The sequence below is a fragment of the Drosophila suzukii genome, chromosome 3, assembly GCF_043229965.1.
Source record: "Drosophila suzukii chromosome 3, CBGP_Dsuzu_IsoJpt1.0, whole genome shotgun sequence".
NCBI lineage: Eukaryota > Metazoa > Arthropoda > Insecta > Diptera > Drosophilidae > Drosophila > Drosophila suzukii.
The window spans coordinates 26,069,921-26,120,437 of NC_092082.1; the positions used below are offsets into that span (position 1 = coordinate 26,069,921).

The window sequence follows — 50,517 nt, forward strand, 5'->3', positions numbered from 1 at the left end:
TAGCCATGTCCGTCTGTCCGTCCGTTCCTACGCAAACTAGAGTCTCAGTTTTAAAGCTATCGGGCTGGAACTTTCCCAAAAGTATTTTTTTTTTATTTGCAGGTAGTATATAAGTCGGAACCAGCCGGATCGGATCACTATATCTTATAGGTTCCAGGGAAATAATCGGGGAAAAAAAATTTTTTAACATGTAACCTACGCTTGGAAATAACATTATTTAATTAGTTCTGAATTTCGAATTTAATTTTATCAAAATCGGTCGAGTATATCATATAGCTGCCATAGGAACGATCGGAAAATTGGTGGGAAAATAATATGAAACAAATTAAAGCTTCGGTGTTCTTTGACATATTATCTTATATTATTGGGAATATTATTCTCTGTATCTTTAAGAATTTCGAATTAAATTTAATAATTATAACTGCAAGGGTATACAAACTTCGGCTTGCCGATGCTAACTTCCTTTCTTGTTTTGTTTGAAAATGTTATGTTGAGAGCGAAACTGAATTGGTTTTACAGCAGCCCACACTACCAAATTGAAGGCACAGACGGATAGCGTTAAACTACGTTTTTGAAATAAACTTTATTTAAATTTTAGCTTCCGAATCAATGTGTATTACATTTGGCGTTGCGGAGCACGCTTAAAAACTTTGTCTTTTTCCTTTTCTTCTTTCGCTTCTGCCGGTTCTAGGGATGGTTCTTAAACAGATAAATGGGTCGATATTTCTGATATCGGTACATCGAGAAATACATCGAGAATTATCGAGTGCTTATACATAACATAAGAAATTAAAAATTAAGTTGAAATTATGGCGGCAACATTCCCCCTCCTGTAATTGATCCTAGGGGGTCAGTTACCATCTTCTAAGCCGACATCTAAGACCGCAATCTTTGTGGCTGGTCGATCGAGGATCCCATGCTGCGTTTTAATAGTGGCTCGACGAACTTGTCCGTCCTTGGCGGGGATAGTGTTGGTCACGCGGCCCTTAAGCCATAAGTTTCTAGGCAAGTTTTCGTCGACGATAATGACAACGCTTCCGACTGATATAGGGGGACATCTTTCGAACCATTTTGTCCGTCTAGTAAGTACCGGTGTGAACTCCTTCACCCAGCGTTGCCAAAAGCGATCTCCAAAAAGTTTAACCTCGTTCCAATGACGTCTTAAATTCATCTTCTCTTCCTTGATTGGTTTGTATCCATTTGATGAGCCCATTAGCAGGTGGTTTGGAGTCAGCGCGGAGTCGTCCTCGGAGTCCAGGCTGACGAAAGTTAACGGACGTGAGTTTATGATGAACTGTGCTTCCATTAGAGCACACCTCAGGCTTTCGTCGTTGAATGTGTAATTCGGGCAGATGCTTTTTAGGACTGTTTTGGTTGTGCGGACTAATCTTTCCCAAGCACCACCCATGTGAGGGGCTCCTGGAGGGTTAAATTTCCATTTAATGCCGTCGAACTTGATTGCAATTTTATCGAAGTCGATCTTGATCAGCTCCTCTCGTAATGCTTTCTCCGTGGCCTTGAAGTTAGTGCCATTATCAGAATAAATTTCTCTTGGTGTCCCACGTAGTGCCATGAAATTCGTGAAACACATCACACAGGAGCTTGTATCGAGGCTGTGAGCGATCTCGAAGTGGACTGCACGCAGGGTTAAGCAGGTAAACAGCGCAACCCATCTCTTCTCTTTGTGTCTTCCAACGTTGACTAGGATAGGCCCAAAATAATCAACGCCGGTGCACGTGAATGGTTTTTCGAAACTGGTCAACCTAGCTTTTGGAACCGGGGCCATTTGTGGAGGCTGTGGCATTGCGTGACGAATTTTACATAACTGGCAGGCTTTTCTTACGGATTTGTGCAGTACTCTTAGGCGCAGAATATAAAATTTGGATTTTATATCGTTTATCACGGTTTCGTGAGCGAGGTGATGATATTTTTCGTGATAGAACCGGACTAATAAAAATGTTACTCGGCTCTCTGGTGGCAATATTATAGCGTCCATAGTATATCCCACAGCGTTCACTCGTCCTTTAGTGCGAAGGATTCCGTTATCGTCCAGATATGCGTTTAATCCAGTCAATCTGCTTTTTGCGCTTATTGGTTTTTTGCTAATCAATGAATGGATTTCATCCGAGAACTCGAGCCTCTGTGCTTCTTTGTATAGTAGGGTCTGCGCTTCCTTGACGTGAAATTCGGTCACTGCTGACGGCATGTCAGTCCTTTGGCATTTAGCTTGAAGTCGCTGAATATATAGAGACATGTTTGCGACGGCTCTGTATAGGCGCCGCCAATCGGAAAAATATTCCACGTCGAGTAAGACTTTATTCGCACTACGAGTTGTGAAGACGTGTCTGCGTAGTTCGGTCGTATCGATCTCCGTCGCTCGTGATGGAACTGTTGGCCACTTACTGGGTTCGCTTTTCAAAAACTCTGGTCCGTAAAGCCATGTGTCCACACAAGGGTTTTTGATGACCTTCGTTGCCCCGTCTGCGACGTTGAGTTTTGATGGGATCCATCGCCATTGATCCACCCGAGTGGTCTCCAGGACTTCGCCGATTCTGTGCATCACGAATTGTTGAAAGTTGCGAGGATCCATCACCAGCCATTGTAGAACGGTTCGTGAATCCGACCAGAACGTAAGATCGTCGACTCGTAGGTTACGTACGTTGATAATTTTGTTTGCTAAGCGTGAGCCCATCACGGCGGCTTGAAGCTCCATGCGCGGAATAGATAGTGGCTTTAGTGGCGCCACTTTGCTTTTCGCGGCTACTAGCATAACGTCCACCTCGTCTTTTTGGGACACTCGCAGGTAGCAAGCAGCAGAATAAGCATGCTCGCTAGCGTCCACGAACGTGTGCAGGCCGATTCGTGTTCCAAAAGACATCCTTGGGGAGTAGCATCTCGGAATATTAAATGTTGCCACTTGAGGCAGCAACAGCTTCCATTGATTCCAGTCCTCCAACAGTGATTCTGGCAGCTCTTGGTCCCAGCTGATGTTTGATCGCCAGATTTTCTGCAGAAGGATTTTTAATCCGATCGTATGACACGACAGTAGGCCCAAGGGGTCGAAAATCGACATTAGAACCTGAAGGACTTCTCTTTTTGTTGGGACTGCAGGATCGGTAAGGACGTCTCGCTTAAGTCTTGAGAATCTGCAAACAAACTTAAATACGTCTTTATGTGGGTCCCAATACATACCCAAAACCTTTTCTGTAGCGCCGAACTGCACTGGCTCCTGTTTTTTGGCGTCTCCATCGTTCTTAAGATACGAGAGAACTGTACTGGAATTTGACGCCCAGTTTCGAATTTCGAATCCGCCTCTGGAATGGACCTCTCTTACTTGGCTGGATATTTCGATGGCTTTCTGTTCATCACTCATACTGTCGATGAAGTCGTCGACATAGTGCGCGCGCTGAATCGCATCCGAGGCTAATGGGAATTGCTGCCGGTGGACTTCTGCATTTTTGTCGCGAACGTAGTGGGCTATGAATGGTGCACAATTGATACCAAAGGTCATCGCACGCATGACGTAAGTGTTTATCTTATTTCGGTTGACATCATACCAAAGAAAGCGCTGAGAATGCATGTCTTCGTGGCGAATGTTGATCCTGTGAAACATTTCGGCGATGTCGCCGCTTACGGCGACTTTTCCGACTCTGAAGGCTAGGAGAACGTCGATGAGTGGGTTTAAGCAGTCCGGTCCGCTTAACAGAAAGTCGTTGAGGCATACTCCGTTTGTTTTTGCTGCCGCATCCCAAACCAGCCTTATCTTTCCAGGCTTATTCGGATTTAGGGCTATAAATACGGGTAAGTACCAAGTGCGAGTTTCTTCTTTCTTCGCCTCCTCGTCAGATAGTTGCTTGGCGTATCCTTTGTCAAGAAGATTTTTGATTTGGTCGTCGATTTTTGTAAACAGATCCGGTTCGCTCAGAATTCTGGATCTCATGCATTGTAGGCGCTTTAGAGCTGTAGTGCGACTCTCGGGAAGTTTTTGAAGGTCATTCCGCCACAGAAGCCCAACTTCGTATTTGCCACATTTGTTTTGGCAAGTCTGCTCTAGGATTTCGACTGCTCGTTTGTCCTCGCTTGAAAGCAGTTTTTTAGGCGAAATTGACTCGAGGTTGAATTGTTCTTTGACTTCATCGTGAAGCTCTCGCCAGTTGCAATCGCAGTGGTGCATAGATACATGACGGTTTGAGTTTGCTGATCCCTGGATAGTCCACCCTAACATGCACTTTGACGCTATTGGGTCGTTCCATTTGCCTTCGCGGATCCTGCGAGGAACGGCTATTTTCCAATTGTTTGTTCCAATTAATAACATTGGCTGCGTGGAGTAGGTCTCTAATGGCAGGTCCTTTAGATAGCTGTACTTACTGCGCAACTCATCCATATCGACGGTTTGCTTTGGGAGTGCAATATTTTTGACAGTCTGAACGTTGTTGAGCCAGTAACGTTTTTCTGAGCTAACGCCTGAGATTTGGATTGATGCTCGCACGGAAGTGTTTTCGAACCGAGTTGTTTCTCCAGTCCATTGTAAACAAATCGGTGAAGGTGTACCTTTTATACCGAGCTTGTCAAAAATTGATGCGTCTATTAGGGTCACAGATGATCCTTCATCCAGGAAGGCGAAAACTTCGATTTCATTGTCGTCATAGTGTAGGGTTACGGGTACGATTCGGAAGAACTGGTTTCCTTCTACATCGCCTTGGTGTGTGCTTACATGTCTTTGATTTCCCGTCTCGTTGGCTAAATTGGGAACATTTTCCGAGTGGAGTAGAGGGTGATGCTTTCTTGTACAACCGTTTACTCCGCAATCCTTTGGTCGACAATTGTTTCGATGAAGCTTCAAGCATCGAAAGCAGGCCTTTCCGGCCTTAGCGACTTGCCATCTCTGTTCAACGGCGCTGGATTTAAATTGTTCGCATTGTGTTACCCAATGATTTGTGGATTCGCATGCAATGCATTTTGGATTAGTCTGTTGCTGGGCTGTAGATACCTGGCTCGAACTGGCTGCGCATCTATCATGGGTATTCACAGAACTTGTCCTGTGAGAAAACGGTGTCACGACAGTCGACGCCGCCTGCGCTATTTTGTAGAGCCAGTCGCTGAAAGCTTTAATGGGAGGGACCGATTCGTCGCGGGTGTGCATCGCCCAGTTTAGTTTGTGGTTACTTGGAAGTTTGTCTACAAGCTCCTTGACTAACATTGGGTTGTTTAAGTGCGCTGTTAGGCTGCATGCTTCGATCGTTGCGCAAATGTTGCGTACTGCGAGCGCGTACTCTATTATGGATTCCAATTTTTCTTTGGGTGGCGCAAGCTTCCTCACCTTGTCGATCATCCTCTCCAGGATGTGCTCGGGTCTGCCAAAGAACATTTTTAGCGTGCTCATTACTTCCGGAACTAGACTAGGAAGTAGAAGCTTATCCTTCACCATTTCTCGTGCCCTGCCTTTTAGGCACTTTTGTAGACGGAGCATGTTTTCAACATTGGAGAACCCTGCTGCGGAAGTACTGTGTTCGAATGTACTGATAAACATTGGCCACTCCTCAGGATCCCCGCTGAACGAAGGAAGCTCCTTGGGTATAGCTTGTCTTGCGGCGATTTGGGAACTGGACGGTGATGCGGGCGTCGCCTGAAACAGCCCGTCTGTCGATACGTTTAGCGTATTCATTTGCAGTAAAATTTTATACTTCTCCTCGATAAATCTCTGCTCGGAAGCTCTTTTTTCTTCCAGCATATCAAGCATAAGCTTGTTTTTGTTTGCGGTAGAATTATCATCGGGAATAATGTGTCCGTCGCTGGTTTTGTCCATATCGATGAGGTTGTCCACTAGCTGCTCGACCTTATTTTGGCTTGGTAATATGTTGGAGTTGTCGAACTGATTTGGAGGCGGTGATCGTAATATCCTTCCAGGTGGGGTTTTGGAGCTACCTCCAGCAAGGCACGGATCGCAATTCCAATCGTTGTTCTCGACGTCGTCGTCGACGCCTGCGCAGCGAAAGTGGTACCAACTTTCACAACTGTCGCATTGGACCCAACTTTCTTCAGTTCCTGTCGCTTTTTTCTTGCATATTCTACACACTTCTTTGCTCATCTCTGTTCACTTTTAAGGCTATGGAAGCTTGGCGTGTGGCAGAATTGTAGTTGTGTGCGAATATTCTGGGGTTTTGTTGGTTCCGTTTACATATTACGTTTTTCTCACCTAACGTTCAAGAAAGGGATGCGATCGCTATTTCACAATATTATGGCTAATTGGAAATACGTCGCTTCGTAATTGTACAGTTAGAACGACAACCACGCGTGTACAAAGTTTTTAAGAATGTTGAGAGCGAAACTGAATTGGTTTTACAGCAGCCCACACTACCAAATTGAAGGCACAGACGGATAGCGTTAAACTACGTTTTTGAAATAAACTTTATTTAAATTTTAGCTTCCGAATCAATGTGTATTACATTTGGCGTTGCGGAGCACGCTTAAAAACTTTGTCTTTTTCCTTTTCTTCTTTCGCTTCTGCCGGTTCTAGGGATGGTTCTTAAACAGATAAATGGGTCGATATTTCTGATATCGGTACATCGAGAAATACATCGAGAATTATCGAGTGCTTATACATAACATAAGAAATTAAAAATTAAGTTGAAATTATGGCGGCAACATGTTATACAAAATATTCTAGTTGGATACACTGTTTTATGTTTTCAGAAAAACAATACTGCAACAATGTACACATTTTTCTATTCTTAATGGCGATATTTATAATTGTATGTAAATTCAGTCTTTTTTTTAAAAATCATAGGAAATTTTCGCCCTTGAATAAAAAAGTTGGAATATATAAGAAAACGTAATATTTAAGGGAAAATTTTTTTTCATAAATGTCGTTGTATGGAAAATTTTTCCACGGTTAAGTACTTTAATTTTTTTCATAAGCACAGAAAATTTTATTTTTTCTGCACCTAGAAAAATAATTTTTTGAGTGTACTCGGGCTGTATAATTTGGATCATTATCTTGCTAGAAAGTCCACGATATTGGCCAACAAATTTTCATGTAGGATAAATCTAAATAATCCGTAATAGGAGATAGCAGCCGCAACCGTTATTTACCTTATTTTGTTGATTTATGTTAAATGACACCCCCATCCTCCCTCTCCTTAGAGACAGCGGAGGTAGTGCCCAGTCTGGCCAGTTCATGGGCTGCACAGTATCTTATTATGTCCCTATGCTCAGGAATCCATTTAAAGTGGATGTCAAACTGGTGGGCCATCTTGTTAAGAGATTTGAGCTAAGGAACATCATCCTGATTGCAAATTATTACCAATTTTTCATAGTGCAGGGGAATGTATTTCATTTGACCGGATATTTTTGCAGACCAATTAACAGTTATAGGCCAAAAAACAAAATCAATAGAAACACAAGCAACTGCCATAGTTAAGCAAACAACGAGCCAGATTCAGATACGTTTCACCCTCACTAAACTTTTAAAATATTTTAAATTAAGTTTGTTCCCGAACTCCGCATAACTGCAGCTTGACCCAGGTCAGAGCTTCTCAAAAATGTAGCATAAAGCATTTGCTATTTGCGTCTTACCGTTTGCGGCAAAGCAATTTAAAGCCGATGCAGGCAAATTGAGGTGAAGTATTTAAGGCAAAAGCCGCTTGAGTCCATCCCCTTCATAAGCCGATAGGGCCCAGAAAAAAAAGGAATATAGGGGCACTTGGGACTTAAGGAACAGCTGCACATTTTGTTGCTTATCTGCTTTATCAGAGATTTTCTCGCCGACTTTCTCGTTCTCCTACTTGCCCCGCTATCATTTTGCCCAGTGCTTCCATTAAAAATCCATTAAGACAATATCTTGATCGACTTGCGTCACCTAATACACCCAAGACTTGAGAGGTATCCAATTGATGTTTAGCCAAATGATCTAAGGGACGGCAGGAGCCCGTTCTTATTAATATGCTATTTCGACTCTTATTAATTGAGGTTCTAATGCGAAAATAGGATGGATGCAATAACGCCTGTTTGCCTTTTGATATTACACCTGCAGACCTCGTTGTCGTTAAAACCCGAATAAAAAATTTCAAAAAAAGGTGTTAGATATTTGCCAACACACAAAAAATTTGGTTGGTAAAATTGACCAATGCAGATAGTTGTGGTTGTATAGGTATTTGTTTTTACTTTGTTTACTATTCAATAATTAAGCCACCATTAACATAAACACGTTCACTTGATGTATGTATTTTGTTACTGTAATAGTAAATATTTCATTAAATATCAACTATCCACAGAAAAGTGTGCAACAGTAACTTTACAAAATTTTCTCCAATGTGTTGTTTCCCTTCAAGTAAAAAGGGCGATAATTCTATCTAGGGCTAGACCCATGCATTTTTAATAGCAGCGTGCCGAATGTAAGAAAATTAACAAATTGTATTAATTCTTAAGTTTCTTTTATTAGGCTGTTTACAATCGTCTTAAATTTCCGGGACTTTCAAATAAGGTCAATGCGCAGGCAGTGTTGTTCTGAAACGTGGCCATTTTTGTTGATTATTTACTTTAAAAAGAGGCTTTTTACAACAATGTGTCGTATGTTAAAACTTGAGGAATCTCAAGGGCTATAAACATTAAAATTTAATTTGAAATCGTTAGAGCCGATTTTGAGAAATCAGAAAAAAAGCTAAAAGAAATAGTATAAAAAAAAAACTTTTGCCCATAATTTTTTTTGGGACAAACTGACAAACTTACAAGCAAAATAAAATTTTGTTTTTGAGAAATCCCCCAAAAACCTTTTTTAGTGTGAGCTGTAATTCGACACGTATTTTAAGTGACAATACAAGTTGGGGTTTTTATCCCCACCGGCACCAACAGATTAAATTTTCTAAATTTTTCCTGGTGAGCTTCGTCACTACGTGGACTGCCGTCCACAGTGATTAGTAAACGTTTCAAGTCAACTGAGCTGGACATAAATAAAATGGTTCAGCAGCATTTCCTACATGCCAAGGACCGTGTCTACAAAAAAATGCAAAATACCTAAAAAATATTTATACCCGTTACTCGTAGAGTAAAAGGGTATACTAGATTCGTCGGAAAGTATGTAACAGGCAGAAGGAAGCGTTTCCGACCCCATAAAGTATATATATTCTTGATCAGGATCACTAGCCGAGTCGATCTAGCCATGTCCGTCTGTCCGTCTGTCCGTCTGACCGTCTGTCCGTCTGTCCGTCTGTCCGTCTGTCTGTCCGTCCGGATGAACGCTGAGATCTCGGAAACTATGAGAGCTAGGCTATTGAGATTTGGCGTACAGATTCCTGAGCTTCTTACGCAGCGCAAGTTTGTTTCAGTAGACAGCCACGCCCACTCTAACGCCCACAAACCGCCCAAAACTGTAACTCCTACAGTTTTGATGCTAGATAGAAAATTTTAACTGAAATGTATTGTTCTCATCAATACCTATCGATTGACCTAAAAAAAGTTTGCCACGCCCACTTAAACGCCCACAAACCGCGAAAACCTGTGACGCCCACAATTTGCATGCTAGATAAAACTTTAACTGAAATGTATTGGTGTCGTCAATACCTATCGATTGATCCAAAAATAATTTTGCCACGCCCACTCTAACGCCCATAACGCTTAAATCTGTCTACCGCCGGTAGGTGGCGCATTTTAATTTCGCTTTGCTGCTTGCATATCTCCATTTCCCTTTGAGTAACGGGTATCTGATAGTCGAGGTACTCGACTATAGCGTTCTTCCTTGTTTTTTATTCAAGATTTTCCAATTGGGAATTGGGAATTCTATGTATCCGCTACAAGCGTCTTACAGAAGTGTTTCGGCGATGGATTGCGAAAGTAACTCCCGTCGGGATAAAATGTGCCACTTCGGCGTTACTTTTTGAAGTCACTTTAGCGAAACTTCGACCGAAGTTTAAAATAAAAATTAATGTAATGTTCAATGGATGTTTTTTCTTATGTCTCGCGGATGCTTCGCCATGTTCTCCGGTCCATTTGCAGTCCAGCTCCAATTCCCAATATGACAACATGAGTCTTGAGGGAGTGGGAGTGGATTGGGAACGGGGTTATTCCGCTGATGCTCCAAAGCGTGTTCTTAAAGCGTGAAATAGATTTTGCCCCTGTTTATGCGATACGTCTCATTTCGTGACTTGATTCGTGTGAAAAAAGGTTTTTACAAAAAGTAAGCCATTGCATGAATGCTGTGACGAACAATGAAAATAAAAATGGTTCAAGCGAAATTAAGTTCATTTGCAAAAGATGCAGTTCCAAAACAAGGAAGAACGCTATAGTCGAGTACCTCGACTATCAGATACCCCTTACTCAGCTAATGGGACCAAAGGGAAATGGAGACATGCAAGCAGCAAAGCGAGATTGAAATGCGCCACCTACCGGCGGTGGACAGATTTAAGCGTCATGGGCGTTAGAGTGTGCGTGCAAATTTTTTTTTGGATCAATCGATAGGTATTGACGAGACCAATACATTTCAGCTAAAATTTAGTATCTAGCATGAAAATTGTGGGCGCCACAGGTTTGGTCGGTTTGTGGGCGTTAGAGTGGGCTGCAAAGAAAAGGGCAGCTTAAGTTGAAAATATTTGAGTGTTTTGTTTTTAAGAATAAGGGCAAAGTTATTTTAATATTAAAACAGAAAAAGAAAAATTATTAGGATCCCTGTAAGCGAAGACGAAAGGTTTTACAGTTATTTATTAAGATTACCAGGTACGGGGACTTGTATAGGACTTTTTCCACACCAGAAAAAAGTAAAAAAAAATTTTTTGGCGATCTGTTTTATAGACGTAATTTACTGAACAGCATCCTTACTTGATTAATGTGTAATCAAAATATTGGCCGGACAACAATATTCGGACAAGTGGTTCGATAGGAAGGGAAGAATAGAACGAATATTTATATTATATACTAGCAAGGTCGCCCTCAGCTTCGCTTGATAAAATTTCGAAAATAGATCGCTATGTTATCCTAAGCTTTCGACTTGCTAACATTCCTTATTTCCACACTACCATAAAGCTAGTTAATAATTATATTCATTTTATTAATATTGTAGGGAAGGAAGGAGGGAAGGCCATGAATCTATTTGTTTAAACATTTATATTTGCTTAAACAAAGAAATAGAATTTACTGCTATTACAATGAACACAGCTGTACGTAACTTATTTAGGATCAAATTGATCAAAGATTTTTTTGGATGTCTTTAAAGTATCAAGGACCATTTTATGTTTACTCATAAAACTGGGTTTTATCGAGCGTTACTCAAATGATTTTCTATATTTGTACAAATTTGACAACAGTTAAACAACAAACATTTTTTAGTGTCTTATAATTTTCATAGGAACTGTAGCTTGATCTATTTGTATCTTAGGACTCCTCAAATGTTTTTCTGCTCTGAACCTGTTTTACGAGAGCAGACTCATGCTCATCGGTGAAATTTATACCTTGAGGACGTTAGTTTAATTTCGTGCTTTATAGTCTAGAAAAGGACTTTACGCCAAAAGGGCCTTTAATTTCTGCAGGTAGTGTCGAGCGGCAGTTTTATCCAGATGTCTACCTTTCGCGCGCTCGCACTGCCCTCTGCACTCCCTATCCATCTCTCCCCTAAGTCTCCGCTCCGCTCTGGAGCGCCTTAGTTAAGCTAGGCTCAAGCAGTTTAATTTTCAAAGTGACAACAAGCTCCCACGGGTAAAAACCCCAACGTACTCCCGTGTTTTTCGTTCCTTCGTTCTTGGGACTTCGTTCTTACAATTTCAGTGATCAGCCACCCCGCCTCAACAGGGCCTATGACCCAAAAATTGTGAAAAAATTACACTGGACGGACCCCGATTTTTTTAGGAATTTACTGCACAAAGGTAGAAAAGGATACTTTGTTTGTATAGCAATAGTTAAAAGGCAATTGAGAAAATACCTATAACCTATGCTTTTTTATTGCAGCTATAGCTACTGAGGCCTTAAGCTACGTTAATTATATAACAATTTACATTTTTATACCCGTTACTCGTAGAGTAAAAGGGTATACTAGATTCGTCGGAAAGTATGTAACAGGCAGAAGGAAGCGTTTCTGACCCCATAAAGTATATATATTCTTGATCAGGATCACTAGCCGAGTCGATCTGGCCATGTCCGTCTGTCCGTATGAACGCTGAGATCTCGGAAACTATGAGAGTTACAATACTGGGATTAGGCCCGCAGATTCCTGAGATTCCTGCGCAGCGCAAGTTTGTTTCAGTAGAGTGCCACGCCCACTCTAACGCCCACAAACCGCCCAAAACTGTGGCTCCTACAGTTTTGATGCTAGAATAAAAATTTTAACTGTAATGTATTGGTCTCGTCAATACCTATCGATTGATCCCAAAATTTGCCACGCCCACTCTAACGCCCATAACGCTTAAATCTGTATACCGCCGGTAGGTGGCGCATTTTAATCTCGCTTTGCTGCTTACATATCTCCATTTAGCTGAGTAACGGGTATCTGATAGTCGAGGTACTCGACTATAGCGTTCTTCCCTGTTTGTTTATGATGTGTTCGTGCGTAAGCCTTGAGTGTCCCAGCCTTAGCCTTGAAATCTTAACCAAGTCTTGGCGGTCAGTGGTGTTTGCTTTAATGTTGTAATTTTTTAGAGATAGTTTGTTGGGGTTAATAAGTTTATAGTGGTCTGAAGTATTTTCCCATAGAGGTGCGAATTGATTTTTGAATTTCTGCTTGATAAATAGTTGTGTGTCCTTGTAGTTGTAACTGTTTTCGTAGAAGTGTGGAAATATGTGAGCTTCCTTGGCAGCTGCGTGAGCTATGTCATTTTAAGGGAGAGGGATGATTTTGTTTGGAATACAGTGTCAGGTGTGTTAGATTTAGTTGTGTAATGCAGTGTTAAGTCTATTTTATCTTCTGAGAAGGACCATGGTGGGTGTTTCTGTTTCCTTATTTTAACTAAAGTGCTGTTTATTACATTTTCGAGAACGAATTCTGACGCTTTATGTACGATAGAAAGGATCTTTTAGCGTTCTTTATCTTTGACGGTCGGTTTGAAGTGACGTATTTTTGGCGAATGAGAAAACCTTAAAAATCCGCGCAGTGGTCAGCTTAAGTCTAATCTCGATAGGCGTAATCTCGGCTTCAATTAGATGGTTATTGATTGGAGTTGTACGTGGTGCTCCAAAAGCAAGTCTTAAAGACAAGAGAGAGGGCAATTCTCATAAAATGGGAGACTACTGTCTTGGACATTACAAGAGCGTTTACTGTATTTATTAAAGATCTGGTATCGCAATTGTATCTACGATTGCCTAACCATTTAGTTATGTTGAGTCTTTTTGATAATTCTACTGCCAGAGTGTCTATGTGTCCTATGTTTCCGGCAGATATGCAGATGCTTGTATTTTTGCACGGAGAATTTCGCTCCTGAGTAGTCGCATCAGCTTAATATGTCTGTGTATTTTCTACAGTAAAGTGAAGTCGTCTGCATAGGAAAAGAATCTGAATCCCCTATGGACTTCAACGGTGCGGCATAGTTTGTTGTACGATATTAGGAAGAGAATTACAGACAGCGGCGAACCCTGAGGGATCCCATTGTACAGTGGTCTGTCTTCACAAAAAATGTTGCTCACTTTGACTTCGATCTTGCGATTGGTTAGGAAGTTCTTTTCGAAATTCAGCAATATTGGTCCGATTTTTCATCTATGTAACTCGTCTATTATTGCGTGAATTTCTATTTTATCGTAAGCTTTTTCGAAGTCGAGACTAATAATTTTGAGGTGGCTTCTGGTTGATAGGGCTGCGGTAGTCTGGTAGTATAACAGAGTTAGGCATTCAGATACGGACATGCCCTTTCGAAAACCGAGCTGTCGACTATCGAGGAGCTTTTAGTTTATTACAAGCCACCAGAGTCGGTTTGCTATGCTTTTGTCTAGCACCTTCGAAAGACAAGGGTTGAGCGATATGGAACGATACGAGGTTACAGATGTTTTGGGAGTATTGGGTTTATGGATCGGTATTATGATACTGTTCTTAAATTGTTGAGATATGATGCTGTCTAGGATGTTGTTCCACAAATTTATTAACCGGCTTGGTAATGGCTGACTAAAGTTTTTAATCATTGTTAATAGAATCTACAATCACATTGATTGAGTTTAAGGCAGCTCTAAACAGCCTCAATGGAAAGACACCCGGTCTTTATGCGATCAAGACAAATGTGATTGTAGATTCTATTAACAATGCTTCCGGTGATGATGTGGGTTAAATTCATCGAGTAGACACTGTTGTTATTAGTTTGGAATGATTCGGTAAATTTAGAGTCTGAAGACGACCAGTGAGTGACGAGGACTTGGGCTATGGATTCTGAATATATATTGTTATACCCGTTACTCGTAGAGTAAAAGGGTATACTAGATTCGTCGGAAAGTATGTAACAGGCAGAAGGAAGCGTTTCCGACCCCATAAAGTATATATATTCTTGATCAGGATCACTAGCCGAGTCGATCTAGCCATGTCCGTCTGTCTGTCTGTCCGTCTGTCCGTCTGTCCGGATGAACGCTGAGATCTCGGAAACTATGAGAGCTAGGCTATTGAGATTTGGCGTGCAGATTCCTGAGCTTCTTACGCAGCGCAAGTTTGTTTCAGTAGACTGCCACGCCCACTCTAACGCCCACAAACCGCCCAAAACTGTGGCTCCTACAGTTTTGATGCTAGATAGAAAATTTTAACTGAAATGTAATGTTCTCATCAATACCTATCGATTGACCCAAAAAAAGTTTGCCACGCCCACTTTAACGCCCACAAACCGCAAAAACCTGTGACGCCCACAATTTTCATGCTAGATAAAACTGAAATGTATTGGTCTCGTCAATACCTATCGATTGATCCAAAAAAAAATTTGCCACGCCCACTCTAACGCCCATAACGCTTAAATCTGTATACCGCCGGTAGGTGGCGCATTTTAATCTCGCTTTGCTGCTTGCATATCTCCATTTAGCTGAGTAACGGGTATCTGATAGTCGAGGTACTCGACTATAGCGTTCTCCCTTGTTATACCCGTTACTCGTAGAGTAAAAGGATATACTAGATTCGTCGGAAAGTATGTAACAGGCAGAAGGAAGCGTTTCCGACCCCACAAAGTATATATATTCTTGATCAGGATCACTAGCCGAGTCGATCTAGCCATGTCCGTCTGTCCGTCTGTCCGTCTGTCCGTCTGTCCGTCTGTCTGTCCGTCCGGATGAACGCTGAGATCTCGGAAACTATGGGAGATAGGCTATTGAGATTTGGCGTAAAGATTCCTGAGCTTCTTACGCAGCGCAAGTTTGTTTCGGCACAGTGCCACGCCCACTCTAACGCCCACAAACCGCCCAAAACTGTGGCTCCTACAGTTTTGATGCTAGAATAAAAATTTTAACTGAAGTGTATTGTTCTCATCAATACCTATCGATTGACCCAAAAAAAAGTTTGCCACGCCCACTTTAACGCCCACAAACCGCGAAAACCTGTGACGCCCACAATTTTTATGCTAGATAAAAAATTTTAACTGAAATGTATTGGTCTCGTCGATACCTATCGATTGATCCAAAAAAAAATTGCCACGCCCACTCTAACGCCCATAACGCTTAAATCTGTATACCGCCGGTAGGTGGCGCATTTTAATCTCGCTTTGCTGCTTGCATATCTCCATATAGCTGAGTAACGGGTATCTGATAGTCGAGGTACTCGACTATAGCGTTCTTCCTTGTTTTTGGATGGAGTTGTGGGAGATGTTATGCAGTGTATATCATTTCTGGTTTTTCTTCCGCAGAATATATTGATGTTTGCCAAGATTTTTGAGGGACTTGATTTGGGGTTGATTTCTGCAGTAAACTTTTGCAGTGAGCTGCGTTTTGCTTGTTTCAGTTCTCTTCTAAACAAAGCCTTGTTTTTCTTTAACTGTATGATGTTCTCGAGAGTTATATTTCTTCTTAGCAAGTACCACGATTGGTTTTTTTGGTTCTAAGTAGTTCGAGGGATGTGTTCCACCAAGGGACGGTTTTTTTTTTGTTAAATACTGGGTTTGATTGCGGGATTGCTGTGCTTGCGCTTTGATGTATTATTTTTATAATGTTAGCGGCTTCTTGATTTATTTGGTTGCTTGGTGGCCTTTTGTTGTGAAAAATTTCCGTGAGTGATGTAAACACGGGCCAGTTTGCGGTTTCAAGCTTGTATCTTGGAACATTGTAGCTTTTACTGGAATTCTCATTATCAAAAAGGTTAATATGGATGGGAAAATGATCACTACCGAAGAGTTCATGAAATGTATTAAAAAATCGTACATCCCTTTCTATTATTGTTAGGCAATCCCCAGCTTTGGTGCCAGCAGTTAAAGTCACCTGCTATGATGGTATTTTCATTGGGGTTACCATACATATTTTGCAAATTTCTTAGTTTGAAATTCTTGATGGGGCAATGTATGTGGATATGAGACGAAGCTTTTGTTTGGAGTGAATAATAACTCCGACAGACTTAAAATCGTTGTTAAGATTAACTTGTTCGTTCTGTATTGAGTTGTGGATTAGAATTCCTACTCCACCGTGAAGTTGTTTGATGAGTTTTTATGTATGAATGTGAAGTTGATAGGGATGGGGATGTTATGAAGGGAATGTAAATGGGTTTCTTGCAGGCATATGGCTTTTGGGTTATAACATTTAAGTAATAATTGTAGTTGGTAATTGTTCATGTACCCGTTACAGTTTCATTGCAAGATTAGTACCATTGTGATAATTTAAATAGTTATTTTCTATATATCTACTTAAAGTTCTTCCTCAGAGCAGTTGTAGTTGGCTAGTTTGCTTAATTTATTGGCTAATTTGGTAGTATTTATAGGCTTTATTTTGTCTGATTTATTTTTGGCTTTGAGAGGGGGTTTTGATGTTAGGTTTTTCCTATGATTTATTTGGCTTCTAAGCTTACGGTCGGATTCAGTTATCTTCTTCTTAGGGAGGGTCGTAGTGGAATCTGATGAAATCTCAGTCTCCATTTCTTCTATGACGGTGCGTTTGGACGAAGTGGTGGGTTGGTGATCCATGATGTCGTTGTATGTCCTTATTTGACAGTTGGTGCTTGTGCTGGTAGGTCCTCGGGTGCTGGCAGTCTTTTGGTCTTCATTTTCAGTGGTCGTAGGTTGATGGGTGGACGTTATCTTGGAGTACGGAGTAGATTGATGGATGTGGCGCAGAATATGTAATTTCTTGTAGCGGTTTTGTGGTCAACTTTTTGTAGGATTTTTATTTTTGTTATTTCTTTTTGTTTGATAAAGGCGGGGCATGTTTTATCTAGTGGACTGTGATTGAACTGGTTGTTTATGTCATATTTGCTGTTTATGCAATACTTTGATTTGTCGCATTCGGTGTCCTCTGTGGTGTGTGCTTCTGTGGAACAGTTTAGGGCTTCTGCAGGCTTTGGTCGGGTGGAATATGTGATCGAACTTTAATTCTCTCGTATCCTATCATCAGGGTTTCGGGTAGTGACGGTTATGAGTCCTTATTCTTGTACAATATTGTTCTTCATGATACGTATTTTTTCAATGTTGGTTACCTTTTGCGACTTAAGCTCGTTTAGTATATTTAATTCATCTATGTTGCGAAGTTCATTAGAGTAGATGATTCCTCTTGAAAAATTTAAAGTTTCATGCTCAGTTACGGAAACAGTGAAGTTGTGGAATTGCGTTAGCTTTAGTAATCTTAATGCCTGGGTTGCGCCTTTGGTTTTTACTAATAAGGTTCCGTTTTTATTCTTGTTACAAGATTCCACTTCGCCACCTCAGGTGAAGTCAATGACCTTTTTAATCACGAATGGTGAAACTTTTTCGAATGTCGCGTTGTCCGTTCTGGTGATCGTGAGAAATTTCGGTTCAAATAATGTTGTCTTTGTAGACAGAGGGTGGAAGCCTAAGTCCGGTGGTCGATGCATTGTTGTTGTGCCTGGGCTTCCGCCCGCTGCACAGGGCACTTGTGCGCGTTTGTAACGGTTGCGATGTGATTTTTGTTTTTGATTTTTTAAGATTTTGAGTAATAGTCTAGAAAAGGGGTCTATGACCCAAAAGATTTGAAAAAATGACACTTGATGGACCGCGATTTCTTAAGAACTTACAGCACAAAGGTAGAAAAAGATACTTTGTTTGTATAGCAAAATACGCTATTTTGAAATTTAATCAAAAAAGAACTACGCCTTGTAGGGAAAAACATTTGTTCCTGAATTCTTAAAAAATCGCGGTCAAAATCTGATCTAGACAATTACCAGATTTTTTTATGGTGATACGTTGTAAGCATGACTGAGTTATAGTATTTTTCGACATTTATTTAACTCTATTTTGTCTCCTACAGTGGCTCACAGAAAATGTAAGCTATACGAAATATGAAAAAGATTTAAATGGTTAAGCCTAGTACTCAGATCGGCTAAGAGTTTCACTAGTCGAAAAATCTTATTCTTTGTAGTGTGACCGAAGTTTTCAAAGTTCACACGCAATGCATGTAGCATGGTCTTACTGTCAAGAAGCTGGGTTTGTAGACAAACAGAAAACAAATCAAATGGAGCAAATAAAAAAATAAGATTTTGCTGGTGCACAAAGAAATTAACATACAAATAAATGGAATGTTTTATTTATGTAAAGTAGTATCTTTCCCGCGCCATCTGTAGCCCAGCTCCGAATCCCAATACGCATATTGGACCTTGAGGAAGTGGGAGTCGGGGTTGTTCCGCCTGATGCTGCATATAGTCACCCAGCATCCTGGTAATGGCTGGTGAAGGCTCCTCCAGCTGGCCCTTAGCGGGCGACCTTATTTCCTCCTCCCTATAGAAGCCGGTGCGTCCTCCATCTCCGCTTTAGCTGCAAAGTAGTTGGTGGAGGTGGAGTCCAGTGGTTTCTCAATGGAAAGCTCGTCGGAGATCGAGCGAAGTCTCACTTGGTATGTGTCTTCCCAGTGGGATTCTCTAGTGGATCTCATCACCTCTAGCACTTCAACTATTCTGCGGATTTGCCCTGTTGTGGTATTGCTTCCTGTACGTGAAACCCCACAATAATGGCCAACAGCATGGATTAGGTGTCCTTTTTCATCTGCACAGACCTTCTTTAAGCGTTTTTAGGGTTTTTCTTCCATTTTTATACCCGTTACTCGTAGAGTATGTAAAGTATGTAACAGGCAGAAGGAAGCGTTTCCGACCCCATAAAGTGTATATATTCTTGAGCAGGATCACTATGCCACGCCCACCCTAACGCCCATAAGCCGCCCACAAACTTCAAAAAATCGTAAATATGAACGTGGATACTATCAAAGATAGAGAATTGGGATTTCAGATTTAGATTCCGTAGCCTTATACGCAGCGCAAGTTTGTTACGCGAATATGCCACGCCCACTCTAACGCCCACAAACCGCGAAAACCTGTGACGCCCACAATTTTTATGCCAGATACAAAATGTTAACTGAAATGTATTGGTGTCGTCAATACCCATCGATTGATCCAAAAAAAAATTTGCCACGCCCACTCTAACGCCCATAACGCTTATATCTGTATACCGCCGGTAGGTGGCGCATTTTAATCTCGCTTTGCTGCTTGCATATCTCCATTTAGCTGAGTAACGGGTATCTGATAGTCGAGGTACTCGACTATAGCGTTCTTCCTTGTTTTTATATTGTCATCCCTGAATAAGTTATTATACCCGTTACTCGTAGAGTAAAAGGGCATACTAGATTCGTCGGAAAGTATGTAACAGGCAGAAGGAAGCGTTTCCGACCCCATTAAGTATATATATTCTTGATCAGGATCACTAGCCGAGTCGATCTAGCCATGTCCATCTGTCTGTCTGTCCGGATGAACGCTGAGATCTCGGAAACTATGGGAGCTAGGCTATTGAGATTTGGCGTGCAGATTCCTGAGCTTCTTACGCAGCGCAAGTTTGTTTCAGTAGAGTGCACGCCCACTCTAACGCCCACAAACCGCCCAAAACTGTGGCTCCTACAGTTTTGATGCTAGAATACAAATTTTAACTGAAATGTATTGTTCTCATTAATACCTTTCAGTTGACCCAAAAAAAAGTTTGCCACGCCCACATTAACGCCCATAACGATTAAATCTGTCTACCGCCGGTAGATGGCGTATTTTAATCTCGCTTTGCTACTTGCATATCTCTATTTAGCTGAGTAACGGGTATCTGATAGTCGAGGTACTCGACTATAGCGTTCTTCCTTGTTTTTATTTTGTCACTTTGACAGTAAAAATCTAAATTAAAAACAAGTATATCCTCTTTGGTACTCTTATAATTCGTGTTTCCCTTGAACCTTTTAAAATAACATGTGTTCAAAACTTTGCATACAGCTGAAGATAGTTGCATTTATTGCCAATTTAGTGGTCAGATTATTTTGCACTCTGAAGGTAGGCGAATATGCAATTATCAATTTGTCAATTTCAATGTCAAAAAAGACTCCAAAGGGAAGATTGTCTTAAAATTGCATTTGGAAGGAAAAAGCTGAAGAGAAACTGGTGGAATTATACGTCGCGCACACTCCTCAGAGCAGAGAGTCCAAACTCAGAGAAGTCCGCCAAACTCGATTAACAAACAAGGAAGAACGCTATAGTCGAGTACCTCGACTATCAGATACCCGTTACTCAGCTATATGGAGATATGCAAGCAGCAAAGCGAGATTAAAATGCGCCACCTACCGGCGGTATACAGATTTAAGCGTTATGGGCGTTAGAGTGGGCGTGGCAAATGGATCAATCGATAGGTATCGACGAGACCAATACATTTCAGTTAAAATTTTTTATCTAGCATGAAAATTGTGGGCGTCACAGGTTTTCGCGGTTTGTGGGCGTTAAAGTGGGCGTGGCAAACTTTTTTTTGGGTCAATCGATAAATATTGATGAGAACAATACATTTCAGTTAAAATTTTTATTCTAGCATCAAAACTGTAGGAGCCACAGTTTTGGGCGGTTTGTGGGCGTTAGAGTGGGCGTGGCACTGTGCTGAAACAAACTTGCGCTGCGCAGGAATCTCAGGAATCTGCGTGCCTAATCCCAGTATTGTAACTCTCATAGTTTCCGAGATCTCAGCGTTCATACGGACAGACGGACAGACGGACAGACGGACAGACGGACATGGCTAGATCGACTCGGCTAGTGATCCTGATCAAGAATATATATACTTTATGGGGTCGGAAACGCTTCCTTCTGCCTGTTACATACTTTCCGACGAATCTAGTATACCCTTTTACTCTACGAGTAACGGGTATAAAAAGGAAAAAAGACAGTATTTATGATGCAAAACAATCCCAAATTGACTTCTCGAGAACGCTATAGTCGAGTACCTCGACTATCAGATACCCTCTACTCAGCAAGCAGTAAAGCGACGTTGACATGCGCCACCTACCCGCGATCTCAATATATGGTTATGTGGGTGGTAGACAGATTTAGGCGTTATGGGCGTTAGAGTGGGCGTGGCAATTTGGGGTCAATCGATAGGTATGACTAATACATTTCAGTTAACATTTCTTTCTAGCATGAAAGTGGTGGGCGCCAGAGGCGTATGCGGTTTGTGGGGGTTAGAGTGGGCATGGCATCTTTGCGTAACAAACATGCACTGCGTACAAGGCTACGAAATATGAATCTGAAATCCCAATTCTCTAACTTCTATAGTTTCTGAGATATTTGCGTTCATATTTACTATTTTTTGAAGTTTGTGGGCGGTTTGTGGGCGTGGCAAACTTTTTTTGGGTTAATCGATAGGTATTGATGAGGACAATACATTTCAGTTAAAATTTGTATTCTAACATCAAAACTGTAGCAGCCACAGTTTTGGGCGGTTGCTGAAACAAACTTGCGCTGCGTAAGAAGCTCAGGAATCTGCAAGCCAAATTCCAAATATGTAAAACTTGCATTCGCGTGAAAAAATTATGGACTTCCCAAACTCTGGAGGCTTGGAAATATTGCCCTTATCAAATTGAACACTTTTCTCTCAATTTATCTTTGCAATAAGGTTTTTTCTAACCACGCAGCTTATGTATTTCAATTTTTTTTACAATCCTTCGGATAGTCGAATATAAAACGGTTTTAGAAAAGCGACTTTTCACCTCTTGCTGCAGTTCTCGAGAAGTCAATTTGGGATTGTTTTGCATCATAAATACTGTCTTTTTTCCTTTTTTGTTAATCGAGTTGGGCGGACTTCTCTGAGTTTGGACTCTCTGCTCTGAGGAGTGTGCGCGACGTATAATTCCACCAGTTTCTCTTCAGCTTTTTCCTTCCAAATGCAATTTTAAGACAATCTTCCCTTTGGAGTCTTTTTTGACATTGAAATTGACAAATTGATAATTGCATATTCGCCTACCTTCAGAGTGCAAAATAATCTGACCACTAAATTGGCAATAAATGCAACTATCTTCAGCTGTATGCAAAGTTTTGAGCACATGTTATTTTAAAAGGTTCAAGGGAAACACGAATTATAAGAGTACCAAAGAGGATATACTTGTTTTTAATTTAGATTTTTACTGTCAAAGTGACAAAATAAAAACAAGGAAGAACGCTATAGTCGAGTACCTCGACTATCAGATACCCGTTACTCAGCTAAATAGAGATATGCAAGTAGCAAAGCGAGATTAAAATACGCCACCTACCGGCGGTATACAGATGTAAGCGCTATGGGCGTTAGAGTGGGCGTGCCAATTTTTTTTTGGACCAATCGATAGGTATTGACGAGACCAATACATTTCAGTTAAAATTTTTTATCTAGCATAAAAATTGTGGGCGTCACAGGTTTTCGCGGTTTGTGGGCGTTAGAGTATAAGGCTACGGAATCTAAATCTGAAATTCAAGTTCTCTATCTTTGATAGTTTCCGAGATATCCACGTTCATATTTACGATTTTTTGAAGTTTGTGGGCGTTAGAGTGGGCGTGGCATATTTGCGTAACAAACTTGCGCTGCGTTTTCTGGCCATGGCTAGATCGACTCGGTTAGTGATCCTGATCAAGAATATATATACTTTATGGGGTCGGAAACGCTTCCTTCTGCCTGTTACATACTTTCCGACGAATCTAGTATACCCTTTTACTCTACGAGTAACGGGTATAATTATTTGCACTGTACACAGAGATATGACGCTGGGTGTATATGTTGTCAAGATTAAAATAAGTCATGGCAACCTTTTGAATTTGAGTAAACGTGAATGTTTATATACCCGTTACTCGTAGAGTAAGACGGGTATACTAGATTCGTCGGAAAGTATGTAACAGGTAGAAGGAAGCGCTTCCGACCCTATAAAGTATATACATACACTGCTGGTCTTAGGTTAGTTGCACCAACTTTTTTTTTTTAAATAAAATGCTGTATTTATAATAATGTTTATTCTAATTGTCCAAAAAGCTTTTCTTATCAGAGTTCGAATCTTGTTCGAAAAATAAGTGCTCACAGCTGGTTGATTTGCGAAATAATAACTGTACATTCGAAGATTTCATAAATTTCTATGGCAATCACGCGTGTTTTCAGTTGGTTATTGAAATAGACGCACTTTAGATTTCTTTGTCTTGCGTAAACAAGTGCAGTTTTTTGTATTGAGAAAATATTAAAAATAAACAAATAAATTGTTTTAGAGCTATATTTAAAGTAAAAATGGAAAAGCTGGTGCTTTGAGCTTATTAGAACGCCAAAAAGTAGACTTTTTTCACTCGCAAGGACTGTCCAATCGAAACATTGCCAAATTGATAGATATTTAAAAGATCCAGAGGAATATGGAAAAGGCTTCAAAGGAAAAAAAAGAGCACTATCTAAATGAGCAGTGCGCAAAATTGTTAGAGTTGCATCAAATTCTGGATCTGTATATTCTGGATCGGGATCAGTAGCCGAGTCGATCTAGCCATGTCCGTCTGCCCCTATGAACGCTGTGATTTTGGAAACTGTAAAAGCTGCAATACTGAATTTAGGCATACATAAGTTCATTTCGTCAGTGTGCCACGCCCACTCTAACGCCCACAAACCGCCGAAAACTGTGGCTCCTACAGTTTCAATGTCTGAATAAAAATGTTAACAGAAATGTATTGCTCTCATCAATTGGCCCGAAAAAAGTTTGCCACGTCCATTTTAACGCCCACAAACTTCCAAAAATCGTAAATTTGAACGGGGATATCTCGGAAACTATCAAATATAGAGAATTGGAATATCAGATTTAGATTCCGCAGCCTTGTACGCAGCGTTAACGCCCATAACGCTTAAATATGTCTACCGCCCACATAACCATATATTGAGATCGTGAGTAGGTGGCGCACTTCTATCTCACTTTGCTGCTTGGATATCTCCATCTCCCTTTGGTCCCTTTAGCTTAGTAACGGGTATCTGATAGTCGAGGTACTCGACTATAGCGTTCTTCCTTGTTATACATAAAATCAATGTATATTTATTTAAATCGTCTTCGGAAAAAAATGAAAAATACCCGCAAACAGAACAAAATTGATTTCGAGATGTTTCATACTCGTTTTGTGGGGACATTATGCTGATTTAAAAATGTTATATTCCGAAGACAACTTTCTTTCATATGGGAGCTATTGAATATGCACTAGAATATCCCCATTATAATTTAGAATATAACAAAAACAGCATTATAACATTATCGATATCTGGTAACACTAAAGTGTAAGCCACGCGGATAATCCTTCTCTTACTTTCGTGATCTCTAAATCTGTGGTTGGTTGAGCTGTGCTAAATAAAGAATAATATAATTAAAACTAAATAACATCGATTGAACTTATTTAAACGTAGAATCCCAACAGGTTATGGGCCCAGACTACGCCTAATATATTTAGAGTTGGAAGTGTTAAGAGTTATAGACGAGAACATTCCTGAAAAACTTGACGATTCCTGGAAAAGGGCAGAGCGTTGTGCCTCTTTCTTAAACTTTGCGACACGCGACAACACGGCGCGATAAATTCTCAAAAATTTTTACGCCATCTATGAACGCAAGAGTCTCGCGTCGCAGTTAGCTGTTCGGAAAAGATTGCTGTCGCTGAAGTTGCAGAGTGAGACAGCACTATTATGTCATTTTAATATTTTCGATGAATTGATGAGTGAGTTGTTAGCCTCAGGGAAGAAAATCGACGAAATGGACAAAGTGTCGCACTTGCTATTGACCTTGCCATCGTCATATAATGGGGATATTCCAGTGCATATTCAATACGCCCCCTCAAAAATTGCAGTATAACATTTTCGATATCTGGTAACACTAAAGTGTAAGCCACGCGGATAATCCTTCTCTTACTTTCGTGATCTCTAAACGTGTGGTTGGTTGAGCTGTGCTAAATAAAGAATAATATAATTAATCACATCGATTGAACTTATTTAAACGTAGAATCCCAACAGGAGCAGATAATAAAACTAGAAAAACGGTTTTATTGATATAACAAATCCCATAAAATATTTTCATAAAATCGCCTTAAACCGACATTAAAGCATACAGTGGCCAACAGATTTTAAGAAAAATAAAAATTACGTCCATTTAAGTTTTACTTTTTATGGGCAGTTTTCCATCATAGAAAATTAAAAAAATTTCCAACTTTGTCGTCAAATTCCAAAGACATGCGTATTGGTTCAGGATGGGGACTATTTTTTAGCAATGCCGTCATGTATTGAGAGAGTTTTTCAGCGAAAACATTTAAGATGTGTCCAATTATGTGGGCCATATAATTCAACATGTCAGGAAACACCGGTTTTTTGTATTCTTAGCTATAGTATACCGCGTAACCTGTTGGTGATAAAACACAACTTTGTATAGGACTTTGGCTCTGGAGGACCCAATTATTATGGAAAACTAAAAATGGTTTGTGGAAAATTTTGGCTGTGTACCTGTGTTAAAATCATTATTTTTCATATTTCGTATAGCTTGCCAGCTGTACATATATTTTTGAATTCCAAGTTTACCTCTGCACGAAATAAGCTGTGAGCCTGTAGTTGTAAAATGGGACGAAGAATAAAACACGGTTTGTCTCAAAATGTATCCACATTTCAGCCAAAGTAGAGCGAGACACTTAGTTTTTCAGTTTTCTATATACCTACATACATAGGTATTTTTACCTCTGCTTAACTCAAACCCTCCAAAATTATTCAGAACGCTTCACTGGCATTTGTGAGGCCTCGCCCATCGGATCTTATCACCTAGACAATCTGTCACGCTCGTGACATCTTGTTGCCCCTCCAAAAATATTTGTGTGTCACGGATTTACCTCGCAGTAATTCATTTAATTTAAGCTGGGGTCCGCGTTCGACTCGATTGCAGATTCATCAGTGCCGAGAATGCATATTGATAAGTCAGATCAAACAGAGCGTGTGCGATGTACTGCTGAAAAGGGAAAGGAATAGCGAGATTGATAAATGCGAGTTCGTTTTAAAAGCTTATTTTTCAGATGACCAAACGGGAGACAGCAATGAGTAAACAAGAGCCACAGAGGGTAATAAAGTTGATTGCAGCAGTGGCAAATTGAATATTTGCCTGTGTGTTTGTGCTGCGTTTGTATTTGTTCGCATTGTTAAATGTCCGCATCAGCAGAGCAGCCAAATTGAATGAGATGATAAACGCCAACGGGAGAGCGGAGAGAACGAGTGGCTACCATTGTTAACGGTAGTGACAAGAGCGGGCAACCCCTTCTCTCTTGTCCTCCCCCCGCCTACGTCGAGCAGCTTGCTACCAAAAATTCCAACCCCTACTCTCTGAGTCGCTCTCCCCACCAAGCTGTTGCTTCGGCTTCGCGTACAATTGTTGCTTTGTGGACGGCGCTCTCTCCTGCGGCTGCTGCCAATCCTGGTATTCTTCGTTTATCCCGCGTGTGCTTGGCGAATTCCGCTCACAAACCACTTACTGATATCACTCCTCGGTTTACTCACTCGCCTCAGAACGGCGATAACTGCCACTGCCACAAACGGCACTGCAGCGTCGATAAGTGCTCTTCTCTGCGAAAATAACACTGTCCTACAAAATTCGACCCAGATGCGTATTGTTATAATGGCGTCTATCCCCAAGCAGTTATGCACGTTACGTACCTATGAAAAGCAACGACCTACAATAGTTTTCAAGTTTAAAACGTGGTTTGATGTTAAAGAAGACGCAAACGAATTCGCACCCTGTTTTCTCACGTATAAACCAAGTTCAACATGTACGGATGCCGACTACGACGCACAAAAATGTTTGAGGTCTCTTGATCTGGCGAATGTGCTATGCAGCACAGTGTAATTAAGCATTGAGTTGCCAGCAGGTCCTCGGCTATTCTCCGATTGTTTACATCGCGGAGGCGGAACAACAACAACGTCCTCCGCCGCGCCAAAAGAGCGCGGCGGAAAAGCGAGAGATGCTGCTCTCCGCTCTCTCGCTGGCCGGCGCTCTTGTGCTGCTGCGCCGCCTATTCGATTTGCAGGAAAATTAAGTTCGCTGGCTTGCAGTTGTGAAAAGCGACGAGGAGAGCAGCGGCGCACTCTCCGCAAGGAAGCTGCCAACGAAAGCCGAGTGAGAGGAGAGGTGACAAGTGAAAAGTGGCAAGTGGCAAGTGGCAAGTAGATGTACCAAAATGTGACAGTGCCACAAGTGCTAATCGCAAGTCAGCCGCCCGTTGTAGCAGCAGTATTTCGCCCGAATTCGCTTTTAAGTTTGGTTGATGCCTCTCCGTCCGCCCGCTTAAGAAGCGTGTGTATACACACACTGATAGCTGGCCGGGCGAGTGTGTGAGTGTGGTTAATTTTGCCGTGTTGCCGAACATCTGTATCTGTATCTGTATCTGTGGCAGCCAATAGTTGTGGCAAGGCCCTCGAGCTGCTCGCAACACAAAGCACAACAACAGCAGCATCCCCAATAAGTGGCAGCAACTGCGACGCAACGGCAGCCGCGTTTGTTGTTAATTGAAATAAATTGAAATAAATTCCCCGACTTTGCTGCTCATATTGTTAATAAAGAGCAGCCGGAGCGACGCAACAGTGGAAAGTGGAATCAGCGGCAGTAAACAAAACAGTGAGCAAATGTGGTTTTAGTTCTACGCCAGGCGTCAAACAACTTTGTGTGAAAGCGAGCGAAGTACCATGAAAATCGAAGGCATTCGCATTCCGTGCTAAATAAGTGAAGATCTCAATGTTATCATAGGCACTGCGTGGCAGTAACCAAAAGAGCACAGGCGTTTATTTATAGCCGGCAGTGTGTTCCCATTAGTAGTGAGTGTCTGCCTTGCATGCCCACTTGCAAACACATAGGTCGACGAATAGTTGGCAGAAGTTGCGGGGAAATGACATTGCCAACCCAGGTCCTACCAACTCACTCAGAAGAACAACCTGCATCCTCTCCTCTCTCCGCTCGCACGCAGATCCAAAAAAGCTGCCGAAAGCCCTCAATAGGCCCATGGATATGAAAATACTTTCTCGTCGAGTCAGATTCCCAGAACACAATTGTTTACACTATTCGATTATTGTTTAGATAACAGCCACTTATGCGAACTTCCACTTGAGTACAAGCGAAAAACATACACGGATTGGAGGGGAGTGGTCTGCCACAAGCAAATCTGAAATTCCCCCTGCCAACAGCCAGCCCGTAATCAATTTCATATTTAATTTGTCCCCTCTATTGTCTCAGTCTCAATGGGCCCCCTCTCCCAAAAATCAATTTTATTTAATTGTGCATATAAGATTTCGTAAACAAATGCCACCCCTAACCTGCTGGGGTCATTGCTCTCAAGGTGAGTGGGTGCGTGAACACCCTGGCCCCCTAAACAAACGCCCAAGAAAGGCGCCGTAAAGTATGCAACGGCCACTGCGACCATCAGCATAAGCTAATATTAACGATTTTCTCACTTCATTTCCCGGCTTACTTCGCAGCATCCAGCTAAACAGGACATGCGCAGTGGTCTCTTTGGTAGTTGCAGTTTGGCCAACAGCGACTGAAAGAGCAAGGAGCGAACGCTATGGCCTTTTCCCGCCACAACATCGAGAAGCGCCGACTCATCGAGCTAGTGCGCCTGAACCCCATTCTTTGGGACTGCCGCCTTCCCCACTACAAGCGCTCTGACAAGCGCAAGGCCATCAAGTGGAACGAGTTGGGGCGGCTCTTCAACGTCAACGGGGAGCGGGTGCAGCGCACCTTTACATCGCTCCGCGAAATCTTCCGGCGCGAGCTGAACCATGAGAAGATGCTCGGCAGCACGCGCTTCAAGTCTAAATGGGAGTACTACGATGCCATGGCCTTCCTCAAGGAAGTCATTCGGGAGCGCAAGTAAGAACCTGCCTACTTTCCTTGTCACTGTACAACTTAATCAGTAAACCTATGAAAAGGGAAAGAAGGTCACATTATGCGTATAATTGGAAGCGAATCCTTACAGATTTTTGTCTATTTGAAAAATTTGATTTCTTGTTTAGAAAAACAAAGACTTCAACTACTTATGAGTACCTTCAATATTCTTATAAAGAAGTGTTGAGATTTTTTTGTTCAGAGATGAACTTAATTGTTGGTACAGCAAGCATTATAAACTTTACTTTAACTTTGGCTTTGTCTTTTTAGGTAAGCTATGCTAATATTTGAGTAAGACTTAATTTTTAATTTACATAATGACTTATTCACAGTCCGTTTCAAGATACTTCATTATTTTAGCCTTTATAGAATTAAGTTTATACTTAAAAAATTAAAAAAAACAAAAATTTGGTTTCATTTCACTCTACATAATTATTGACACACTTGTTATGTTAATAACTCTATCGTTATTTCGGTTTTTTTTTTGCTAAGTCCGCTTTCCCCTTTTACTCGTAATGGAATATTGCTAAATTTGTAACCTGTTAGTAGCTTAAGTTAAAAAAATGGTTACATTTAGAAAAGTAATTATTAAACATGCTCATCTTAGCAAAAAAAAATATTTCATTTGCAAATCAGTGATGCCAATATAAGGCTCGCCTTCGGAATCTGTGTCCTTTTTACCTTCTCTTGTGCAGAAAAAAATCCTTTCCACAAGCTGTAGGCTTCGATAAGTTGACCTTTAAAAGCAAGTTAAAACAAAAGCCGCCCCAATCATCAGAACTCTACCCTAATATTTAAACATTAAGAAGTTAAAAAAAATTGAAAATATTTTTTTTTGGGTTTCTTAATCAATTTTAACGAACTGATATCAACCCAGCGCAGGCACATATGTTTTCAAGAATTTGAGTTCTACATTTATCTTTTCAGATCCCGTGAACGGATCAAACACGGCTCCTTGGATCCGGTTCCTGTGACCACAGGAAGCAGCAACAATAATAACGTTAGCCGCAACAGTAGCAACAACAACAGCAGTAGTGCAGCCCTGGATGAGTATCAGTATTTTGCCCCTAGCGACCCCAACAACCCGAACAACCAGCCCCAGCCACAACCCACGTTGAAGAGCAGCCTGCCAGCCGTGACTATACCCAGTCTAGGTCTCAGTCTCAGCCAGTTGCCAGCTGCTCTGCAGCAGCAGGCTCAGCACCTCCAAGCCCTTCAGTTGCAGCCGGATGTGACGCTGACCTCGCTGCAGAAGCAGCCTGTGTCCAATTCACTTTGCCTGGCCACACCCTCGGCCCTGGCACACACCTCGCCCACCCAGGTGTTGTCCAGCTCGCGCTCCTGCAGCTCTTCTCCTTCCATCTACATCAAGGACGAGCCGGGATCACCGGAAGTGGGGCGCCCAGATGATGGGGTGCCCGAAAAAGAACCAGATGCGACGCAAAAGAAGCTGGCCACCATTCGACCGCAAACCAAGCAGCAACTCAAGGCTCGGCTGCAGCTACCGACGCCCAAAAACTCATCGTCTTACGCCACCTCGCCGCCCCATTTGATCATCAGTGCCAACAACGAGCTTATCGACGCCGACGCCGGGGACCTGGAAGAGGATCTGGACGACTTCGACGAGGATGACGACGTGACCGGGCATTGCTCCCCAGTCGTCGGCCAGTCGGAGATGATGGGCGGCGACGGGGGGCTATCGGCGGGGAGCAGCTACATCGGAGAGAGCGGGGGCTGCGGAAGGGGCCTGGGTCGATCTCACGTCCAAACGCGCCACACACCAAGCTCCCGGGAAATGCTCTACATTAAATTTGGCGACTTCCTCGCCGCTAGACTAAACACTTTGCATGAGACTGTAGCTAACGAGCTAATGAACAAGATGCTACTGCTGATCGCCGAGAAGTGAGGTTAACGGGAACCCGAAAATGACCAAATCTGGACCGGAGAAGGTAAGTGCTTTAAATATGTAGGTAAATGCGCATTTGCAAAGATCTCTATATCGATTCGAAAGAAAATAAAGTGATGAAAGAAAACTGAAGAATCTATAACGCTATTCAAGGACTTCGCAGTGCCTTTTAATATCCTTGAATAAGTTCATGTTATATATATATATAATATACGAATTGGTTCAAAAGATATTTGCATATATTTTTACAAAATAGTAAGTAAAAGGGTATACAAGATTGAAAATTATGTAACAGGTAGAAGAAAGCGTTTCCGACCCCATAAAGTATATATATTCTTGATCGGGATCACTAGCCGAGTCGATCTAGCCATGTCCGTATGAACGCTGAGATTTTGGAAACTATAATAGTTAGAGTCTGTATGCAGATTCTTGGGCTTCGTGCGCAGCGCATGTTTTTTTTAGCAGGGTGCAACGCCCACTCTAGTTTAAGCTGATTAACGATACGCATCAAGTTAGCAAAACAACTTTTGATATCCTAACTTTTTTCCTATTGACAATATGCCGTTAATTATCCGTAAATTATTCGTGAAAGAAATAAATTAGCCGCTTAATTTTTTTAAAAATTATAAGGTGTTTTGCTAAGTTGATATCAAGTTAGCAGTACAACTCCTTAAACTTGAACTTTTCGAAAATGTTTTTAACTGGTATTTTGCCGTTATTTATCCGTAAATTATTCGTGAAAGAATAAATTTTGTCGCTCCATTTTTAAAATTTATTTTTTTAAAAAACTTAGTTGTTCTGCTAAGTTGATATCAAGTTAGCAGTTCAACTCCTTAAACTTGAACTTTTCCAAAATGGTTTTAACTGATATTTTGCCGTTATTTATCCGTAAATTATTCGTGAAAGAATTAATTTTGTCGCTCCATTTTAATAATTTATTTTTAAAAAAACTTATTTGTTCTGCTAAGTTGATATTTTTATTTTTTAACTTTATGGGGTCGTAAACGCTTCCCTTTTACTCTACGAGTAACGGGTATAAAAGGCTGGAAATGGCTAAAATTAAAATGGCCACAGTCGCCTTATACTAAATACACGATTTAGATGTCATTGGAAAGAATTTAAGATCTAAACACTTTACTTAGACATATTTGTTATTAAATTAATTAAAGTTGCCTTACAGTTTTTTTTTCTGGGTGTAACTTTCTCGCCCCCACTTTGTGCGAGCTTAAGAAACTATATATATTTTTGGTCAGGATCATTAGCCGAGTCGATCTAGCCATGTCCGTCTGTCCGTATGAACGCTGAGATCTCGAAAACTATAAGAGCTAGAGTGTTTGGACTTGGCTTGCAGATTCTTGGGTTTCCTGCGCAGCGCCAGTTTGTTTCAATAGGGTACAATGCCCACAAACGACTATAACACTAAAACCCGTCTAGCGCCGACATTTTTAAGTTTTTGTAAAAATTGTAACGAGGGTTTGTTTTTATTATCAATACATATCTATATGGTAAAACTTATTACCAGTCATACAAAAGTTATAACCAAATAATAATCAACTGTTTGCAATTCAATAGATGTGCACACCACATGCAGCAATATGCTGTTTTCACTATTACGCCACTAAGCCGCTAGGGGCGCTCTAGGCTAGTTGGCGCTGTAGGCCAAGTGGCGCCATAGAAGAAGAAGGTAGGTGACGCTATTGGCTAGGAGAGTTTGTGAAAAAGCAGAGTTTCTTCCAGCATATCTCCATCCCTCTCGCACTCCCTTAAGCTGAGTAACTGGTATCTAATAGCTGAATCACTATGGACGGCAGTCCACTTAGTGACGAGCCCCCCAGGAGAGTGTGCGGAGGCGACTACTATATTTAGACAAAAAAAAGAAAATCTACTGTATTAGTCCGATCGTAATGAGATACATCAATCGAATGGCATAGCAAAAACTTAAAGGATTGCAACCCAAGACTTTAAAAAAATCAATTAGTTTGGGAGAAAAAACGGTGAAAGTTTAAAAGTGAATAAATGCACAAGTTCATTAGTCCCGTTGTGTATTCATTTAAAATACGCGTCAAATGGCACCTCATTTGCTAAAATCCGTTCAAAAGTAATACTCAAAAAAAGATTTTGTCGGACTTCTAAAATGAAAATTCAGATTTTTTTGTTTTATTTTTAATTTCTCAAAAACTGCTCTAACGACTTCGGCTTAAACTTTATAAAGACCTTGTGATTCCTTAACTTTTGACATACGTTGTTGTAAAAAGTCACGTTTAAATGTTATTAATCAACAAATATTGCCACACTTAGCAGTTAAGAACATTGCCTGAGCATTTAATTTATTTTGTGAGTATGCATACTCTATTTTAAGGACGTGGAAATATTAGATGAAGTTAGACCACTTAATATAAGAATCTTTAGTTCTATTACTTTTGGAAAATCTGGCTAGTTTGGCGGGAAAACTGCTATAAATAGTTAAACTTAGTACACCCTTAAGTTGTAAACTTCTAAAGCTACAGGCTTGTGCTATATGTTGTTGGATAGGTTTATTGTCTAAATATCATCATTTAAAAATAATCGGCGAACTTTTTTTATTTAGATTTTGTAGATTTTTTTTATTTCTCAATAACGATTTCGGTTAAAACTTTAAACTTTGAGATTCCTTAACTTTGGACAACATTAAATTTTGTATGTGTGTATCCAAACGATATTTTAGGGTCGAGGAATCATTTAAATTGCTATCTACAGTTCAGTATAAGAAATCTTAACTCTACGGCTTTTGGGAAATAAAATTAATTATATGATTGATGTTTAAAGCAAACACTTGTGATATCAAGAAAAACACCCCATAACGACGTATAAATCGCACCTTCAACAAACAAAAGTTCTGATATCAACTTTTGTGACGAAAATGTATTATACGATCTACTAAATAAATACACTTTCTTCATTTATAGGGTATACTAGATTCGTCGGAAAGTATGTAACAGGCAGAAGGAAGCGTTTCCGACCCCATAAAGTATATATATTCTTGATCAGGATCACTAGCCGAGTCGATCTAGCCATGTCCGTCTGTCCGTCTGTCCGGATGAACGCTGAGATCTCGGAAACTATGGGAGCTAGGCTATTGAGATTTGGCGTGCAGATTCCTGAGCTTCCTACGCAGCGCAAGTTTGTTTCAGTAGACTGCCACGCCCACTCTAACGCCCACAAACCGCCCAAAACTGTGGCTCCTACAGTTTTGATGCTAGAATAAAAATTTTAACTGAAATGTAATGTTCTTATCAATACCTATACCATAAACCGCCCACAAACTTCAAAAAATCGTAAATATGAATCGTAAATATGACTTACGCAGCGCAAGTCTGTCTACCGCCGGTAGGTGGCGTATTTAAGTCTCGATTTGCTGCTTGCATATCTCCATTTCCCTTTGGTCCCTTTAGCTGAGTAACGGGTATCTGATAGTCGAGGTACTCGACTATAGCGTTCTTCCTTGTTTACATTCGGCACGCTGCAATTCAATATGGCTGTGTTTAGCTGTACGATTTTGATAATGCGTGTCTAATGAGAACAATTTAAAAACTAGAAATTAGAACTAAAAACAAATAAGTCGAGTGCCTCGACTATCAAAAACCCGTTACTCAGCTAAGGGGAGCAAAAGGGAGATGGGAATATACACACCAAAAAATCGTTTCGGTAAATTGACCTTAAAACAAAAGAGAACGCTATAGTTAATGCCATCGACCATCAAATAACCTTTACTCAGCTAAAGAAAGTACTAAAGGGATATGATTGTTTGTGGCTAACGCCACTTAGCGCTACCAAGCGCCACCTAGTCCGAAACGCCAACTAGCCTATAGCGACCCTAGCGGCTTGGCGACGTATAAGTGAAAAAAGCTGATTTGCTGAATGTGTAGTTCAATCTTGATTGAATTTGCAAAATTTTAACTATTACTTGGTTTTAACTTTTTAATGAATAGCCCGATTTTAAAAATGTTTGGCATGAAAATGAGTATTGATAATAAGAACAAAACCTCATTTAAATTATTCCAAAATATTAAGAAATGCGTTAGAGTGGACATGGCACCCTGCTTGAACAAGCGCTGCTCAGAAGCTCAAGAAGCTCGAGAATCTACACGCCAAATCCCAACTTTCTAGCTTTTATAGTTTCCGAGATCTCAGCGTTCATACGGAAACGCTTCCTTCTACCTGTTACATACTTTATAATATATCTTTTTTTCGAGTAACGTGAAGGGTTTGATAGCGTAAACTAAAGTTGCAAGAGAGTTAAAAAAAATAACACTGAAATTTTGTATTTATATTCCATTTTGTATTATTATTATATTATATGTTTAATTTGTATTTTGAATTTTAATTTTATTGGCTGAACCTTCGCCCTCACCTGAAAGTGAACTCACGGCCGCAAGCTTATAAGCCAAACACACTAACCGCTACGCTTGTCTTCTAATACGAATGGGGCAAAAGTGAGTACATGAATAGACTGTCGGTTTGTGGGCTCAAACAGAGGTTTACGCTCTCCTAAGGAAACATTTCAAATTATAATTTGCAACCATTCTATCCGCTAGGCTACACTTTAATTCGAAATTGATTTTATGTTAAGAACAACATTTATTACATTTTCTTATTTGTAAAATATAAACCACATGTTTGATTTAGCCGAGTGCCACACCCACTCTAACGCCTACAAACGCCCATAACGCTAGCGGCCACATTTTTGAAGCTTATCTACATTACCTACGCCCAAAAAAAATTTCTAGAGTGTCAATTTTAAATGTGTGGATGAAAATGACACGGCACCTAGAATCCAATCTTTGGGATCAATTTGATCTTAAATAAGTGTCAAAAGTATACTACATTGTATGAAAAACCATATGTGACTCTTAATAGTCTAATTTTGACAACAACCGTGGTTAGCATTTTTTGATTGTTCGAGGTTCGAACTGTGGAAATGGAGACATGCAAGCAGCAAAGCGAGATTGAAATGCGCCACATACAGATTTAAGCGTTATGGGCGTTAGAGTTGGGTGGCAACCTTTTTTGGATCAATGGATGGATCAATGACGAGACAAATACATTTCAGTTAACATTTCTTATCTTGCATGAAAATTGTGGGTGGCACACTTGGTCGGTTTGTGGGCGTTAGAGTGGGCGTGGCATATTCGCGTAACAAACTTGCGCTACGTTCAAAAATATTTTCGAGATATCCGCGTTCATATTATTTTTTGGAATTTTTACGTTAAAGTGGGCGTGGCAAACATTTTTGGTTCAATCGATAGGTATTGATTAGAACAATACATTTCAGCTAAAATTTGAATTCCAGCATTAACACTGTAGCCACCGTTTTGGGCGGTTTGTGGGCGTTAGAGTGGGCGTGGCACCCTACTGAAACAACCGTACGAAAGAAGCTCAGGAATCTACATACCAAATCCCAACTTTCTAGCTTTTGTAGTTTCCGAGATCGCAGCGGTCATCCGGACGGAGAGACAGACGGACAGACGGACATGACTAGATCTAATCGGCTAGTGATCCTGATCCAGAATATATATACTTTATGGGGAAATGCTTCCTTCTACCTGTTACACACTTTCCGACGAATCTATTATACACTTTTACTCTACGAGTACCGGGTATAAAAAGGAAATATATTTTTGTCACGAGCGGGACTCGAACCACTAACCCTCATGACCGCGCATCAAATCGATGCGCTAGCAATTTAAGCCACGCCTTTTTTTTATTTTGCGGCAGAATGCTTTTTCTAACATAAAAGTTTTTTTCAAGCGACAATGTGATCCTTTATTAGGCTAAATTTGTTGACTTTCGTATCAGCGATTTTTTGACAGTCAGTAGAGTCACACTGATACCTAAATAGGGGCATGTTGATGACGATTGGGTGTATAATGGTGTTGGAAAAGAGAGTAAGCTTGTGGTCTTTCATAGGACTTTTTGTTATAAAGGTCGGGTCAACTAGCATTTGTGTCAGTGCTGCCCCATTGGTTAGGTGTGGTTCTGTATCGTCGCAGGCCCTGTATGCTGAGTTGATCCTATGTTACTGAAATGAAGTAGCAGAAAATAAAAATAAGTTCTGGCAAGGATACAGGATCCCAGACACACTGTTTCCTAAAACCCTATGCATTTAAATTGGGACGATGTAGTGTAGTGGTGGTGGTAAATTTGCAGGATTGTCATTACCACTACAACGGTAATGTCGGCTTCCAAGAAAGAAAGTCCCCTCGAGAAAGTAATTTATTAAAAAAAATATTAACGTATTGAATTTTGTTGCCTCTGTTTTATATGTTACAAGAAGTTTGCTGTTTAACTGCAAAATGTTTCATGTTCGTTTCTTTAGTGCTCATGCCAGAAATTCTTAAACTACTTAGCTTTAAGCACAATTTATCGGTCTGAGCAATGTATTAAGCTACACACACATATTTAAATTTCGAGTTTTATATACAAACCAAATAGCAGGACCATAAAAAAAGTTTTAATTTCCGGACGTGGAAGTGGCGCCCAGACAATCGCACAGAGTAGCAAACACACGGACTACAGTGCACAACGGAATGAAACGATGCAAGTTTTGAGATTTTAGAGCATTTCACGCATAAATAAAATGCCTAGGACCATGCAACATGACAGGACCTAGTCCGTCCTATCCCGCCATCCTTATGCCCAACTCGCCGGGGCACTGAAGCGCACGGACTACGCACAATGGGTCAAAAATCAGAGTTAGAACAAAAAGCGTCCAAGCCATTTTGTATACAGCTCTTAGCTTTGCTTTAGGGTTTGGACTTTACCACATTGGCCCGTTGTCAAGTTGCGGCGGGCGAAAATAAACTAGAATTCCAAATATTCGACTGCCTAACACCCTGGAGTGCGCATTGCTAATGCTAAACGTTAGTCGATTCGGTGGGCTTATTCGCTAACTAAACTATTGTGGTCCCGTAATATCGGCACCAAATAGTGGACCAACCGGACAGGCTGAGAAGGACCCCCAATTTCGAACTGCGGAATGACATGAAAGGGTAGTTGGATAGGCACAGCCTGCGGCCTGTATCTGCATTTGAATCTGTATTCGCTTCTGAATCTGTATCTAGGAGCTGCAACTGTGCAAATGGTTTCGCACTCGGCACTTCAAAGCGTCACAGTCATGGGGCGAGTGTATTTACGATTTTGTAGTATTTATGGTGCGACGCCTTTGGTGTGTGCCCTTTGGAGGGCATTGCGGCTTCAGACCCCTTCTATCCGCATTCCCTTTCTGCATTCAAAGCCCGCTTTCCCACTTTTATGTACGACTTGGCAAAGTCTCTTTACGAGCAAAGGGGTTACGGGCGGCAGTTGCGCAAACGTTTGCTGCCACAGTGGGTGGCTGGTTCGACGTTTTATGGATAGTTACAGCAAGTTTGTTGGCACTTACAACATTATAAATTTGCCATAAATTATCGTTTTATGGGTGCAGCTGATGTCACGATGGGCTACAAAGATACGTTTGATCCGAAATGAGCATTAAACGGGCCACAGTAGCAGTAACGATTAACCCCCAAAAGTATTTTTTCTAATAATATTTGTTGTACCCGTGTTTCTCATAGCCATCCTTTCACTCACTGATGTATCGGTACTGCGAAATTCAAATTAAATAAACGTAACGTGCTCTTGTCTGCGCCCTTGCAGGCTGAGTGTCTGACTTTCAGAGTGTCAAATCTCGCAAAGACTTCCGACACTTCCACCTCCCCATCGAATTTTTTGCCCAAAAATCAAATCTCTGTTGGTTACAATGTCTGAGGATTCTGATATACGCATTCCATGCCCAATCCTGCAGCCCATGGCTCACAGCAGTTCGGAGTCCTAGTCAATGTGGCAAGTGGCGGCGCTAAAAAGTATTGCATACCCTGCGGCGCGCGCTCCTCTTTACACATAAAATGCATATGCAAGTTAATGTTTACAATAGTCGTAAAAGTTTAATGGATTTTGCCAGCCACTGCGGGTGTAGGGCTGCGAACGACGGCTTAGGATCGTAACTTTCGAAATCAGTTTTTTTCAGGGGGCCGAACCATACTCTACTATTACTGTGTTTATGCGATGCCCATTTCATGCAATCATTTCAAACTCGTGTGTGTATTTTATGAATTTAGTCTAAATGCGTGGAGTGGTGACTCTAGCGCTGTTAGATCAATTACAAAAATACTTTCCGTTGTCATGGATTTTTATATCCGTTACTCGTAGAGTAACTAGACTAGATTCGTCAGAAAGTATGTAACAGGCAGAAGGAAGCGTTTCCGACCCCATAAAGTATATATATTCTTGATCAGGATCACTAGCCGAGTCGATCTAGCCATGTCCGTCTGTCTGTCTGTCCGGATGAACGCTGAGATCTCGGAAACTACGGGAGCTAGGCTATTGAGATTTGGCGTACAGATTCCTGAGCTTCTTACGCAGTAGAGTGCCACGCTCACTCTAACGCCCACAAACCGCCCAAAACTGTGGCTCCTACAGTTTTGATGCTAGAATAAAAACTGAAATGTAATGTTCTCATCAATACCTATCGATTGACCCAAAAAAAAGTTTGCCACGCCCACCCTAACGCACATAAACCGCCCACAAACTTCAAAAAATCGTAAATATGAACGTGGATATCTCGGAAACTATCAAAGATAGAGAATTGGGATTTCAGATTTAGATTCCGTAGCCTTATACGCAGCGCAAGTTTGTTACGCGAATATGCCACGCACACAAAATTTTAACTGAAATGTATTGATCTCAATACCTATCGATTGGTCCAAAAAAAAATTTGGTGAGTGCCAAAAACTTATTAATATGTAACAAAAAAGGTTTTCAAAGTACTAATTTTCCATCTATAAAATATTACATGAAAACTAAACTTTTTGCAGTCGGCCTTGTCAGATAAATTTATACAGAGTTAGCAGACTTGCGCCTCACCATTTTACGCATTGAGGCTGAGTTCATGTCAACTTTCGAATATTATCGAATTCCCCCAAATTTCCCTAACTTCATAAAATGATTACATGAAATGGGCATCGCATAAACACAGTATATGCTGTGTGAGGGCATGAAAGCGTTTTTGTGTGTATACGCTGTAGGATTTGGGGAAAATCCACGCCCGGTTCCTGCTACATCGCGGATGCCCAAAGTTTGCCGCTGTTTGCATAATCAAAATGCATTTATTTGATTAATATGTAACCATCTTTTTCTTTTAAAATTTTTTTTAAATATTAAGAGTAACTTTTGTTGGATTTGTTTTGAGGATTTGCCTTTGTTTTCCTACTAGCTTTAACACTTTTACCGTCCTGTCCCCACCCATTATGTGTGGATTTTGGAAAGAACTCTGATTATATTGCGCTAATAAATTTTGGACTTGCAACAGATGGTCCCAGGCTTTTGCTTTGAAGACACGTTTTCAATAAAGTAGTAAAATTAATTTATTAGCATCGAAGAGCAACCTACATTTGTCAAATTATGAATACCGACACCGAAATGAACTCTGCAACACTTTCATATAAATTTAATATCTACCGTTGTTGCTAAACCCCATCAAACTAGTTTCTGCAGTGATTGAATGCATTTCCTTCCGGTCGAGTCCTCTCCATCATACATATAATGAAATGCATATGCCAATCAACATAATTATATCTGAGTCATGTGTAAGGCCCCTCCGAAATTGAAAAGGCAACAAAATCGTGCATTAGAGCCAAAAACAATAGCATTAGTTATTGCCACCGAAACTGCAGTTCACATTTGCAGTCATCCCGAGCCAGTACCAAGCCAACCCGGCATCTGGCTGCCGATGCTGCGGCGGTCAGGAAGTACATGATGAAGTGCATCTGATCGAGCGCCAGATACCCAATACGTAGCCGCATGGCCATGCATACATGTAGCCCCACTCATTGTTCTTCTCGGCCCATCACGGAATATTCATAATTTATTAGACGGCAACTTCCTCCGTCTGTCAGACGCAGAGGCCCAATCCGGAATGCCCGTTGGCCCTGGGAAATTGGGAAATTCAACTGCCCTGTGTACAACAATGCTGGCACACAGGGGACTTGGCCAGAAGGATGCTGAGCCGGTGTCGATGCCTGCTATAACTATGAGCAGTATCAACATTGACAGCCATTAATATGGGATTTTATGCAATAAGCAGAGACATTGATAGAAGGCTGTGGAAGGAAGTGGGAGGTTTGGAGACAGTCTGGGACCTCCTTCGGTATCTTGGCAGTACTGCATTTTTAATGAGCACCAGTGCAGAAGGCGCCTCGCTCTGGTTTCCGCTGGTGCCCGGTGTCTGGTGGCTGCTGACTGCGAACTACTTTCGACTGCGATTGGAAATTTGCCAGCACGCTGGAGAGAGCGGTTAATTTGAGAGGTAGCGGAAGACTGAGCGGAAACGTCGAGTCACACACGACCCGTCTTGGTGCCTTGAATCTCCTTGGTATTAATGGCCGCAGGACATGTCAAAAGAACAGGAACTGATGCCGTGCTGCGTTTCAAGCTCGACGTGCGCTGACTGCAATCATAAACCTCTGCAGTGGCAGTAGCAATGGCCAAATATCCCTCTAGTTATTGTCCGGCCCGGACTCGCCCTCTCCCATAGTGCGGCCTCCACCTTCACCGCATTAGGTTCTCCAGGACTATCTTGCATATCAATCAGGCATAAAATCGTCGCCAGCTGGAGCCAGATTGTACGAGGGATGAACCCAAAATAATCGCTGAAATTCCATAGTGGGTTTACCTTTCGCATTTACCCGGCCAGGCAGCAACGCGACGCTTTAAATTAATAATTTTGATTGCCTTTTGGACTTGCAGCAAACTTTCTTCGCTTCTGTTGTTTAAGTTTTTCTCAAAATATTATCATCATTAGGCTGAAATTTGTCTTTTTTGACGGCGCTTTCAACGAGAACGTAGAGCAAGTCCTACTTTATGGCTTTGATTGCAAAGTTTTGAGTGCAAAGAAAAATTTCTCGCAAGCTAATGAAAATGTCAAAAGCTGGTAATTAAGTTTAAAATGCCGGGAGTCAAGCGACTGTGTGTTTCTCAAGCTATAAACTTTAAGAAGTATTGCAAAAAAAGTTCCTGCAAAGCAATTGGTATATGTAAAATCAACTTATCAAAGCAAGTAAAACACCGATCGAAATGTATTATTATTCTCTTCAAATTTTACTAAGACTTTTCAAAAATTGATCGGTTCAATTAAAATAAAGATTGTAATTTTAGTTTTTCTTTAATTTTAAAGTTTTTTGGGTCATTTTCAAATTGAGACCTAAATGTGTTTGTTTGCTTGTCCTATTTTTGTACCCGTTATCCGTACAGTAAAAGATCATTCTAGATTCGTGGGTAGAAGACAGCGTTTCCGACCCTATAAAGTATACATATTATAAAATATCGGTTGCAAATCGTGGCTGGGTTTGAAAAAGTATTCAATTTCATTTGAACTTTGATGCTGACGTCAATTTTTACATGTTAAATAAGTTGTTACAAGACTAAAATATGCAAGTAATCGATTATTAAATTTTGTTATGTATGCGGAAGATATACATTAAGTGGAAGAAATTGCAGTATCACTTGTACTATACTGTACTGTAATTTATATAATTATACCCGTTACTCGTAGAGTAAAAGGGTATACTAGATACGCCGGAAAGTGTGTAACAGGCAGAAGGAAGAGTTTCCGACCGCATAAAATATATATGTTCATGATCAGGATCACTAGCCGAGTCGATCTAGCCATGTCCGTCTGTCCGTCTGTCCGTATGAACGCTGAGATCCCAGAAACTATACAAGCTACAATGCTGGGATTAGGAATGCAGATTCCTGAGATTCCTGCGCAGCGCAAGTTTGTTTCAGCAAAGTGCCCCGCCCACTCTAACGCCCACAAACCGCCCAAAACTGTGGCTCCTACAGTTTTAATGCTAGAATAAAAATTTTAACTGAAATGTATTGTTCTCGTCAATACCTATCGATTGACCCCAAAAAAAAATGCAACGCCCACTCTAACGCCCATAACGCTTAAAACTGTCTACCGCCGGTAGGTGGCGCATTTCAATCTCGCTTTGCTGCTTGCATATCTTCATTTCCCTTTGGTCCCATTAGCTGAATAACGGGTATCTGATAGTCGAGTTACTCGACATTAGCGTTCTTAAAAAAAACAGAAAATTAAAATTTTGGTAACTTCTTTGTTTAATAGCTCTGTTAACAGGCGACAATGATATGTATCCTCGGTAAGGTATATCTATTTACTTTCAGATTGTGTAAACTATCGAATGGTTAGATAATTGGATTTAGTGATATTAGCACTATAATCAAGCAACATAAAAAAAAATGTTTTTAGCGAATATCTAAAGAACGATTTCTTGGAATTGTTTAGTGATAGCAGCGTGTACAGTAAGAACTTATTAGTCTAGGAAAAGGTGTTAAAAGGGCTGAACTCGAAAAAAAATTATTTTCGTAAGCCAGTGTAATTGTAAATTATTAATTATAGTAAGCTCTCTATCCCGACAAACACAAATTTAACATTTTTTTCGTCCCCTTTTTGAATAAGGACCAGCCTTTACAAACAAGTTCACCTTACTATTTGCCCACAGTAGTTTTTCGTTGGCGAGGCCAAGTGCACTTTATTACTGTATCCCGTATCCTTTACTTAATTATATAAACCTTTTTGGAAATTTAATAAAGTATATAAGTAAGACACCGGAAATTTCACCTACAAAAATTGGTTACATTTCGGGCTTTAAATTATTAGTTTATTAAATGAAATTTGTGGTCTTTAGTTTTCGATGAAAGACATCCAAAAGTTGTCCTTTTACTTAAAAATTTACAGCGCAAGTTAATTTTAGCAGGGTGCCACGCCCACTCTAACATATACAACACTTTTTCATAAAATTTACACCTTGAAGTTGTTGAGCGACAAAAAGTGCAACCCGAAAAGCACTTCATGCCCAAAACTATGCAACATTAATTTGATGAGACAAAAATCGTATTAGACATTTTTTAACAAAAAAACATTCAAAAGTTTTTCACCGACTAAAACTTTTTGTAATAAATAATTTAACAAAAGCCCAACAAATGTATGTTGATTTTCCGATGTCTAACTACACATACTATATTTGAATTCCTCGAAAAAATGTTTCTTTATGGCCCGGATACAATGGGGCTTCGTAAATAATTATCGCTAAATAGGGCGACCTTTAGTTCTGAACAGGGAAGTAACCTGGCAAAAATTGACTAATAACATTATCTGCCAGAGCTGTTGGTCTATCTTCGCAATCGAAATGTTCAACGGTAACAAATACATAAGCTGTTTAAGTCTTCTGTTCAAAGGCCCACAAATCACCGCCAAACATGTTGAAAGCACGTGGCAGCAGACTGGGCATGCATACCTCATCGTCTCTTGAGAAAATCAAGAGCAGGAAGCAAAAGGGGACGATGTGGGAGGGTAACTGCTCGCTGCTTATGCATTTCCCTAATGAAATGCAAAGAAAACCAAACGAGCCACAGCTTAACAATAATTCTACCCTGTCCCGAGAGCCCCAGCTATCCTTCCTGCGATAGGCAATGCAAATTCAGAAGAGCCCTTGTCGGATATACTTGTTGTTGCCGTTGTGGCTGAGTGGTAATTAAATATTTGTTCTCTCCTGTAGCTATTTGCTTTGATTAATAGCTAACAAAAAAGAAAAGGGCGGAACAGCCGAGATGCCGTTCTGTGGTTGTGTGTGGTTGACTGTTTTTAATATTTAACCATTTCCCAGTTGTTCTCGCTCTTATTTGATTTGAACTGCCCGGCTTGATGGCTCTAAATCAGTTCCATCGAGAACAGCCCAATTTAATTTCGATAATGTGTTTCGGGCTTGGCAATTGTTTTGGAAATTTGGGTCAGATAAAGAGGGCTTACGGCTAAGGATATTGTTAAAGCCTGTGCTTTGCAGTATTCCCTGCAGCTGGACACGTTCCTTGACTCGATGTACCTCAAAAGCCCCAAAGCGATGATATCCTTATTTCGCCACTGAGGGTTGTACACCGCATATTCACTTTGCATATTGACACGTCTCCTAGTGAGCATGAGTAATTTATTATTTTCCATACAAGTCTTCAAGGCGCCACACTGGCAAACCGAGCCAGAAGGCGCTGCACTGGGAGTCTTGCATGCAAAAAGGTCAGCGAGACACATTACCACATCATTATGAGACCGCAGGGACCACCTTGAACTCCTAAAAGCCCCGGACTGCAGTGCCGGGCAAAGAGACTCAGGAAAACAACTCCGCTTGGAAATCCGAATGCGTAACACCGGAGAGGGAACAAAACGACACCACAACAGTGGATAGACGCAGGGAACCATAGCGTCGTTAAGTCAATTTGTGAGGGCCAAAGCGGCAACTTAATGTCTAGCTTGGGAGTCGAAGACCTCGCATAGGACACACCAATTATCCAGAAATACCAACAGACCAAAGCAAGCCCGTAATAAGAATTGAGGGTCTGCTGCTGCTGACCGAAAAGGAGATTGCGCTTTTGCGGTTGTGTTAAGTTGATTTCCGGCACTTCTGCCCTAGCCCCTGATCGCACACCCTCCGCCTCCCGTGCTCGCATACCTCTGCTTCCAAGATGTCGTACGCCAATTATGCGTGCAGCCCCACTGCAGTCCCTTGGTCCCTGCCGACGGTACATTCATAAACAGACTCTGGCCCTGCTGTCGATGGCGTACTCATCCCACTCTGCATCCCATCACCCGTTGTCATGATGATGATCTTAATTTTCAGCCTCCTCCGCAGGCGATGGACACGCCCCCTGCGCGGCCCAAACACCCTTCCCTCGAGGTGTGATGTATGTAAATTATACGCTTTTGCGTTTAACCCTCAACCTCGAAGTCTGGTCCAGCCCCAGTGGATCTCCACCCTCTCTTTGGCAGTTTGATGTTTTGCAGGTCTGTTGACGTTGTCCTAGGTTCAGAAATGAGCAGCCCAGAGAAGTGTCCTCCCCGGTGCTCGGCTTTAATATTTGAAGTGCGCTTTTAGCCAGGAGTTTGTCCATTATGCCGCCGACATGTTATTGTTCTGGGCTCTGCGGTTCCCAGCCAATTAATGAGATTTTCGCAATGGCAGCATTGAACGAGGGGCATTGTTTGGTTAGACAAGTGGCTTGTCCTGGTGGACAAAGGTAAAAGCCCCTCCGAAGAATGATTTATCCGGCAGTGAAAAGGCTGGGCGAGCTGCAGTTTTCCCGTTGGCGCTGTTGTGGAAAATCATGGTTAGGTTCGACTCTTCTCCCTGATTAGCTAGTGTTCAGTCAAAATATCTTTTGGGTCGTTTCCTGGGGTAACCTTTCGCATGCTGTTTAGTCGAGCTCCGAACAACGTTAGGAGAAACCCAGCCGGTTGTTCAACTAGAAAAGCTTACGCTCGTTTTCCTCACAAGCCTTGACTTTAAATTTCATTAGCTGCACTTTCTGCCTTTTCAATGAGCTGACAGCCCGTTCGTCCCTCACCACAAAAGTGGTTGTTCTTGGTGCTGGTGGAAAAGCCACTGTGTCATTTGTTATGTTATTGGTTTCGACATTTTGCAAATTGCTTATTTAGCAGTGCGTAAAATCCACATAGTCCTTTGGCAGCTCATCTTGCTTCCGACCTGCGGGTCTCTTTTTGCGAGGACCACACACACGACAAGGAGCAGGGTATTCTGTTATTCCGTGCTCCTTCGCATCCGCCTGCCGTCCTTATCCTGTCCGGAATAATTTTTTCCCATCCGGCATTGTTGTAGACTCAAAGTTAACAACGTGTCAAGCGGTTAGGTCTTAACTCCACACCACTATACTAGACTTTCAAGCACATCCTTCCCCCTTTTTACTGCATGGGATGAGCAGGGTCAAATGGCCGCTTATACCGAAACAGGTGCGTTTCAATATCCCACATCCCGCTTTTTGGGCAAGTTTTTAAAAACTGTCGATTCAGTGCAATTTTGCCATTGCATTTCGTCCCACTTTCCGGGCTCATTCTTTTTCAATTCTCATCTGTCTCCAGAACAATGTTTGCTTTTCATTCTGTGTCATTTGCTCCTGGTCCTTGTTTTTATGCGGCGCCTAATTGCCTGCTACACTTTGCCGCACTCTTGTTCAGAGGGGCTGTAGTCCGGCTGAAGCTATTCGAGTGTGGCCATAAACTTTAACGGCTAATATTTTCTGAGGCTTTTTAATTAGGCGAAATGGTCGTTAAAAATGATTTATTGCCCATGATAGAAATTGGTAATTGTAAGCTTTTCAAAGGATATAAGGCTATACGGCAGTAAAATATATATTTCTTTCTTTTAACCGATTCTAAACTGTCCATGTAATACCTATCTAATTAATTATGTTATTTTCTCATTGCAGCATATATCCCATCCGGCTGCATCGTGTCAAATAACGGATAAGTTGCATGAATGAAGTCTGTATTATGTGCCATATAAGACAACTGTAAAGCGTATGATAGTCTATTATTAAAGTAGTTTATAAATCAAAACAGTTCAAAAAAACGACAAATAAAATTACCCATTTCTGAAATTTACCTGTAACATTGTGTTAACAAAGACTATATTTTTCCTTTTGGGTCCAGGGGTCTGAGTAGGCCGGCAGTCTGCCCGCTTGCACAATTCACAAGGTCGGAAAAGTTCAACTGGCCGGCCACTAAACGGTTCAACTTTATGCAAATTGAGGAGCTCCCTACAGTCTTCAACCAAAAAGCGATTAAACGTCATTAGCATTACAGTAGCATTTCACGACTTTGACTGCCTTCCCTTCGAAAACACCTTTTCGCTCGTCCTGAGGCTTGTCCTTGCTTTGCACCTGACCCTCGTCTGTCTGCTGAAGTGTCTGGATAGATGGGAGCCATTTATCTTCATGGTAAAAACAACAGCAACATCGTGAAATGATTACAGTCCCGTTTTAATTGTAATTAAAGCGATTATTACGGCGGTGTACTGTCGCTTTTTGCGTTCCTTCATTACGGCTTTCATTTTTCCTTCTGCCCTTTTAAACTCTGCGCTTAATCTTTACTTCTTGGGACCAGCAGCTTATTTTCAATTTAAAATGCCCGCCAACTTTTTCTATTTCGCTATCGGGCCTAAGGGCTTTTGGTGCAACTCGGGTGGGCCCAAAATTGGTTTGTGTTGCATAGAAAAGTTTTTCCTACTTGTTTTTCGGATGGGAAAGGTCGTTATGTGGCTGATGAGCACCTTCCCTGTTACAACTGGCCGAAAAAGTTGCTGTAGTAAATTGTGTTATAACTTGCAGCTGCTTAAGGATGTACTCGGTGTATTGAGAAAGGAAAATTACCGACATGGCTTCCTAGAATTGGAAGTATTTCGGCATCTTAGAAACCTACATACTTCACGGGATGCAGAGAAGTAACGCGAGACTTATAGTTTTCCATTTTATTTCGCGTTTTAAAATGGTAACCTATTTTTCTACAAAAGTTAGTGTATTTCATTAAACGTTTTTGGTACTCGTTTAAGGCTTAATCCGTATAAATAAAAAAAACTGTTGCAGCAGCAAGAACTGAAGCAATTACAACCAAACAACACCGCATCCAAGCAGCACTTAGTTGGTGTAATTATACCCGTTACTCGAAGAATAAAAGGATACGAGTATATTAGATTCGCCGGAATGTATATAATAGGTAGAAGGAAGCGTTTCCGACCCTATAAACTATATATATATATTCTTGATCAGGATTACGAGACAAGTCGATCTAGCCATGTCCGTCTGTCCGTATGAACGCTGTGATCTCGGAAACTATAAAAGCTAGAAAGTTGCCCAAAGTTTCATGCAGATTTTTAAGGTTCTAAGACAGCGCAAGTTTATTTTGACGCCCATAGCACTGACGCTAACCTGTCTAGTGGCCACATTTTTTAAGATGTAAGGCTAGTAAAAATGTAAAGAATATTTCGGGTGTACAATATTGGGAGCAGTCGCTTTGCTACATGCAAATCTCCATCTCCCTCGCACTCCCCTTAGCTGAGTAACGGGTATCTAATAGTCGAGGACGTCGACTAGAAGGTTCGCTCTTGTTTTTGTGTTACATTTCCCAGAAGAGTTGAGTAGCAAAACTCACTCCGCATAATTACGAATAGTGGCGGGGGTTGGGTAAGGCTTGCTAAAAAACTATAGTTAGTAGTGTGAAATTGGTGTTATCCTAAAGAGCGGACGAATAGCGATAAATGGATCACAGGGAGAACGCCGCTCGAATGTGAAATGGAACCCATTCCGACAGTTTTTTATGTGCTCCCATATATATATTTATACAATCCTGTAGCTGCAATAAGTACTTCATCAGAACCACACCCCGTCCCAAACCATATTACAATTTGCTACCTTAACAGAGGTCGATGCTTTAGCCCAGTGGCGGAACGAAAGGGGTCGCCTTTGAACAAATATGTCTTTAAATCACAGAGAGTATTTGAAATAGATGTTTGATGGAATTATTTTACTAATTAAGTACTAGCCCATTTGAGTAAAAGAGCTTACCCTTTTTGCTCTGCCTAACGCTTTGGCTATGCCATCCCTAGAGCATCTATCGCTTTTTGGGTCAACAACGCCGCCTGCACCCGGGCTTACATTTGTGCAGATGTGCGAAGCTTTTTTATGAACTGTTAAAATTCCAATTAGTGCTGATTGTTTTGAGTTAAAGGAAACGAAAAGTGCGTGCGGAATACCGAGTTTTTCCAGCATTTAAGTTTTTAAGATTTCTTGGGCGGGATGGCACGAATCGCCGAATAGAAGGGAGGTCCACGGTGACGCAGCTCCCGAGTCAGGAAATATTTAAATAAATAATTAATTTACTTCCCCACAGCCGTCGACAGCGCTGAATCCATATGCTTCCTGCCCCACCCACTTGCTTCCGTTAGCACGCTAAGAAAGGGTATATCGAACTGGAAAGAAAGCTTTCGGAAGGATAACGCTCCAACCATACTATTCTAGATTGCTGTCTTTGAGCACCTTGACCTCGAGGGTATTTGTACTTGGGGAAAGTATGTAACAGGTAGTGGGAAGCGCCTCCGACCTTATATGGTATATATATTCTTGATTAGCATCACTAGCCGAGTCTATCTGGTCCGTCTTTCCGTAAGGACGCTGTATCCTAGTGATCCTGATCAAGAACATATATACTTTATGGGGCCGGAATAGCTTCCGTCCACCTCTTGTAACGAACTGATTTTTATTGGTCTGCTCCGTACGAGATTCGTGCTGCTAGCTCAATAAATATATATGACGGGATACAGAATTAAAAGGTTTACAGTGGGTTTATTTGGGTTGACTTATTACAGCGGGTGGGTGGCTCGGTTAGCCTCAGTATCGCCACGCGCTGACTTTAGTGGCTACTGGTGATGGTT

The 50,517-nt window shown here is 41.1% G+C and overlaps 2 protein-coding genes and 1 long non-coding RNA gene across 10 annotated transcripts; 1 reads left to right on the plus strand and 2 right to left on the minus strand.

Moving 5' to 3' along the window:
• Positions 1-850: 850 nt before the first annotated feature.
• Positions 851-17,039, minus strand: LOC139352700 (uncharacterized). The gene is made up of 4 exons (XM_070995331.1): positions 16,925-17,039; positions 3,335-5,982; positions 2,525-3,007; positions 851-1,795 (listed from the first exon to the last, which is right to left on the minus strand). The coding sequence occupies exons 1-4, from the start codon at positions 17,037-17,039 to the stop codon at positions 851-853; spliced, it is 4,191 nt and encodes a 1,396-aa protein (XP_070851432.1).
• An 8,320-nt stretch (positions 17,040-25,359) lies between these two features.
• LOC136116906 (uncharacterized) lies at positions 25,360-26,960 on the minus strand. Of its 3 annotated transcripts, none has more exons than XR_011603921.1 (3): positions 26,843-26,960; positions 26,210-26,325; positions 25,360-25,731 (listed from the first exon to the last, which is right to left on the minus strand). It is a non-coding gene; the product is annotated as an uncharacterized lncRNA (long non-coding RNA). The 3 variants fall into 3 exon arrangements; XR_011603922.1 differs by lacking the exon at positions 26,843-26,960 and adding an exon at positions 26,738-26,824; XR_011603920.1 differs by lacking the exon at positions 26,843-26,960 and having other exon boundaries at positions 26,210-26,620.
• Positions 26,961-27,181: 221 nt separating this feature from the next.
• LOC118876752 (uncharacterized) lies at positions 27,182-47,689 on the plus strand. Of its 6 annotated transcripts, XR_011603919.1 has the most exons (5): positions 27,182-28,696; positions 28,836-29,229; positions 30,172-31,193; positions 35,548-35,622; positions 47,519-47,689. XR_011603919.1 is itself a non-coding variant. In XM_036814449.3 (4 exons), exons 2-3 carry the CDS (start codon positions 28,922-28,924, stop codon positions 31,148-31,150), a joined length of 1,287 nt encoding a protein of 428 aa, XP_036670344.1. In that variant the 5' UTR covers positions 27,182-28,696; positions 28,836-28,921; the 3' UTR covers positions 31,151-31,193; positions 47,519-47,689. The 6 variants fall into 6 exon arrangements, 5 of the variants coding, with proteins under 5 accessions (XP_036670344.1, XP_036670346.1, XP_036670345.1 ...); XM_036814449.3 differs by lacking the exon at positions 35,548-35,622; XM_036814451.3 differs by lacking the exon at positions 35,548-35,622 and having other exon boundaries at positions 27,182-28,178.
• Positions 47,690-50,517: the final 2,828 nt, after the last annotated feature.

What these genes read in the sequence shown, in the direction of transcription:
- LOC118876752 (XM_036814449.3), top strand. Translation starts at nt 28,922, where the DNA reads ATGGCCTTTTCCCGCCACAACATCGAGAAGCGCCGACTCATCGAGCTA. An exon ending in GAAGTCATTCGGGAGCGCAA is followed by an intron (nt 29,230 to 30,171) that starts GTAAGAACCTGC and finishes TTATCTTTTCAG; the next exon opens with ATCCCGTGAACGGATCAAAC.
- LOC139352700 (XM_070995331.1), bottom strand. Translation starts at nt 17,039, where the DNA reads ATGGATCACCAACCCACCACTTCGTCCAAACGCACCGTCATAGAAGAA. An exon ending in GAAGATAACTGAATCCGACC is followed by an intron (nt 5,983 to 16,924) that starts GTAAGCTTAGAA and finishes TTCGCTGCGCAG; the next exon opens with GCGTCGACGACGACGTCGAG. An exon ending in CCATCGAAATATCCAGCCAA is followed by an intron (nt 3,008 to 3,334) that starts GTAAGAGAGGTC and finishes ATCCTTCTGCAG; the next exon opens with AAAATCTGGCGATCAAACAT.